This window comes from Papaver somniferum, chromosome 5, assembly GCF_003573695.1.
Source record: "Papaver somniferum cultivar HN1 chromosome 5, ASM357369v1, whole genome shotgun sequence".
Taxonomy (NCBI): Eukaryota; Viridiplantae; Streptophyta; class Magnoliopsida; order Ranunculales; family Papaveraceae; genus Papaver; species Papaver somniferum.
Window position 1 is genome coordinate 161,176,634 of NC_039362.1, and position 72,089 is coordinate 161,248,722.

At 38.9% G+C, this 72,089-nt stretch overlaps 3 protein-coding genes and 1 non-coding gene across 4 annotated transcripts; 2 read left to right on the forward strand and 2 right to left on the reverse strand.

Moving 5' to 3' along the window:
- Window positions 1–24,795: 24,795 nt before the first annotated feature.
- LOC113279959 lies at window positions 24,796–25,748 on the forward strand. Its single transcript, XM_026528592.1, has 2 exons — window positions 24,796–25,506; window positions 25,740–25,748. The coding sequence occupies exons 1-2, from the start codon at window positions 24,796–24,798 to the stop codon at window positions 25,746–25,748; spliced, it is 720 nt and encodes a 239-aa protein (XP_026384377.1).
- A 761-nt stretch (window positions 25,749–26,509) lies between these two features.
- Window positions 26,510–27,174, forward strand: LOC113278038 (calvin cycle protein CP12-3, chloroplastic-like). Its single transcript, XM_026526984.1, has one exon. The coding sequence runs from the start codon at window positions 26,734–26,736 to the stop codon at window positions 27,031–27,033; it is 300 nt and encodes a 99-aa protein (XP_026382769.1). The 5' UTR covers window positions 26,510–26,733; the 3' UTR covers window positions 27,034–27,174.
- An 835-nt stretch (window positions 27,175–28,009) lies between these two features.
- LOC113278039 (vacuolar iron transporter homolog 2-like) lies at window positions 28,010–29,229 on the reverse strand. Its single transcript, XM_026526985.1, has one exon. The coding sequence runs from the start codon at window positions 29,181–29,183 to the stop codon at window positions 28,320–28,322; it is 864 nt and encodes a 287-aa protein (XP_026382770.1). The 5' UTR covers window positions 29,184–29,229; the 3' UTR covers window positions 28,010–28,319.
- A 2,130-nt stretch (window positions 29,230–31,359) lies between these two features.
- On the reverse strand, window positions 31,360–31,451 carry LOC113284969. Its single transcript, XR_003328491.1, has one exon. It is a non-coding gene; the product is annotated as a small nucleolar RNA Z161/Z228 (small nucleolar RNA).
- Between the last annotated feature and the right edge of the window lie 40,638 nt (window positions 31,452–72,089).

Genomic DNA, 72,089 nt, shown 5'->3' on the forward strand with positions numbered 1-72,089 from the left:
CTGATATATTTGACACCTCAAACCTCACCTGGACGAGAACATCGGGTATATATATGGTAATATTACAACCCGAGTTCAGCAATAGGTTGCAGTTTCATCCAATCTGATATATTTGAAACCTCAAACCTCACTTGGATGAGAACATCGGGTCTGTATATGGTAATCTTGCAACCTGAGTTCAATAACATGATGCGGTTTCATCCAATCTGATATATTTTACGCCTCAAACCGCACCTGGACGAGAACATCGGGTCTGCATATGGTAATCTTGCAACCTAAGTTCAATAATAGTTTGTAGTTTCATTCAATCTGATATATTTGACACCTCAAATCCCACTTGGACGAGAACATCGGGTTTGTATATGGTAATCTTGCAACCTGAGTTCAATAATAGGTTGCAGTTTCATCCAATCTGATACATTTAACACCTCAAACCTCACCTAGACGAGAACATCGGGTCTGTATATGGTAATCTTGCAACCTGAGTTCAGTAATAGGTTGCAGTTTTATACAATCTGATATATTTGACACCTCAAACCTCACTTGGACGAGAACATCGGGTCTGTATATGGTAATTTTGCAACCTGAGTTCAATAATAGGTTGTAATTTCATTCAATCTGATATATTTTACACCTCAAACCGCACCTGGACGAGAACATCGGGTCTGCATATAGTAATCTTGTAACCTGAGTTCAATAATAAGTTGCAGTTTCATCCAATCTGATATATTTGACACCTCAAATCCCACCTGGACGAGAACATCGGGTTTGTATATGGTAATCTCGCAACCTGAGTTCAGTAATAGGTTGCAGTCTCATCCAATCTGATATATTTGACACCTCAAACCTCACCTAGACGAGAACATCGGTATGTATATGGTAATCTTACAACCTTAGTTCAGCAATAGGTTGCAGTTTCATCCAATCTGATATATTTGAAACCTTAAACCTCACTTGGATGAGAACATCGAGTCTGTATATGGTAATCTTGCAACCTGAGTTCAATAACAGGATGCAGTTTCATCCAATCTGATATATTTTACGCCTCAAACTGCACCTGAACGAGAACATCGGGTCAGCATATGGTAATCTTGCAACCTGAGTTGCAGTTTCATTCAATCTGATATATTTGACACCTCAAATCCCACTTGGACGAGAACATCGGGTTTGTATATGGTAATCTTGCAACCTGAGTTCAGTAATAGGTTGCAGTTTCATCCAACCTGATACATTTAACACCTCAAACCTCACCTGGACGAGAACATCGGGTTTGTATATGGTAATCTTGCAACCTGAGTTCAGTAATAGGTTGCAGTTTTATCCAATCTGATATATTTGACACCTCAAACCTCACCTGGACGAGAACATCGGGTCTGTATATGGTAATCTTGCAACCTGAGTTCAATAATAGGTTGTAATTTCATCCAATCTGATAAATTTAACACCTAAAACCGCACCTGGACGAGAACATCGGGTCTGCATATAGTAATCTTGTAACCTGAGTTCAATAATAAGTTGCAGTTTCATCCAATCTGATATATTTGACACCTCAAATCCCACCTGGACGAGAACATCGGGTTTGTATATGGTAATCTTGCAACCAGAGTTCAGTAATAGGTTGCAGTTCCATCCAATCTGATATATTTGACACCTCAAACCTCACCTGGACGAGAACATCGGGTATGTATATGGTAATCTTACAACCCGAGTTCCGCAATAGGTTGCAGTTTCATCCAGTCTGATATATTTGAAACCTCAAACCTCACCTGGACGAGATCATCGGGTCTGTATATGGTAATCTTGCAACCTGAGTTCAATAATAGGATGCATATTCATCCAATCTGATATATTTCACACCTCAAACCTCACCTGTACGAGAACATCGGGTCTGTATATGGTAATCTTGCAACCTGAGTTAAATAATAGTTTGCAGTTTCATCCAATCTGATATATTTGACACCTCAAATCCCACCTGGAAGAGAACATCGGGTTTGTATATGATAATATTGCAACCTGAGTTCAGTAATAGGTTGCAGTTTCATCCAATCTGATACATTTGACACCTCAAACCTCAGCTGGACGAGAACATCGTGTCTGTATATGGTAATCTTGCAACATGAGTTCAGTAATAGTTTGCAATTTTATCCAACCTGATATATTTGACACCTCAAACCTCACCTGGACGAGAACATCGGGTATGTATATGGTAATCTTGCAACCTGAGTTCAGTAATAGGTTTCAGTTTCATCCAATCTGATATATTTGACACCTCAAACCTCACCTGGACGAGAACATCGGGTATGTATATGGTAATCTTTCAACCTGAGTTCAGTCATAGGTTGCAGTTTCATCCAATATGATATATTTGACACCTCAAACCTCACTTGGACGAGAACATCAGGTCTGTATATGGTAATCTTGCAACCTGAGTTCAGTAATAGGTTGCAGTCTCATCCAATCTGATATATTTGACACCTCAAACCTCACCTGGACGAGAACATCAGATATGTATATGGTAATCTTACAACCTGAGTTCAGCAATAGGTTGCAGTTTCATCCAATCTGATATATTTGAAACCTCAAACCTCAGTTGGATGAGAACATCGGGTCTGTATATGGTAATCTTGCAACCTGAGTTCAATAAAAGGATGCAGTTTCATCCAATCTGATATATTTTATGCCTCAAACCGCACCTGGACGAGAACATCGGGTCAGCATATGGTAATCTTGCAACCTGAGTTCAATAATAGTTTGCAGTTTCATTCAATCTGATATATTTGACACCTCAAATCCCACTTGGACGAGAACATCGGGTATGTATATGGTAATCTTACAACCTGAGTTCAGCAATAAGTTGCAGTTTCATCCAATCTGACATATTTGAAACCTCAAACCTCACTTGGATGAGAACATCGGGTCTGTATATGGTAATCTTGCAACCTGAGTTCAAAAACATGATGCAGTTTCATCCAATTTGATATATTTTACGCCTCAAACCGCACCTGGACGAGAACATCGGGTCTTCATATGGTAATCTTGCAACCTGAGTTCAATAATAGTTTGCAGTTTCATTCAATCTGATATATTTGACACCTCAAATCCCACCTGAACGAGAATATCGGGTCTGTATATGGTAATCTTGCAACCTGAGTTCAGTAATAGGTTGCAGTTTTATCCAATCTGATATATTTGACACGTTAAACATCACCTGGACGAGAACATCGGGTCTGTATATGGTAAACTTGCAACCTGAGTTCAGTAATAGTTTGCAATTTTATCCAACCTGATATATTTGACACCTCAAACCTTACCTGGACGAGAACATCGGGTATGTATATGGTAATCTTGCAACCTGAGTTCAGTAATAGGTTTCAGTTTCATCCAATCTGATATATTTGACACCTCGAACCTCACCTGGACGAGAACATCGGGTATGTATATGGTAATCTTGCAACATGAGTTCAGTCATAGGTTGCAGTTTCATCCAATCTGATATATTTGACACCTCAAACCTCACCTGGACGAAAAAATCGGGTCTGTATATGGTAATATTGCAACCTGAGTTCAGTAATAGCTTGAAGTTTCATCCAATCTGATATATTAAACACCTCAAACCTCACCTGGACGAGAACATCGGGTCTGTATATGGTAATCTTGCAACCTGAGTTTAGTCATAGGTAGCAGTTTCATCCAATCTGAAATATTTGACACCTCAAACCTCACCTGGACGAGAAAATCGGTTCTGTATATGGTAATCTTGTAAATTGAGTTCAGTAATAGGTTGCAGTTTCATCCAATCTGATATATTTTACACCTCAAACCTCACCTGGACGAGAACATCGGGTCTGTATATGGTAATCTTACAACCTGAATTCAGTAATAGGTTGCAGTTTCTTCCAATCTGATATATTTGACACCTCAAACCTCAGATGTACGAGAACATCGGGTCTGTATTTGGTAATCTTGAAACCTGATTAAAGTAATAGGTTGCAGTTTTATACAATCTGAAATATTTGACACCTCAAACTTCACCTGGACGAGAACATCGATTCTGTATATGGTAATCTTGCAAGCCGAGTTCAGTAATAGGTTAAAGTTTCATCCAATCTGATATATTTAACACCTCAAACCTCACCTGGACAAGAAAATAGGGTTTGTATATGGTAATCTTGTAACCTGAGTTCAATAATAGGTTGCGGTTTCATCTAATCTGATATATTTGACACCTCAAACCTCTCATGGACGTGAACATCGGCTCCGTATATGGTAATCTTGCAACCTGAGTTCAGTATTAGGTTGCAGTTTCATCCAATCTGATATATTTGACACCTCAAACCTCACATGGACGAGAACATCGGGTTTGTATATGGTAATCTGGCAACCTGAGTTCAGTAATAGGTTGTAGTTTCATCCAATCTGATATATTTGACACCTCAAACCTCACCTGGACGACAACATCAGGTCTGTATATAGTAATGTTACAACCTGAATTCAGTAATAGGTTGCAGTTTCATCCAATCTGATATATTTGACACCTCAAACCTCACATGGACGAGAACATCGGGTTTGTATATGGTAATCTTGAAACCTGATTACAGTAATAGGTTGCAGTTTCATCCAATCTGAAATATTTGACACCACAAACTTCACCCGGACGAGAACATCGGTTCTGAATATGGTAATCTTGCAACCTAAGTTCAGTAATAAGTTGCAGTTTCATCCAATCTGATATATTTGACACCTCAAATCCCACCTGGACGATAACATCGGGTATGTATATGGTAATCTTGCAACCTGAGTTCAGTAATAGGTTGCAGTCTCATCCAATCTGATATATTTGACACCTCAAACCTCACCTGGACGAGATCATCGGTATGTATATGGTAATCTTACAACCTTAGTTCAGCAATAGGTTGCAGTTTCATCTAATCTGATATATTTGAAACCTTAAACCTCACTTGGATGAGAACATCGGGTCTGTATATGATAATCTTGCAACCTGAGTTCAATAACAGGATGCAGTTTCATCCAATCTGATATATTTTACGCCTCAAACCGCACCTGGACGAGAACATCGGGTCAGCATATGGTAATCTTGCAACCTGAGTTCAATAATAGTTTGCAGTTTCATTCAATCTGATATATTTGACACCTCAAATCCCACTTGGACGAGAACATCGGGTTTGTATATGGTAATCTTGCAACCTGAGTTCAGTAATAGGTTGCAGTTTCATCCAACCTGATACATTTAACACCTCAAACCTCACCTGAACGAGAACATCGGGTCTGTATATGGTAATCTTGCAACCTGAGTTCAGTAAAAGGTTGCAGTTTTATCCAATCTGATATATTTGACACCTCAAATTCTACCTGGACGATAACATCGGGTATGTTTATGGTAATCTTGCAACCTGAGTTCAGTAATAGGTTGCAGTCTCATCCAATCTGATATATTTGACACCTCAAACCTCACCTAGACGAGAACATCAGTATGTATATGGTAATCTTACAACCTTAGTTCAGCAATAGGTTGCAGTTTCATCCAATCTGATATATTTGAAACCTTAAACCTCACTTGGATGAGAACATCGAGTCTGTATATGGTAATCTTGCAACCTGAGTTCAATAACAGGATGCAGTTTCATCCAATCTGATATATTTTACGCCTCAAACCGCACCTGGACGAGAACATCGGGTCAGCATATGGTAATCTTGCAACCTGAGTTGCAGTTTCATTCAATCTGATATATTTGACACCTCAAATCCCACTTGGACGAGAACATCGGGTTTGTATATGGTAATCTTGCAACCTGAGTTCAGTAATAGGTTGCAGTTTCATCCAACCTGATACATTTAACACCTCAAACCTCACCTGGACGAGAACATCGGGTTTGTATATAGTAATCTTGCAACCTGAGTTCAGTAATAGGTTGCAGTTTTATCCAATCTGATATATTTGACACCTCAAACCTCACCTGGACGAGAACATCGGGTATGTATATGGTAATCTTGCAACCTGAGTTCAATAATAGGTTGTAATTTCATCCAATATGATAAATTTAACACCTAAAACCGCACCTGGACGAGAACATCGGGTCTGCATATAGTAATCTTGTAACCTGAGTTCAATAATAAGTTGCAGTTTCATCCAATCTGATATATTTGACACCTCAAATCCCACCTGGACGAGAACATCGGGTTTGTATATGGTAATCTTGCAACCAGAGTTCAGTAATAGGTTGCAGTTCCATCCAATCTGATATATTTGACACCTCAAACCTCACCTGGACGAGAACATCGGGTCTGTATATGGTAATCTTGCAACCAGAGTTCAGTAATAGGTTGCAGTTTCATCCAATATGATATATTTGACACCTCAAACCTCACCTGGACGAGAACATCGGGTATGTATATGGTAATCTTACAACTCGAGTTCCGCAATAGGTTGCAGTTTTATCCAGTCTGATATATATTTGAAACCTCAAACCTCACCTGGACGAGAACATCGGGTCTGTATATGGTAATCTTGCAACCTGAGTTCAATAATAGGATGGAGATTCATCCAATCTGATATATTTCACACCTCAAACCTCACCTGGACGAGAACATCGGGTCTGTATATGGTAATCTTGCAACCTGAGTTCAATAATAGGATGCATATTCATCCAATCTGATATATTTCACACCTCAAACCTCACCTGTACGAGAACATCGGGTCTGTATATGGTAATCTTGCAACCTGAGTTAATAATAGTTTGCAGTTTCATCCAATCTGATATATTTGACACCTCAAATCCCACCTGGACGAGAACATCGGGTTTGTATATGATAATATTGTAACCTGAGTTCAGTAATAGGTTGCAGTTTCATCCAATCTGATACATTTGACACCTGAAACCTCACCTGGACGAGAACATCGGGTCTGTATATGGTAATCATGCAACCTGAGTTCAGTAATAGTTTGCAATTTTATCCAATCTGATATATTTGACACCTCAAACCTCACCTGGACGAGAACATCGGGTCTGTATATAGTAATCTTGCAACCTGAGTTCAGTAATAGGTTGCAGTTTTATCCAATCTGATATATTTGACACCTCAAACTTCACCTGGACGAGAACATCGATTCTGTATATGGTATACTTGCAACCTGAGTTCAATAATAGGTCGCAATTTCATCCAACATGATATATTTTACGCCTCAAATCACACCTGGACGAGAACATCGGGTCTGCATATAGTAATCTTGTAACCCGAGTTTAATAATAGGTTGCAGTTTCATCCAATCTGATATATTTTCCACCTCAAATCCCACCTGGACGAGAACATCGGGTTTGTATATGGTAATCTTGCAACTTGAGTTCAGTAATAGGTTGCAGTTTCATCCAATCTGATACATTTGACACCTCAAACCTCACCTGGACGAGAACATCGGGTCTGTATATGGTAATCTTGCAACCTGAATTCAGTAATAGGTTGCAGTTTCATCCAATCTAATATATTTGACACCTCAAACCTCACCTGGACAAGAACATCGGGTATGTATATGGCAATCTTACAACCTGAGTTCAGCAATAACTTGCAGTTTCATCCAATCTGATATATTTGAAACCTCAAACCTCACCTGGACGAGAACATCGGGTCTGTATATGGTAATATTGCAACCTGAGTTCAATAATAGGATGCAGTTTCATCCAATCTGATATATTTGACACCTCAAACCTCACCTGGACGAGAACATCGGGTATGTATATGGTAATCTTACAACCCGAGTTCAGCAATAGGTTGCAGTTTCATCCAGTCTGATATATTTGAAACCTCAAACCTCACCTGGACGAGAACATCGGGTCTGTATATGGTAATCTTGCAACCTGAGTTCAATAATAGGATGCAGATTCATCCAATCTGATATATTTCACACCTCAAACCTCACCTGGACGAGAACATCGGGTCTGTATATGGTAATCTTGCAACCTGAGTTAAATAATAGTTTGCAGTTTCATCCAATCTGATATATTTGACACCTCAAATCCCACCTGGACGAGAACATCGGGTTTGTATATGGTAATATTGCAACCCGAGTTCAATAATAGGTTGCAGTTTCATCCAATCTGATACATTTGAGACCTCAAACCTCACCTGGACGAGAACATCGGGTCTGTATATGGTAATCTTGCAACCTGAGTTCAGTATTAGTTTGCAATTTTATCCAATCTGATATATTTGACACCTCAAACCTCACCTGGACGAGAACATCGGGTCTGTATATGGTAATCTTGCAACCTGAATTCAGTAATAGGTTGCAGTTTCATCCAATATAATATATTTGACACCTCAAACCTCACTTGGACGAGAACATCGGGTATGTATATGGTAATCTTACAACCTGAGTTCAGCAATGGGTTGCAGTTTCATCCAATCTGATATATTTGAAACCTCAAACCTCACCTGGACGAGAACATCGGGTTTGTATATGGTAATATTGTAACCTAAGTTCAATAATAGGATGCAGTTTCATCCAATCTGATATATTTCACACCTCAAACCTCACCTGGACGAGAACATCGGGTATGTATATGGTAATCTTGCAACTTGAGTTCAATAATAGTTTGCAGTTTCATCCAAACTGATATATTTCACACCTCAAGCCTCACATGGACGAGAACATCGGGTCTATATATGGTAATATTGCAACCTGGGTTGAATAATAAGTTGCAGTTTCATCCAATTTGATATATTTGACACTTCAAATCCCACCTGGACGAGAACATCGGGTCTGTATATGGTAATCTTGCAACCTGAGTTCAATAATAGGTTGCGGTTTCATCCAATCTGATATATTTCACGCCTCAAACCTCACCTGGACGAGAACATCGGGTCTGTAATCTTTATATGGTAATCTTGCAAACTTAGTATGCCTTGTTTTGTTTCCGATTATGTGTTTGACCACAATTTGACCAACTTGACCACGAATTTGATCAACTTGACCACAAATTTGACCAACTTGACCACAAATTTGACCAACTTGACCATAAAAACTTGTCTTCAAATTTGTATTCAAATCTTCTTAAATCTTCAATAAAAACCCGCACACAATCACTTGACTCTCTTGTGATCAATCACGCACATAACGGAGTCTGTTAACAATGGATTATCACAAGATCGTCTTTAGAACTAACAACAGTCTAAAGATCCCCGTCCAAACTCTGAACTAGTTTGAGTGAATCTTATATCAGAAGAGAAGATTCTCATGAATAAATAAACTAGGTGCAATCATATTTCAACCAACGTTAGTCTATCAAACAATCGAAAACAAAGATAAACCGCAATTATCTAGTTTCCCACCGACGGGTCGCGCTAGAGCTTCTTAATCCAAAGAAGACTTTAAAACGAGCGGTCGTAAGAGATTTCACCTAATTAGATTACTCTCCTCTCCGATAGGCGGCTACACCAGTAAAAAAAACAAAAGAGGAAGTTTGTTGTTACGAAGGATTAGTTTGCTAAAAAGGCAAACTTCGTGTATTTATAGACAAGGAAGTTTGGACACCAAGGAATTTCCAAAACCGAAAATATTCTCAAGATATTCACTAAAGAACAAATTCGGTTTCCATAATTCCTGGAAATGCTCTGTCCAAAAATAACAATCGAAATCTCTCGGAAAATCTAATTAGTAAATGCACATTACTAATTCTATAATTTCCCTACAAGGTGAAATTAATAACCTTAATTAAAAGATTCTTAACTTACTTATGTTTCGATCATGGGATTCTCTTCCTTTAGCCGTTAAGGAATATCTTTGAACAATTATAGAAATAAACATTCACAGCACGTGTTCAAAGTTTGTCGATATCTTTACTTTGTAAGTTCTATTTCACACTTACAACCTTGAAACCGATTTGCCACACTTCCAAACAAGTTTATAATTGGTTCATCTGACTTTAAAGAACTATATGATTGATCAAACCAATATTAAATCACAATCATGGGTTTACGGTTCTACCAAAACAAGTTTCGGTTCTACCTCCATGTGAGTACTACGCATAGTCACACTAGCTTCCCAAAGATTCGGTTGACGGTACTAGGATCGGTTCCCCTTTCGGCTATAAACCTTGCTGCACCCCATACAAGGAGGTTCCCCTTGATGTATTGCACCCCTTACAAGGATCGGTTCCCTTTCCCTTACAAGGATCGGTTCCCTTTCCCCAAGGCATACATAATCCGATCATACCACAGGTGATTACTTAAGATTAGTTTTACTAATAAAAGTTATACCAATACAAAAGTCAGGACTTTGTGAATAGTTCTACCAAGAACACAACAAGTTGTGAGCGGTTATACTCTGTCACACATATTGGTTGTTCATAAGATATACAATGAATAACAAAACCAATAACTCCTGGCAATTTCCTTTTCGGTCCACAAATAAGTTTATGAACTTACTTCCTTAGAACACATGTAAACATTGTTCCCTAAGATGAAATCCTCACCTCATACCCATACATAATCACAACAGCATTCAAATGATTATGGCGATGTCTTATCTACAAAGTTTAATGGTTAAGCGATAAACCTCGTATTGTATTCCTTAATACTATGTCTATCTAGAGTTAATATATGCTTCGCAGTTATGTTTTCAATATGCACGACTTGAAAGATACGTTAGGGAATGAAACAGTTCAAGTCAAATATCACTAACCTCAAGTGGAAGGATGATTGTTGTCATTGTAGCTCCTTGCTTCTTCACATCTTCAAGACTTCGCAATATTTGTAATGTCTCATATCCTAATGCTTTCAAGGTAACCTATATGAAGTTTAACTCTAACACATAATCAAGCGACTCTTAACATGAGTTTTGATTCACTAAAATATAACAACCAAACTTGACATACTAACACTTGGTGGGTTCAACCGAGCAATGCTCTAACAGATTGATTAAGAAACACTCAATCACAATTCATGGGTTTAACGGTTCTACCAAAACAAGTTTCAGTTCTACCTCCATGTGAGTATCTGTTACAAGAAAGGACAGGTGGCAATAAGTCAACCGTTACACACAAAGTCGCTGTTACAGTATCTGTTACACCGAACTGTTACGCACCAACCGTTACGATCTGCACAATAACGACTATCCGTTACAACAAAATGACATCAGATAAATCTTGTGCTGACTAGATAACCGTTGTTGTATTTATTCCAACGAATGAAACCGTTATTTAATAAAAATTTATTGTAACGAAATGAATCGTTGATAAAATATTGTGACACTAATAATAACGACACATTTCCAACGTTCTTTTGTCGTTACAATATATAGATACTAACGTGTAGTGATGATCAACGGAAAAAATCATAAAATCCATTTTATGGTTACAAATACAAACCCATATCGGATCCAATCCCAAAAGTCATTTAGCTACCACCCAAATCATTTCAGACACCTTTAAATATTTGATATGTTAAAGATTCCGATCACAAGGACACCATATCTAAAGCCACTAATGACTCAGTAGGCATATGATTTGAAGACACCTAAGATTATAAGATATAATTTAGGACTCCAAGATACTAAGATTCGTTTCTTCTACTATTGATTCAAAGGAACTTTTCCCCAGCTACAGAAAACCCTTATCAAAGTTTCAAAGCTTTGCAATTTGGTACCACTGTCCTAATCTCATAATATTTCTTCATGTTAAGCTGATTTATCTTTTTCTTCTCTAGATATCTTCTATTCTCCTTTAATTTTATTTTCTTTTGTTTAATTTCCGACTAAATAATAGCACTAAATAATAGTGCTTGGTTCTCAGATTAGTTTTAGAAATCCTTCGAATTTGATTCCTTTTCTGGTTTACTTCCTTAAGATATCTTAAATGTTCTTCCTCTATTTTATGTTGCCTATCTCAGATCTAGAATTTTTAGTTTTTATACCTAATTTCTTGATGTCTAATTTTATTAAAAGAAATCGACTAACGATTCTGCCATTACAGGAGTGTATAAATTTTGGTTACAATCTGCGAGCTCTGGAAGAACCAAAAGACAGATAAGTATGAAAACTACAATCTCTAACAACAAAATTTATTTGATCTACTATGAGGTAATCCAGAAACACAAACTTTTAGTTTTCAAATATCTCTCTGCTACTTTGTTAGATGATATGCTAAGAAATATTATTGATTTTATAACCGATGGTATGAAATGCTCTACTAGTATCTTTATCCATAATGCTTGTTGTAAGAATACTATGATAAAATCTTTTTATATGATTTTTAAAGATTCTAAACACACTGATAGGAACTTGACCAAGCATGATAATAACTGTTTAGATTATGCTAGATACAACACCCCCATTCATGAAAAAAATAACTTAGTAGAAACTTCATATCCACAGGTGTCTTACTTTTGGAAATTCTTCAAGACTATCTCTTGGAATTGTCAGGGACTAGGAAGCCCAAACAATCCAGAAACTTACCCGAGTTTAAATGATCTTCTTAATCATGAAAATCCTGATATAATCTTTATATCAGAAACTAAACAACAAACTAAAATTATGGAGATAATTTTTAGGAAACATAAACTTCATAACCATATTATAGTACCTCCTAGAGGTACTGCATGAGGGCTTATGCTAGCCTGGAAACAAAATGTGAATCTGACAATTCTGAACATGAACATAACCAAATAAATGCCAGAATTTTGACCACGCCATAAATTCTCACTGGATCATCTCTTGCTTTTATGGTAGTCCTTACATGCATCTCAAATGGAAAATGATCCGAGATATGGCTAATAGATAGAATCAATGGACCGTGGATCATAATTGGGAATTTTAATACAATTCTACATTATTCTGAGAAACAAAGTAGATTTCCTTTTAACCAAACTGAAGTTGATACCTTCCTGTACATGATAAATAATATAGGTCTTCATGATATAGGATTTACAGGATACCCTTACACCTGGAATAACCGAAGAAATGATAACGATTTCACTGAACAACAGCTAGATAGGGCCTTACTGAACAACGTCTAGATAGGTCCTTAGATAATATTAAATGGTTAAACACCTTTCCTTGTTTTAGTGTAACTCACTTACCCCCCCTAATCTCAGACCATGTACCTATCAGCTTAAACAACCATACTCAATGGAAGGATGGTGCCAAACCCTTCAAGTACTTTGGATCTTGGATGGACCATCCACAATACAAACCTTTAATCGAATCCTCTTGGAATATTAGCATTTCAGGATATCCTGCTTTTTCCCTAACAAAAAGATTATCCAATATTAAATACATAATAAATAAGTGGAACAGAGAAGTGTACGGTAACATAAAAACCAACATCAGTAGCACCAAACTGAAACTTGATGAAGCCAATAAAAATCTGCCATCACATGTAAAATATGGAGAAATAACCAAACTCACCAGGGAGTTAACCAAATGGTATAACATAAAAGAAGAATTCTGGAAGATCAAAAGTAAAGAACAACATATATCACTAGGAGATAGAAATACTCGTACTTCCATGAAAATGCCAAGCAGAGATATAGAAAAAACATAATAGGACATATTAAAGATACAAATGATAGATGGCTTAATACAAAAACTGAAATAGCCAATCGCCTAAATCAACACTTCAAACACATATTAGCTTTTGTTCAACTGTGATAGATGAGAACCTAATAGATCTAATACCAACCTGCATAACTGACATAGTAAACAAAATCCTAGAAACCATACCTTCCTATGCTGAAATAAGAAACACTTTGTTTTCCATGGAGCCTAATAAAAGTGCGGGACCCGATGGGTTTCCACTAAATTTTTTTTAAAGAAATTGGGAAACAATCAATACTGACTTTGTGAACACGACACAAACTTTCTTTAAGACAGGGTGTATGCTAAAGGAGATGAACTCAAGTTTCATTTTTTTGATACCCAAGACCCCAAACTCAATAGTTGTTGCTGAATTCAGGCTGATAGCCCTTTGCAACACCTCTTATAAAGTTATTCCATGATAATGGATAACCAAATGAAACCATTATTGAATAAAATTATTTCTCCATATCAATCTTCATTCATCCCTGGAAGGCAGATTTCAAATAACATCGTTGTTGCGCACGAGTTAATTCATAACATGAGAAAAAAATATGGTCTTATGGGAATCAAAGGTGGACATGTCTAAAGCTTTGATAGAGTAGAATGGACATTTTTGATCAAAATTATGAGAAAAATGGGCTTTTCTGAAAATCGGTGCAAAATCATTTATCAATGCATTTCTACCATGAATTTATCCATATTGTTGAATGGCTCCCCCTGTGGTTTCTTCAAACCTATGAGAGGTCTTAGACAAGGGGATCCTCTATCCCCTTATCTGTTCTTGATGTGTATGGAATCTCTATATCGTACCGTCGGTCATGCAGAAAACATCGTCATGATTAAAGGTCATAAAATCAACAAACATGTTCCTTTTATGGCTCATCTACTTTTGCAGATGATTTCCTTTTTTTTTTTTGCGGTGCCAATGCCCAAACCAGCCAGAATCTGATCCGTATGTTCAATGATTTTGGGAGGGCCTCGGGTCAGCTAATTAATTTTAGCAAATAAGGAGTCTTTTTTAGTACTAAAACTGACCATGATAGAAAGAAGTAAATCCAAGACATTCTCCATGTCAAACCCATCCCTCTTGACGACAGATATCTTGGCTCGCCCATTTTTACTAATAAATCTAAGGTAAAGAGCTTTGAACCTATAGTTAAAAACATGAAAAATAGATTCATAGGTTGGCAGAAGAAAAATGTAACTATCGCAGGAAAAGCCATGCTAATAAAATTCGTAAACATATATCAAATGAACTGTTTTAGAACACCAAAAAAAGTTCGCAAACAAATGAATAAGGTACAACATGATTTTTTTGTGGAGACAGGATACTGACAATCCTAAAGGCCTACATATCAATGCCCGGGACCCTATTTATACTTCCACTGACCAAGGTGGTCTAGGAATACAAAACATACAAAATTTTAACACTGCCATGATAAGTAGAATGGGATGAAGGCCGGAGGAGAATCCTAAAAGCGTATTTGCATTGACTCTAAAAGCCAAATACTACCCAAACAAAGACGTAATGCACTTAGACACTAAACCTAAACAAACAGACATTTGGATATGGAAGGGGATAAAAAAAGGGAATGGAAAAGGTTCAAACCAATATCTTCTGGATCATAGGAAAGGGAGACAACATAGATATATGGGCTGACTATTGGATCAAGGATAAAAAAAACCACCATCAGTGAAACCAAGTATAGGAGCAGAGGGGTTTCACAAAGTCAGTAATATGATAACACCGGAAAAAAAATGGAATATCTCAAAGATGATCAGGTGTTTCGACACAGAAACTGTAAACATCATCAAACAAATACACATTCCTCTTGATGACAGAGTGGATGAAGCCATTTGGAACCTTAAACAAGATGGCAAGTTTTTTGTTAGATCCTTGTACAACAAATTAAATAACAACACATGGAATACTACTATGTGGACACCCATCTGGAAACTAAGAGTTTCTCCTTTAATCAAGTTGTTTATGTGGAAAATGGCTCATGCCATTCTTCCGGATAGTGAAAGAGTAGCGACAATTATGCTAGATGTAAACACAACCTGCCAGTTATGTCATATGCATAATGCATCTTTAACTCATATTTTTTGGAATGTAATTTTGCAGCTCAGGTTTGGAATCATTTAAATTTTAATATGACATATGTAAAACAAAATGCCACTACCTTTCATGATTGGTTAAATAATCCATTTAATTTAAAGGTCAGGGATGGGAAATACATGGGCTGGGTAGAATTCTGTAGCACCATTTCCTGGCACATATGAAAAGCCAGATGCAACAAGGTTATTGGTAACAAGACCAAAATAGTTAGGTTACTGCTAATACCATAGTGAAATATATAAATGAATGTTTACATGTGAAAAATAAAGATTATGCTCTCTCCCAAACTCTGTACTACAGTCCTATGCAGGATGAAAGTGTAAAGATTACAAGGTTCAATTATAACAAGTATCCAGGTTTCATGAGACTAAGAAAGCGTTTTCCATGTTTCCAGATATCTGTGACTCGGATGATACAGGTACATGTAGAGAAGCAAGAGGAGAATCATCGGGGTGGAACTCAAGAGATCTCTTAGAGTAAAATGGAGTCGAAGCAGCTTTTCCAATGGGAAAATGAACTCAGTGGATCCATATTAAATTTCATAGTGACTCGCAACCCACTCGACAACTGCTAATTGGAATGTATGGTAAGGTTAAAGAGGACAGATTCAAGAACAACAATCATTTTGGCAACTACAAACGACAACTAGTTAATTTCAAGCAATGTCTTTCAATTTAGTTAATAGGCGAGACAATCTATTTGCTGCAAACATATATACTATTTGTAATAAGGTGTAATCAATGAGAGATGGGTCGGAAATCATCTAGTCAATTTAAGCAGGGATGCCAACACGAATCCTGAACTAAACTGGCCAATGTACTTGAATGTTTTTTTTTGATCAATTTGAATGTCACTACTTGTTAAGGGAAGGGTAGTGTGCAGAACTTTGTTTTTCTTATAAAAAAAAACATAAAAGTCGGTGTTATGCTTTAGCAAAAAATCCTCTCTCTCTCTTACTTCGCTCTGCCCTCTCTCCGGGGTGTAACAACTAGTTTTATTCATCTCCTTCCTCATTTTTTTCTACAATTCCTGATATTATAAATGCGCTGTGAGTAGTTTCCCTACTTGTGTTCCCCTACTTGTGTTCCCCTATGAGCTAACGGGAAACAAAAAATGGGAAGGGATGGATTTGTAATACCAATTTAGGAGATAAAATTCGACCTATTCTACAATGTGGGGGATTATTATAAATTTCGATGTTTAAGGATTTGTGGCTGAGTCATTCATTCATAGAATAGGTAGATCGTAATTAATCATACACTATCATAATCATATATCATCAGCATTTATCAGATTCATCTTGAATTTTTTTACTTCCGGTCCTTGTTCTTTATAACTCTGCACATCGTAAGCATAGTCATGACTTCCAATAGTAAACTTTAATTTCATTAGTACGAAATGGGATTATTTATATAGATGAACTAAAGACAGAACATTTAGAACTTAATTGAAAACTTACTTATATAGTAGATAAAATAGAACATCATTCTTATCTGTTTCTGTTGAGAAATGTAATATCTTTTCTTCCTCTGATAGTTCATTCTTAGCTTCTTCCTTCTCCTTCTCTTCGTAATGATTCTTTCCTCCTTTCTCCAGGTAGCGTTGCTTTTTCTTGTAAACATAATAGTAATCTATCCCTATAGACATCTCTTTCAAGTAAACCCTTGCATCTAAAGACTTCCTTTTTCTATCTTAACTTGAATTCTTCTCTTTGCATGATGGCAAAGCTTATACTTCTCTTCTTGATTCAGATTGCAATAGGCTAAATACTGTTCCTGGAAGGGGTAAATGAATACCTCCTGGGATCATTAGCTGCACTGATAATAATGAATATGGTGGAGATGGTTATCTCTACAACGCATCACTCTAGTGAAGGATATTAGAGCACCGATAGAAATCTTCTGATGTTTGCAAGTCATTGTGAATTAAGATTTTGGTTTTTTTTCTTGATTGATTCATGGGTTAATGGGAGTATTTAAGCCTCTAGAAAATCTTAATTTCTCTTTTATCTATTCAAGTCTGGATAAGAGTCGCTTATCATTCTGAGATAATGATAATTAGATTCGATGTATCTTCTGAGTAATAAGATATGAGTATCCTACTCAACTCTAGAATTTCTTTCTTGCTTATGCAGGTATATATTAAAGAGAAAATTATATCATACAACAAATTATTGAGCTAACCGGAATACATAAAATATTACTGGGGGACATAAAAGTTCATTCTTACAATGGAAACTTATAGTGCAACAGAAAATAATTGACGATAGATAAACTAAGAAACGGAATTAGGAAATACTACATGAGTATAATACCGAAACTTTAGATAATATTTGGTTTTTTTCGGAACATCTTCCTTCCTGATTCGTCGATCTCCCTATTGTCTTTCTGCTTGGCATCTTTCATGTTATTTCTCTTCTAGCTTCTGTTGCTTCAACGGCAACATAGTTACCCTTACCTTTGTTCCAATTGTACCTAGTTTCCATCTTCATAACATAACCATATTCAAAACAGGGCGGCATCTCGCTAAACAATATTGCAGCATCTATTGATTGTCTTAAGGCAATTTGTTGCGCAATGTTAGCTCTTACCTCTTCTTCTAACCCTTACTTAATGGTGGGGCTCAGATTACAATAGTCCAAATATTGTGCATGCTTAGCATGAATAAAAAAGTCAGTACCACACAAATAACAAAAATAATAGTGTATCCTATGAAGATGATCATCATGGCAGCGCATCACCCTTGTTAAAGAAATTGGAACACCTTCTGGAACTGTATCATGCTTATGAGCCATATGGAGAACCTCACAAAATTTCTAGTGTATCTAAGGGGTTTGAAATATTTTCTTAATGCATGCGAAATAAGATTTACCCCTCTTTATAATAGTACCAGGATAACATGGTGTGTTAACCCTTCTCTCTAGGTCTCTTAGTTTCCTTCTAACTCTCGATATCATCGACATTTAATAGCTCGTACACTTTTGTACACCTCGTCCATTTTGGCACTGCAATTTTATTTGACTCTACTTTCCTCCTTCATCCTTCATTTTTGCCTTAATTAACCTATATCAGGCACACTAGGGATAGATTATTAGACACCGAATAGCTTTATAATATTTATACCTATTTTTTAGGTGATATTTTTTTCAGATTCCATCGGATACAATATCTTTCGTAATCTTGTTTGACTTTCAAATCTGATTTCTAATGCTTTTAAGTTTCTCTTGTTCCATCAATCTTAATTAACCTACCTAATTCAGAATAGGGTTAGACTCTTGATAGCTATTCATCACCCTAGTATCACCCTTTAACTGTTCAACTTGATAACTAGGCCTGAGAGTAGACGTAATAGGTATTATTTGAATCTGCCTAAAATTTGAACGTTATTTTTTACTCTCTGATCGATGAGCTCTACCTTGCCTTTGGTTTCTAGTGAATTAGGAAGCCACGGAAACCTTAGTAGCTTAGCCTTTCTTAGCTACCTTTGGATAAATAAACTTTGTTGCCTTATGCTGGGTCTTTAATCTAACCTTCAAGTCTTCACACTTTCCTAGAGTTCCTTTCTAACCCCTGATTATATTTAAATGTTAACAAAAATATCAAAATGATAGTCAAAAAGTAATGTTTTCTTACCTCGTACCTTAACTTCATCAACAATATCTTTTCCATTGGCTGTCGATTTTCTATTGGCATTTGATACGGTGTCATTTCTTGATTATTGAAATGATCACGGGTGTATGTTTTCTTTAACAAAGGTCGTAGTTGAAATCTTATAGTATTCATATACTTATAAGTTCAGAAAAACCTCCAGTTCTAATTAAGCTTCTCTTCATACCTTCTCTTTCTCCTTTAAGATGAGTGGAATTTTTAATTTGTATAGACACCTTAGTGGTCTTTCACTGGCTCAGCGTATGGAAAACCATAGCAACATTGGTCTTCTACCAACTCCTCCTTTCTTTATTAGAGATTTTGGAATTAAGGATTATAGTATACTGGCAAGAGTTTTTTCAACGACTATTCTTCAGCAATGGGAAGTACGGGGATCACTTAATAATTTCTGGGTAGTGAAATAACATTTCAAATCAAAGAAGTAGACCCAAACTTATTCATTATCACATTCAGGAAAAAGGAGGATTTTCACTGGATATCTTCAAAATGGACCGTGGTATCCTTTTGGTAATGTAATGGCTGCGACAACTGCTTATCAGGTAATGAGAATATCAACTGAGCTATTTAAAGAGATTCCTATTTGGGCTTCTATCTTAAATACTAAATTTGAACACCGTGCAGAGGAAATGCTAGGTTTAATTGCTGGTAAAGTAGGTCAAGTTGCTAGAATTTGTACTGATAAGGATTCACCAGACTTTATACCAAAAGTACTCATGTGGATTAATATAGAAAAACCTCTCATTCATTATTTACTTGTTAAGGTAGGTAGATACCCGGTTACTTCCATTTACTTCAACTACATCAACCTGCCTTCAAAATTCTGTTCTCATTATTTGAGGTCGGGACACAAAGTGGGTGAATGTGATGTTCTGTTAGGGAAACAGTTAGAAGACATCTATGATATAACTGTTAACTCACCCTACCATAGTGATGATACGAACTGGCTCAATAATGTCTTGTTCCAAGTCTGGAATCCTAAGGATAATTTTGATCACACTGGAGTGCTGGTACCAGTACAAGTATATCTTAATTAGCCAGGAGTGAGAGAAACTTTCCATGACATTTTCTGAACATATGCGGATGAAGAACCGGCGCTGCGAGATGATGAACATTAGAATCTCCATAGAGTACAATCACACCATTCTCCATCATCTCATCCTTCTAATTCATATGAAGTTTTAGGTTCTTTTATCATCACTGAATCGCCTTCATTAGCTTATGATGAAGATATGCCTTTAGATTCTTATTCGGTGTTGGTAAAGAGAACCTTTCCATATAACTTGCCTGACAACTTTATCCCCATTCCATCTTCGGATGAATCGTTCCGATCCGCGAACTCGGAAACTTTCCGAGTTTTGGCGGAATCAGAACCCGGAACTATTGCTGCTCTCGAAGCTGGTTCTGACTTAGATATTCTTAATCCGGTGCAACTTATTGGTTCCCCTAATAGGGCTTCTGCAGACATTTCCATTGCAAGAAGGCTTTCTTTCTCTTCACCTATTTTGGGGGATTCTCTTGAATCCCTAATTTCACCATTTGTGCCATTGAGCTATGATAAGAACTCTCTGGCTTGAATTCATCAATCATCATGCATATCATCGTCATTCCATACTCCATTGACTCAGCCAAAGTCTGCATTTAAAATTTCGGTCTCAGACCACATTTCTTCTTCATCTTCTGAGCAGTTATGCTCAATTCCTTCACATAATGGAAAGGTCTTAGAAATCCATCAGTATGGTTCCAACTTGGCGAATCATAGGTCTAGTTCAAATACTTATCATCTAATTCCCTTATGAGAATTGATTCCCCAACAGCAACAGAAGGAGACACAAGTATTTTCTTTCTTATAACCTAATTCTTTTATAATTGCATTTTTTTTTCTTCAATTTGCTTTATTCTGAATCCCATATAGTATTGATAGCTATATTTGTTTCTTTATGAATTGAGTGTTTCAATTATTGATTTATTTATTAGATTAGGCTCTAGATTAAACTATGAAAATAATAGCTTGGAATGTGCAGGGCCGTGGAAACCCTTTCACAAAAAGCCATCTTAAACAAATCATTGATGTAGATAGACCTGAAATCCTATTTCTGTCAGAGACTAAATCACAAAAGCCATTAGTTAGAACTTTACTGAAAGATTATCCTAACATACACATAGTAGACCCTATAGGAAAGGCAGGAGGTCTAGCCCTAGCTTGGGTAGATGGATTTGCTTTTGAAATTTTGCAGTGGAACACAAATATGATTAACATCCTAGTACAAACTAACCATGAACCTAAAAAGTGGACCTTGACATGTTTTTATGGCATTCCGTACCCAAACAATAGACATATAGCAATGGGACTTTATTTCAGAGATATTTGAACAGGTAGATAGAAACTCTACGCCTTGGATTCTATTAGGGGATATGAATATGATTTTCAATCAAGATGAAAAAATTGGTGGTATTCCATTCAATAAAGCTGATTGTGAGTATATCAGAATATACTTAACAATGCCGGTTTAAATGACATAGGCTTTACTGGATACGAATTCACTTGGAATAATCTAGAGAAGTTATAGCTAATATACAAGAAAGACTAGATAGAGCGGTAGCAAACAATGATTGGAACCAGCAGTTTCAAAATGTTGAACTAACGTACCTAGTAGCCGTGGGTTCATACCATAGTCCAATTTCTCTTAAACTAGATCCTAAAGCCACCAAACATAAACATACTTTCAAATACTACGATACCTGGCAAAAAGAACAGTCTTGTATACAAACAATCAGAGATACTTGGAAATTTAGTCTGTCAAAGGAAAATCCCTCTTTCACTCTTTTAACCAATCTTCAAGAACTACAACCAAACCTTGAACACTGGAAGAGAAACATATTTGATAAACCTTCTAAAGAAATTAGGAAAGTTTTACATCAGATAAATATTCTTAATAGTTCAAGTCATGTTTATAGGAAAGAAGAGAAAATAAAAGACAAACTTTTTTTGCTAGAAAAACTATACGACACGCAAGAGGTAATTGCAAAACAGCAATCAAGAGACAATATGGTTAATTTAGGAGAAAGGAATACAAAATTCTTCCATACCAAAACTCTTAGGAGAAGGAAATGGAATAATATAGAGTGTATTAAATTAAGTAACGGAGAAACAACTTTCAAAAGAGAAGAAATCAAGAATACTCTAAAAGAATTTTACTTAAATCTTTTCTCCGAATATACTAATTATCCTTCACAAAATATAGATCTTTTTGCTAATATTAATTCTACTATAAATGAGGAGGATAATTCGCACCTAAATTCCATTCCTTCTACTGAGGAAATTTTGGCTGTGCTAAAAAAATTAAAACCTAATAAGTCACCTGGACCGGATGGATTTCCAGCAAGTTTCCTTAAAATAAACTGAGACATTGTTGGGGAGCAAGTTATAGATACAGTACAATTTTTTTTTAGAACTGGAGAGCTGAACCCTGAATTCAGCAAGACCTTTCTTTTCCTTATTCCTAAAATTAGACACTCTAAGGACCCCAGTCAATTTCGACCCATAGGATTATGCAACATTATATATAAAATTCTAGCGAAAATTCTAGCAAATAGAATTAAAACTCACTTAGATTCATTAATATCTCCTTTCCAAGCTGCTTTCTTAACAAACAGGCAGATCTCAGATAACATTATAATTTCCCAGGAAATTATTCATTCTTTTAAGAAAATGAAAATTAAGCATGCTGGGATGGGGATCAAGATTGACATGTCAAAGGCTTTTGACATAGTCAATTGGGATTTTCTCATAAAATCTCTAAAGGCCTTTGGTTTTGATCAAACTTTTTGTAATCTAATTAGGACTTGCATTTCCACAACCTCTATAGCAGTCTTGTTAAATGGTTGCCCAGGAGAATATTTCAAACCTACTAGAGGTCTTAGACAGGGTGATCCTTTATTACCCTATCTTTTTATAATTTGTATGGAAATATTTTCTAGGAGTCTAATTGTGGCAGAAGAAAATAGAGAAATTCATGGAATAAAGATAACACCTAAAAATAGTCCCATCTCCCATCTTTTCTTTGCTGATGATTTCCTATTATTTATTAGGGCTGACCTGAAAGAATGCCACAAAATTTTAAATATAATAGAGATCTTCAGCAGAGCCTCTGGTCAACTTATAATTTTTGACAAATCTTGTATCTTTTTTAGTAAGGAAGTTCAGCCAAAACACCAAAAGATGATTAGCAAAATCTTCAAAATCAAACAAATTGACCTAAAAGACTCTTATCTAGGAACACCTCTATTTGTGGATAAAACCAAAATAATTTTTTTTGAAAGTATAATAGAAAAAATGGAACAAAGAATACAAGGCTGTATAGGAATTTTTTTAGCTCAATCTACTAAGATGATACTAAATAAAGCCATCTTAGCTGACTTGGCTAGTTATAAAATGAGTTGTTTTATATTGCCCAAGAAGATAACTAATAAAATAGATGCCATTCAAAGGGACTTCTGGTGGGGGAAAGAAACAAATTATAAAGGTTATTACCCTAAATCTTACTCTTGCCTGTGCAAACCAATTAGTAAAGGAGGTCTGGGTTTTCCCATAAGTTCAATTTAGCTCTTATAGCTAAGCTTGCATGGAGAATTATGAAAGAACCAAAAGCTCTATGGGTATCCCAACTGAAACCAAGGTATTTCAAGAGAAACTCTGCTTTTAGAGCAAAAACCCCTACTTCTAGCTCTTGGATTTGGAAATGCATATACAAAGATAATTCTAGTAAAACAAAATTTGGGAAATAGGAGATGGAATGAAAGTCAACATTTGGGAGGATAACTGGATACCTGAAATGACTGAAAAACTTACAAATTACAAAACTGTTCATAACTCTTCTTTAGTTCTAGTCAGGGAACTAATAGACATCAATACAAAAAGGTGGAATGAATCTTTAATCTATTCTTTATTTCCTAGTGGTATAGCTCAGAAAATTTGCAAAATTAGGTTGGCAGGAGAAGAAAATACTCCGAGATGGCTTCTTCATAAATCAGGAAAGTTCACCGTAAAGTCTATGTACAACAAGCTAAATGAAAAAACCATAAATAAGTATAATTTAGGACAACCTGACTTTTGGAAGAAACTTTGGGCTACACAAACATCTCAAAGGATAAAAAAATTTGCTTGGAAATATCTTCAGAATGTTGTTTCAACTAACTTTAAACTGTCTAGGTTTAAAGGTGATATCTCTCTTGCTTGCTCTTTTGGTTGCAATGAACCTGAAACAATAGAACATCTTTTCTTATACTGCAAGTTTGCAAAATCTGTATGAGCTACTGACCCTTATCCTGTAGATATACAATTTGCTAGAACTACAACTTTTTTGGAAATCTTTAAGGAATGGATAGAAAAAGAAAATCCTTTGATCCCCATTGAGATAATAATGACCAAAATTTGGTTCATATGGAAGGAAAGATGCAATAGAGCTTTTGACAACCAACAACAAACTCATCAACAAGTAGCTTTAGAGATTCAGAGACACCTAGCCTTTTGGCACAAGGAGAAATTCTTAGTTAAAAGTAAAGATCAAGTAATAGGAAACAGAGAAAACAAAACCCGGAAACTTCCGGTAACACTCCATAATAAACTAAATTTGGATGCTGCTTGGATCTCGAGTAGTATCCCAGCAGGCTTTGCTATAATTTGTAGAAATGATGCAGGTGAATCCACACAAGGAAGAGACGGACCAATCTCAGCAAATGACCCAGAAGAAGCGGAAGCTCTAGGTTTTTTACAGGCTGCTAAGTGGGCAAGAGCTATAAATCTCTCTGATTTCAGCATGGAAGGAGACTGCAAGAACCTTTTTGATTATATAAATGGAGAGCCATCTCAAATTGCTTGGCAAAAAAAATCTATCATGGACGAAGTGAAATATGAATTCTCTTTTTGTATTAACTTTAAAGGCTTCCATTTTGTTCCTAGAACTGCAAACAATGCAGCTGACATACTAGCCAAGAAGGCTAGAATGTTCAAAACTACTATTAGCTGGAGTACACACCCTCCTTCTTGTATTCAATATGTTATAGAAGTAGATAAATCTAATACCAGGGTTCCCCCAATACGCCCGTTACTAGATGGCTCTACTCATTGCGATGTAAGGGTTACTAACTCCCTAAGTTAGTTTTTTTCTTTGATTTTTTAACTTACAAAAAAACAAAATGCTTTAACAAAAAAGGGGTAATTTGCGTTACCTCCCCTGTAAAGATTGATAATTTGCATTACCTCCCCTATAAAAATAAAATTAGCAAAACCTCTTCTCGTCAATAATTTCCGTCTATTCCAAGTTAGATGACTCAGCACTAACTTACACGTGTTTTTTTTTTATAGGGGAGGTAATGCAAATTACCAATTTTTACAGGGGAGGTAACACGAATTATCCATTTTTACAGTGGAGGTAACGCAAATTACTCCAAAAAAAAATAAAAACCACGTGTAAATTAATGCCGAGTTTAGCTAACTTGGAATAAACAGAATTATTGACGAGAGAAGGTTTTGCTAATTTTATTTATGTAGGGGAGGTAATGCAAATTACGAATCTTTAAGGGGAGATAATGCAAATTACCCTAACAAAAAAAACAAACAACCGTGCCTCCACAAAACAATATGGCAATGGCTGTGAATCCTTTCACCCATTTATTATTGTGCCACAAACACTCATCCCTACCTCCTCATCCAATTCCATCCCTCTTAGTTTTCACCTGCCCTTGGTTTTGCACGAGGTCGCGTGGGAGAATTTGAGAACGACATTCAAGCAAAATGAAGACTAGATCGTCAGTGTTGTCAATGAAGAGACTTAACATTTTTTGTTATCTTCTTCCGGTCATTATTGATTGGATCCCTCTTTAAAGATAAGATCAGAACACTACCAGGTCGTTGTTATAGATAAAGACACCCATCCCTCATTTTCCTTGAATACCAATTTTATCCTTATTTTCCTTCCAATCAGTGGCCGACAGGCCGCAACTGGAAGAGGGACTTGGTAATATTGTTGGGGGCATGTGCTCCACAGGTAGCAAATAAAATAGTTTACAGGGGCATTTAATCAACAATCGTCACAATCTAAAGTATCTCTCTACCAACCGTGATATAATAAAAACAAAGAGAAAGACGAGCTTTGTTAAAAAGAAAAAAGAGAAAGACGAGCAAAAATCGATCACAACGACGAGTTAGTTTCATCTAGTTCTGCAAATGGCTTCAATCACTGGTTTAAGCATTTCTTCAACAGCAAGCAAAAATCAAACCCTGTTTTCATCTTCAATTTCCCCGATACCTAATAATCTCTACAAACTCACTTCAGTTTCTTTCCGAAATCAAAACCGTAATGATAAAAATCAAAACCCTGAAATCATTCTCAGTAAGAGCTATGAAATTCAAAGGAACACAGATGAAAGACGAACAACTATCGGAACTGATTGAGAAGAAAGTTCAAGAAGCTACTCAAGTTTGCGGTGGTGAAAATTATAATCCAATTACAGATGAGTGTAAAGTTGCTTGGGATGAGGTTGAAGAAATTAGTCAAGCTAAAGCTGATTTTCGTATGAAAGTTGAGAAGGAAGATCCGCTGGAGTCTTTCTGTAATGAGAATCCTGAGACTGATGAATGCCGTGTTTATGAAGATTAATAATCTCAAATCGTTTGATGTCCTCTTTGGAAGTTTCTATTCTACTAGTAGTTTGTATGCCCTAATTTATTAGTCATAGTATTATAAATAATATATGTACTGAATCTTCTGTGTTGAATCAAATGTTCTTTTTACTTGAAATGCATGCATGATTGATTTCTTTAGATAATAGTTCTTTTGCCTTTTACATTGTAGGAGTTCTGAACCTGTGTTGTTAGTATCTGTGATTTGGGTATTATTTGCAATTGTCATATTTTGGTTTCAAATTAGAAAACTGAGCTCATTAGTCACTCCTGTAGGCATGTTATTCCTTTGAATCTAATTATTTTGTTGATACTCACTTCACTTCCCGGCATAGAACGATACAAATGACCGATCAGAGACCTTTAAAACTAGTACTGCTGCCATGGAAAAGGGTGCCGACTAAGTTTGGATCTAATTCCAAACGATTGTGCAGTTTTTTGTGAATAACAAATATATCAAAAGAGTAGCCAAACTGGCCAGAAAGGTTTGTTAGGAAAAGATTATGGGAGTAATCTTATATTGGATAGTTAGACACATTTAGCCTAATCTTGGATCTATCTACTAAAAGGTTTACTCTTATACAATAGGAAGAGTTAGAGCTCCAGGTTTCATTTCTAATATAAGTTTTTGTTTCTTTAGCCAAGGAGTCTGTTGTCTTGCTTCTCTCGGAGTAAACCTAATGGCCAAAAAACTGTATTTAGTTATGGCATTGTCTTAGCTTCATGAAGCACAGTTATACATTGCCATTGTATTCTGTTGTTGTTGCCATTGTCCACTGCCCACTTTGCTGCTTCCAATGTAGCTATTGCCTCTGCTTCTTCAGCTTAGTTTGTGAAACTTGATCTTGCTCTGGCTTTTTCGAGTGTGCTTCTTACTTTGGAGAAAGCATATGTAATTGGAAGAAACTATACATTTTTGTCTGATAATCGCTACAAGAGGCTCCTAAATTTGGCAGATCATAAAAAATAACTTCCCCTAATACTTGTACACACTAAGAACATTATCATGGCCAAGGTGTAAAATTGAGAACTAGTTCGAAAGTAGCAGAATAGGTTAAACACTAGGACGATACTTATAGTACATGATAAGATGACGGTTCCAACACTAAATGTATTCTCCCTCCGTTTCTGCAAGGACTATAAACTTTGTGAGGTAAGATCAAAGTTTTTCATTCCCTATAGTATGATCTAGAAAACAAGCATGATTGAACACATCAGTAACTTGTTTTTCTTCAATGAAATACACTCTTGCTCATAGCAGTGCTAAGTTGAATCTGTTTCTTGATCTTCAACATGGAAAGGTTTTAGTATTCCATAACTTATACCCATGGCTATCCACCCTCCAACAACAACTCTGAAAGCAGAAATGCTGACTGACGATCCACCAAGACGAGCCCCTATCCTCCCAAATAGTGCTAGAGCTATTGATGTAACAATAGGAATCAAAATGGTTCGCGCTTTGGCCTCCTTAATTAGCAAAGCTGTTGCCAGTGGAAAAAATGAACCAAATAAGAAAGCCAAAGCTGATGCTGAGGCAGCTAGTGCTGGATTTGGTAGTGCCACAATGATCTCATCATTTTTCTTCAATTTTACAATGCCATCCTCTGAAATTACCCTAGTCAACGAAGATTTCCCTGGTGAGAAAGATTGTAAGCTCCCCCCATATGTCAAAGTCAATGGTGAAACTGCAGCCATTTCACTGAGTCCAGCTATTACCCTCTTTCTTCCACCAAGAATGATATTAGGTGAAACATCCAAATTAGTACGACTAACATTCTCTTGTGATTCTTGATCCTGATTTGATAACTTAGTTTGAAAATTCAGAGTTCTACCCATTTCTTCAATATCTCTTTGAGTTGAAACAGATGCAAATTCCCCAACAGCCATACTGCAAGCTCCTGCAACAGCACCAGCAAGTCCAGAGAGAATTACGGACAATCGATCCTCCTTTACCGCACCAATTCCGAGCATGAGTGAAGTGGTGGACAGTAATCCATCATTTGCGCCAAGAATTGCAGCTCGAAGCCACTGTCCTCGTTGAACATGATTGGTTGATTTTTGTCCATTATCATCATCGACCACTAGAATCTTCTTTTCATTACTTGTACCTTGGGTATCCGAAGCCATTAGTTTGAAAGTTTGGGAAATTTTTTGTGGAAGATGGGAGCTTGATATAGAGTTTTTTGGCAACAGATTTTAAACCGTCAGCTGAGAATCTTAGGAATCTGAGAACCAAAGTTGTTATTTTGATAGAATACAAAGATTTGACGTAGAGCTCTATGTTTACGTGTCCCATGTGTCCCATTAGTAGCTTTAGAAACTACTTTGATTGGATTGATAGTAATATGTTGATCTTTTAGAACAAGTCTTACGGTGGAATCCATCATATTCCAAGTGTGGAGAAATTGTGGAATGTCAAATCTAATGTTTCCAAATTGATATTTTTCATGAAAAATCCAAGCAGTGTTCCATGATTTCGTGGAAGGTCCCATAGAATCCATTTGAGTGCTACTCAGTCAGAATAGCTAGCGCACTAGAAGACGAAAAACGCTAATCAGAATAGCGCACTAAAAAACGAAAAGCGCTTATCAGAATAGCACTCAATGCTATTCAGAATAACGTTTTTTTTTATCCGTAGATTTAAAATGATCCCTTGAAAATCTAATGGGTGAGAAAAAAAGTGTTAATCTTAATAGCGTTGAGCGCCATTCTGAATAGTGTTTTTCTAACGCTATTCTGCTATTCTGATTAGCGTAAAACGCTATTTTGATTAGCGTTTTTGTTATTCCACCACTACACTTGCACTTCCATCCACAATTCCAAATACCGAGGTGGTGTGGAAGATGAAACTCTTCCATCATAAGACTTGTTCTTACAGGTTCTCTTGCTGTTCTTTCATCTGTCCCTCAGATATTTGTCCTTCAAATAAAAGTATAAGGAAGTTATTTTTTTGAACATCCTGTAAACATTTTAATTCTCAGTCCATATCTGTGTGTTTGAATTCTCTGGTTGGGGGAGCTCCAAACAGAGCTCCAAACAAATTTATATACTCATTTTCCTGTCTTGTTTTAGTTTCCGGTTGGTGGAGCTCCAAACAGATTTATATACTCATTTTCCCTGGTTTTAGTTTCTTAGATTTTCCTCATTACATTTTCTCTAATAACAGAATCTTAAACACGGTAAGGAAGACAAATCTATATTAAATAATTATTCCTTACCCACACGCACTGGTGATTTTGCTGGTGATAGCTTTCAAATTTATATACTACAAACAAAGTTTCTAAAATTCAGATAAAAGTCTATATCTATGTGTTTGAACTGAAAATATCTGTCAATTCACTACGCCTTGTCGGAATCAAGACATAATAAAAAATGAAAAGATTTATAATTTGTGATCAAAATATTCCTAATTAGAAATAATTTTCTTATCCTCCGATGCCGGACTAAATTTTATATTATCTAAATAAAATAATTTTACTTAAGAAAAATAAAATTTAACACCGCATTCGTAGAATCAGAAAAGTTCTTCTAATTATTGTTGAAGCTCAACTATTTCACTAAACTACACCAATGCATTCAAAAAGGACTTTATGCTTGAAAGTAAGATTTATGTCAAAATCATTAACTTAACCCCTTAACCTCTGAGTTAAATTTCCTGGGACTTCATTGAACAAACTCAAAGCATTAGTTAAGTGGTAATCATTCGCTATGATGTAATCGACATAACAAAGATAGTAAATTCAGCCACAAAGGAGAAACAACAATACTTTGTTTTGGATTCTCAATTGTTACCTATATGTTTTTTTTAATGACATTATTTCTCAATGCAGATGCCACAATCAAAAATCAGATTATTTTGTCCAAACAATTAAATTTATGGATGAATATGAAAACAGTTACATACTAGAAACCAGAGGGGAAAAAAGGATTTACTTTCGAAATATTGACACTCAGAATGAAAAGGACTTATTGAAAGTAAAGTTTCAAAGATCTCTCGATCTGATTCAACATCAATAAATCTCCTCATCGTGTCGAAATCGTAATCATTGATCAAAAACCAAAAAATCAAGATAACCCTAACTCCTAAATTTTTCATAGAATTGCAACTCGAAAAACAATAAACAGAAACGAATCTTAATGATCGAGATATACAATGTTCAGAATGAGTATGAGGTTATTTGATCCATTCATATATTTAGTCGGATAGAATTTAACTTTTTTCATCACCACGCCTCAATCTCGATTCAATAATGAAATCAAATAATAAAACAAACTGAAAACTAAATCACCTAATAGAGAGAAAAACCATCAGAAAAAATAGATTTCGAATCAACAACGACACAAAGTCTCTGATGACCGTTGTGAGTTTTAAATCCAATTTTCATCACCTGGAATTTGGATAGGCAATAACAACTACAAGCAAAAATCGATAAGAAATACATACAAAGAAAAACGATGAAGCTAAGAGAGAACGATTAAGGATATTTCTGAAGAATGGTTTAGGATTTCTCTGTTATTTGGCTTTAATAGTGGAATGGACTGGCTCTCTAGGGTTCACTCCATTTGACGAGTTTAACCTTTATTTAGGGTTTTGACGAGCACTGCTGACCCACCAATTCATTTGTAATGCAAATGGCCACCAAGCTCCAGCAAGAATATTTTTAGGCCCAGACACACCTCCTTCCGGTGTTTCCTGGGATGCAGCCATATCCAAACCCAGCACAAAGAACAGTAACAACTTCAACCATATTTGTAGGATGGTTTAAGCCTTAATCCGATTGGATCAAAATCAACACAGACGGCGCAGCAAGAGGAAACCCCGGAATAGCGGAAGCAGGTATTATTTGTAGAAATAAGGAAACCTACATTATCCTAGCAATAGCACAACCTCTAGGCATCACCACAGCGCTTGCAGCGGAGACCTGGGCCATGCACATAGCTTCTAAAACGGCGACGGAACGAGGATGCTCAAAAGTCCAATTTGAAACGGATTCGGAAAATTTAATGAGATTTATAACCTCATATACAGATCCCCCCTCCTCCCTTGGTATATATCTGACCTGGTTGCAGAGATCAAACAAAGCAGATATACCGTTAGCCACGTCTACAGATAAGCAAATCAAGCAGCAGATGGTTTAGCAAACCGAGCAGCGAATGATTGCTCCATAGGAAGACTCACGTCAGCAGTATGGGAACATACAATTCCGCAATCTATCAGTTCTATTATAATAGCAGATTCTACGGGTATTGCGTACCCTAGTGTAATTTCGGTCTAATCTAATAAATTTCATGCTTCAAAAAAGAATTTTTTTTTTATGGAAAATCCCGTGAGGGGATCCGACGGACGAAGGGAAATGATGCTAGCATCTTGAAAGGTAAAGGAAAAAGTGGGCCTGCTTCTTTGTGAGTCACGGGATTTATCCTGGTATTTTTTCTGGTAAACCTAGAGTTGTTGGTCAACAACACTTTTTTTTCTTTAGTGTCAGTGTGTCACATTACAGGGCACCGATGAGTCGAATCCAATCGGATTTGATGCGTAAAGTCGATATAAATGCAAAAAAAAAAAATAACCTGCAATGACACCTAATGTAACTGAAGGCCGAGAGTCGAACAAATACGAGTTCAAAAAGAATAATCCATCAATACTACTTTTTCTATTTACCTTTCTCTTTCCTCTCCTTTCCTCTTCTCTCTAAAAAAAAAAACCTCTAGCCTCCATTAACATTTTGCTCAGATTAGGTCCCTTTTGGACCAGATCTGAGCAAAAGTTCTTCCATTTTTAAGTTTTAGTAGGTAGGTTTTGAATAAAACTAATGTTTCTGTTAGTTTTTATTTCTTTCGACATATTTCTTCACTATTTAGAGTGAATTTTCTTCGCCATTTGGGGGATTTTCTCTTCGCTTTAAGGGAGATTTATTCAAACCTTGATCGCCGGTTCGTGGATTGCTATTCTCGATTCAAAAACATTGATGTTTCAACATGGTATTGCTTTGAATCCATAATCAATCAAAGGGATTTCGGGCATCCTGGTGTTTGAGGGTGAAAACAATTTCTGCTGATTTTGGTAATTTCGGGTGTGTGGGTGAGAAACGAGTTTAAACCCTAAACAATGTACTACAAAGGAGTACTTTATATTCGAGAGATCAATCTATACAAATCCGGCCTAAATCAAGAAATGGCCGTTCCAGACTTGCTTCGGTCACAAAGTGAAGAAGAAGGGTTGGTTTTGGAGAGGGAAGCGAAGAGAGTGTTGAGACCAGAATAGTTGATTCTGGAAGAGTAGTTGTTTCACGACTTGTATCAGAAAGCGGGAAGCTAACAGATGGAAAGCTAGCAAATATTTTCTGAGTGTTGTATCCTCCTGACCTGAACTTGTTGTTTGGTGGAAATATGTAAGACCTATTTATACAAGTCGAAGTGAAACGTACTCTGGTCTCGTAAGAAATGGAAAACGGATGAGTAAATGGGAGGAGGTGGTAAACGGCAACGCCTGGAATTTATGTTCCATAAAAGAAAGCATTTCACCATTACTCCCTGTATTTACTAAACGCCTCATCCTTATGACACTGTCTTATAACGGGCGTAGTGTACGCCGTACGCTGTAAACCGCCGAACCAATGAGCATCCCCCAGTTTGTGACATGTGTTGATGTCTCGAGTGTTTTCGTGGAAAACATGTAGCATGTTGTTGTTCGGCAAGTTGAGCTTGGGAGACTTGCCGGCTCGGTTGTGACCTTCGACGGTCGATATTTTGCATATTGAGAGGAAGGGTAGCCGTTGATTATTGCAACCCTTCGTTTGGTAGCCAATGGCATGAAAACATGGCCGGTACGACTTTAATATGGCCTAGTTTAGGCGCGACCAAAAGTTAGGGTTTTGGCTTTGTTTGGGCGCGACCAAACTAGGGCTTGCCATCGGGCCAAAGGTTGCCATGCGTTAGCTAGTAACCTTAGACGGCTAAGATCTGCATCTTAGATGGAAAAGTGGCAGTTGATCTTCGCAAGCCTTTGTTTGGTAGCCGCATAGGGAAGGCTGGCATGGTATGTCGCGGTAAGGTGGTTGACATGCCATTGGCATATGTGGCATGGGCATGCCTTGGCGCGGTTTGGGCGTGGCCAAAACAAAGGTTTTGGCGTTGGGTCAAAGGTTACCATGCGTGGGTTGGCGACCTTGGACGGCTAAGATTTGCATCATATATGGAAGGATGGCCGTTGATTGTCGCCAACCTTTGCTTTGGTAACTGCATAGGGAAGGCTGGCATGGTATGGCGCGACAAGGTGGCTGGCATGCCATTGGCACATGCGGCATGGCCGACATGCCTTGGCGCGGTTTGGGCGTGACCAAAACTAGGGTTTTGGCGTTGGGCCAAAGGTTACCATGTGTTGGTTGGTGACCTTGGACGGTTGAGATTTACATCGAAGATGGAAGGGTGGTCGTTGATTGTCGCACGTCTTTGTTTTCGTAACTGCATATGGAAGGTCGGCATGGTATGACGCGGCAAGGTGGCTGGCATGCCATTGGCACATGTGGCATGGCCGGTATGCCTTGGCGCGGTTTGGGCGTGACCAAAACTAGGGTTTTGGCATTGGGCCAAAGGTTACCATGTGTTGGTTGCTGACCTTTGACGGCTGACATTTGCATACAAGATGGAAGGGTGGCCGTTGATTGTCGCACGCCTTCGTTTTGGCAGCCGTGAAGGGAAGGCCGGCATGGCATGGCATGGCTTAGGCGCGGCAAGGTGGATGACGCGGCAGGCCATTGGCACATGTGGCATGGTCGGCATGCCTTGGCGTGGTTTAGGCGCGGACAAACTAGGGTTTTGGCATTGGGACAAAGGTTACCATGCGTTGGTTGGTGACCTTGGACGGCTGAGATTTGCATCTAAGATGGAAGGGTGGTCGTTGATTGTTGCACGCCTTCGTTTTGGCAGCCGTGAAGGGAAGGCCGGCATGGCATGGCTTAGGCGCGACAAGGTGGATGGCGTGGCATGCCATTGGCACATGTGGCATGGTCGTCATGCCTTGGCGTGGTTTAAGCGCGGCCAAATTAGGGTTTTGGCGTTGGGCCAAAGGTTACCATGCGTTGTTTGGAGACCTTGGATGGCTAAGATTTTCATCTAAGATGGAAGGGTGGTCGTTGATAATCGCACGCCTTCGTTTTGGTAGCCGCATAGGGAAGGCCGGCATGGTATGGCGCGGCAAGGTGGTTGGCATGCCATTGGCACATGTGGCATGGCATGTGATCGTATTTTTAGATAGTGGTAAATAGAGTTGTCGTTCACTCGGACTTGATGAGATTGATTTTAAAAATTAATAAACTATAATAAAATAAAAATATATACAAAATATTTTCACAAGATGAAGAGAGTTACTGGGACTAGAATTTCGTCGAATTCATAACATATGGTTCGATTTATTTGTTCTCAACAATTAAAGCTCAATAAATAAAATTAATATGGACTCTGATTTTGCCAAGGTAGATTCTCAAAAGATTAGTTGTAAATCCTAAGTATGATGTATCAAAACATTTAAGCTAAGCATATTTCATCAAATTAAATGACAACCAATTAATTCATATCATATTTCAATTAAAATTAATGCAAAAGTCTTAAAAAGAATTAAATAATTTTACCCATGTATGACACTCGTCTTCCTTCGTCGTCCCAGTGTTGGGGATTATCTCATCACGTCGAAAACACACTTAAAATATTTATTCATGCTCAAAAAGTGGTTTACAAATGATGAAAATGTGAGAAAATTATTAAAGCAGTGATTTTATTTTCTCTCCCAAACTCCCCCCAAATGTGCTATCTAGCTCTCTATTTATACACACAAATACACATCACTCAAATATATTCTTCCATAACTCCAAAATCTTCTTCTTTTTAATTAAAAATATCTTCAGGATTTTTTATTTCTCTTTATTCTATATATGTCTTTACTAAATCCATATATTCTTTAATTCGCAGAATAAAATCCAAGATAAAATCTTCTAAGGATATCTTTCTTGTTTAATACAAGATAACTTCCTTTTTCTTCAAAACTTCATGTTTGTAAGGCAAGAAGATATTCTTATCTTAAAGATAATAAATCTTTTACCGTTGGCACCAAATTTCCTGCCAATTTTTCTTTTCAAATCAAGGAAGAAGATGAAGCCCCCTTAACCAGTAATGGGGTGCGATTAGCAGTTGGCTCTCTGGGTGCCCCTTATCCAAAACTGAGAGTCCGAATAACATGTGTCCTCCGGGTGCCTATACCAACTTTCCGAGCCGAATTTTCCAAAAATGTTTATTTCCCAAAAATACCTACAAATACATAAAACACCATAATAAGTAGAAAATCGAGTACCAACAATACTGAAAATTGAGGACAATTATGTCACAAAAATGTGTCTATCAGCATGCCTTGGCGCGGTTTGGCGTCGCTAGACCGTGAAGTGGTGAGATGTAGATTGTCGGCTTGGAATGGGAGCCGCAGGCGTTGGTCGGCTTGGAATGGAGGAAAATGGCTTCGGTCAGCGGAATGGTGGAAACTGTCTTCAGTCCGCAGAATGGTGTGAACTGGTTTCAGAACTTCGGCTACTAAACGATGGTGATGACGCCGGAACTTCGTTTATCAAATGGTAGTGGTGGCCCCTGGCAACTTTGTCGAAATCAGGGTTTGGGATGCTGAAACCCTAATTAGCGCTCCTTACTAAAATCGTTGTAGAATTCTCGTACGAACTCGGATTTTGACGGTCCTCCCCTCCATCTGACCGGAAAAGAAATTCCTATCTCCTTACGAAAAAATATTTAGGTTTTGAGATCGTTTATGAGGTGAAAACGGCCCGACAGTGAAACTCAGGAAGAATTCAGGAGGGATGTTGCGGGCATAGGGTAGCATAGTCGAACCGAGTCATCTGTTCCCGTTCATGGAGAAAGAAGTGAACTTTATTCTGTGCAAAACTCTAGAAACTTCGTCCGTATGAAAAGAGGTATTGACCTTCTTCTGTTTTCTTTTGTTCGTTTGTATCCGCGCTTTCGTCTGCAGTGTCTCTCCAGTGGATTCCAAAATTTACCAAACTCCATTGCATTCTTGGGACGGATGGATGGAATATATGCTCGGCAACGATCATGTCAGGGTTAATCTTGGAGATTGTGGTTGCGCTGTCAGTCCATCCTCGGCTTTAGGTTGTTCAGTGCCTGGACCTTATGATCGTGATGATGATGTGCTGTGAATGCTTGTATGGTCGAAAACTTCTGGCGCCCCCCGATGAAATAGGGAGACATTCCGTTGCCGATGTGCTACTATCAAGTCTTCCAGGACTTTTTTCCAAGCGACATCCTTCAAACCATCTTCTGAATCTTGGACTATCGTATGGAATGAGATATGGTAATAAGTCCCCAGTTATACTTCGGTTTGATCCGATGGCATGGATGAGTATGTGAATGTATCTTTGTGGCGTGCTCTTGAAGTCTTCGGTGTACATGTACGGCTTCGTGTTGAGAAATTCCTGCGGCTCGTAAAACTTCGACAGTGATGATGTTGAAATAATAAATAACCTGGTTGAGGGGAGTGAAAGCGTCTCATGCTGGTAGTCCCCATGTGTATCCTATTTTCATTGCATTGCCTTGAAGCCACGTCCACGTGATTTGATATAAGCTTATCGTACTCTTCTTGATGTGACGCTGGGATGCTCAGGATATCGCATGGACAAAATATTCTGGATAGCGAAGACGTAAGAATTAGAGAGTTATGTTGTTTATCATGGCTACCTCTGTTTCTTCAAGAAAATGTTTCAGCCGCCTCTCTGGAGTTATCTCATGAGTCTTTGATGGTCATCGATGAACTGCGAAGAGAAGTCCCTGGTCGCATTTTTCTTCAGTTTATGAAGTTGTTTTCCTCGGAGCAGGCTTGGGATCCTCCGCGGCCTCGTAAAGTGTTGAAGGCGTCTTCTAGACAGAGAGATGATGATATTCTTGCGCTGCACCCTTGAAGAGTAGATGACCTTGTTGCGGCTATAGCCTTTTGGTTGACTGTGTCTTCTGATCTTTGACAGTGAAGGGATTCCATGTATATCCTCAGTCCTAAAGTATGGTTTACATGTTTCCATCTTTGTAGTGATTGTTGTTGTGGTGAAGCTCTGGCTGGTATCAACAAATGAGCGGCAATAATTCTTGGTAGCAGATGTAATCAGAAGAGACTACATTGTCGTGGTAACAAAGTAGGTTGGATGGAATTGTATGGGCATCCGTGGAAGTAAAAGGATTGGCTGGAGTTGTACGGGCATCCGTGGAAGTAAAAGGATTTTCTGGATGCGTAAGCGAGCAAACTTTCCATGACTACGAAGATTGGTTGGCTGTGATCATGATCCTTGACATGGGGAGCATGGTGGTACGACCCTTTGCAGGAAGAAGCGTCGTTGAAGCATCTTCGGTTCTTGGAAAAGATGTTGAAACTTAAGAAGCCGAACGTTGAAGCCTCGTCTTCGGAACCTGGAGAAGCTTATGGAAAGAACGCTGAAACGGAGCGGCTACTGGAGCGAACATTGAAGCGGAGCGGCTGTCGGAGTGATCGTTGAAGCGGAGTCGCTGCTGGAGGTTGAAACGGAGCGGCTGCGTTAATCAGTGTGCTGTCAAGCTGGACACCCTTCAAGAGAACAATGGTTAGGAGTCCCCAGTTATATCTATCAATCGTGCTTTCCAGGAGAGGTTGGGGTTTGGGAACGACTTCTCTGGTTGGAAACAGCTGCTTCCCTGATGCAGTGCGGTTGAGGGCTGCAAATATGCCTTGACGTTGCGCCTTGGGGAAATATAGAATCTCACATAAATGTTTCATCATAGACTGCACGATTTTGCGGGAGAAGTCTCCAGAAATCATGCATCTCCTGACAGGGAAAAGAGTCTTTGTGAACTCAGGGGGGTTGCTGACTTTTCTTTGCCTTGATTTTAGAGAAGTCGTTCCTGATCTTTTCGTGTAATGAAATTAGATTGCTGATTCCCTTCTACTGGGCGTTCAAGAGCAACACTGGAAGGATGCAAGCTGCTGTAAAGATGCAAGCTGTTAGCGCTGGAAAGGATGCAAGTTGCTGGTGCTGGAAAGATGCAAGATGATGTAAAGATTCAAGCAGTTAGAGCTGGAAGGATGCAAGCTGCTGGCGCTGGAAAGATGCAAGTTGTTAGCGCTGGATAGGCTTGGAATGGGAGTTGGCTTGGCGCGGACGCTGGCTTGGATTTGGTATGGCGCGGACTGTCGGTTGGGCATGGCGCGGACTGTTGGCTTGGCACGACGCTGGCTTGGCGTGGCGCAGACTTGTTCTTGCGGGCCCAGTTGCCTCTTTCCATACGTATCTCAAATGGGAAATCATTTCCTTATTCAAATTCCAAAAGTGTTATGCGTATGAAAGGGGTTGTCTCTCCTTTTTATCTCGTATCTTTGTTCTCACGTCCTGGTGTTAGCGGTAGCGCAATAGCAATAAAGTGGGAAAGCATATTCCAGCTATGTACTCCAGCGTTTCTCTTTCAATTTGTTTTCCTTTTTTATTGTGTTGGTTCAAACCCTAGACATAGGTATGCCTTCCATAAATATGTAGAAATATTGTTCTTCTGAACTGGTCTAAACCCTAGCCGTGGGTATGCCTTTCATAAACTTGTAGAAACACTTCGTCATAAACAATTCCTCTTCGAATATCACTGTAGTAACGTCGGCTACCTCATGAATAGTGACGCGTAATCATTATTATGCAAATTAGGCACATACGGGTAGGTGACTGTTTTTTTTTTGAAAGGAAAACAAAGCGCTTGGTTTATGGTTTTGATTTTCTGGATTTTTGGGTTGATAGACAAGTATTACCCCTGAGGGTTTTGGATTATTATTTGGAATGAACTGTTTTAGAATATTGATGTTTTTGGTTATGAATATAAGTGGCATGAGTACCCCAGGGAAGTCATGGAATTGTGAATGTTGTGCTATAGTAGAAAGCATGAAACACGGGAAAAATATGGCTATCGGTTTTTTATATCCCCTGTGAAGATTTGAAGTAGTAGACCATGTATTTTTTCTAGCAAGACTTACTCGATTTTTCGGATCTCCTGATGAAAAGGAATCTCCCGGGTGTAAGACCGAGTTTTATGGGAAGCACCGCCGTGACTGTGGAAAGTCCCCAGTCATCCCTTGTCGTGTCATGACTGGTAACCGGGCCGTCGATCCCTGTGCGGGTCGTTTGGATTCTACCGTCCCGACGTCTGGGTCAAAATATGAGATCGAGGATTGAAAGTTGACATTGTAACTGAAAGATCAATCTATCATTGTGGTCGCCAATTGTTTGAGGGTGAAACCGATTTCTGCTGATTTTGGTAATTTTGGGTGTGTGGGTGAGAAACGAGTTTAAACCCTAAACAATGTACTGCAAGGGAGTACCTTAGATTCGAGAGATCAATCTATACAAATCCGGACTAAACCAAGAAATGGTCGTTCCAGACTTGCTTCGGTCACAAAGTGAAGGAGAAGGGTTGGTTTTGGGGAGGGAAGCGAAGAGAGTGTTGAGACCAGAATAATTGATTTTGGAAGAGTAGTTGTTTCACGACTTGTATCAGAAAGCGGGAAGCTAACAGATGGAAAGCTAGCAAATATTTTCTGAGTGTTGTATCCTCCTGACCTGAACTTGTTGTTTGGTGGAAATAGGTAAGACCTATTTATACAAGTCGAAGTGAAACGTACCCTGGTCTCGTAAGAAATGGAAAACAGATGAGTAAATGGGAGGAGGTGGTAAACGGTAACGCCTGAAATTGATGTTCCATAAAAGAAATTGTTTCACCATTACTCCCTGTATTTGCTAACCGCCTCATCCTTATAACACTGTCTTATAATGGGCGTAGTGTACGCCGCACGCTGTAAACCGCCAAACCAATACCCAATGAGCATCCCCCAGTTTGTAACATGGGTTGATATCTCGAGTGTTTTCGTGGAAAACATGTAGCATGTTGTTGTTCGGCAAGTTGAGCTTGGGAGACTTGACGGCTCGGTGGTGACCTTCGACGGTCGAGATTTTGCATCTTGAGAGGAAGGGTAGCCGTTTATTATTGCAACCCTTCGTTTGGTATCCAGTGGCATGAAAGCATGGCCGATATGGATTTAATATGGCCTAGTTTAGGCGCGGCCAAAAGTTAGGGTTTGGGCTTTGTTTGGGCGCGACCAAACTAGGGCTTGGCGTCGGGCCAAAGGTTGACATGCGTTAGCTGGTAACCTTGGACGTCTAAGATCTACATCTTAGATGGAAAAATGGTTGTTGATCTTCGCAAGCCTTTGTTTTGGTAGACGCATAGGGAAGGCCGGCATGGTATGACGAGGCAAGGCGGCTGGCATGTGGTGTGAAAACGAAAGCGCACACAAAACCTACAAGTATATAGGGCCAAGTTATAGTAAAGGGATGAGTAAGGGGAAGTCCACAGGGATGTGGTGTGTAGTGATGGTAGCTAAGCTACGAACCAAGGCAAGTAGCCAAGAGCAAGGGAGATAAATTGTAACTAAATGCAACCTATCATGAAACTAAGAGTTCAAACTAAAACAGGAAGTAAGCAAATTGCAGGGTGATTTCAAGCACAACAGTGCAAGGCAGAGGAGGACAGTGCACTATAACTAGTGCACAGCAAGGTTTAAGTTGCACAATTTAAGCAAAACAGTGAAGAAACAAGTAGCTGGGCAAAAAGCAAAAACAGAGAATTTCAAGTGACAGTGAAGTGAGTTTGTGGACTAAACTAAGGTTCTGAATCCACCTAGTGACCTAGCCAGATAGTGTAGTTCTAGGTTAAATCCCTATCCCTAATGGAGCTAGGTGAAGGTTCAAGCCTGCCTATGTTCCAGGGCATACATAGATGGAATGGAATAATAATAAGCTAGTTCAACTGTTTTACTCCTAGCATTGACTGTCTTTTAACAGCACAATCAATCACAAGCAAAGTTGGACACTAATTTCCTCCATTCCTCAATCAGTTCAACTTACATGAGTTATAACCTAACATTCCACCACCTAACTGTGTACTAAGGTTTCATCTAAACCTTAGCTAATGTAACTTAGCTCATAACTAACATGTTACTAATATCATACATCTTAACAGATAATTGACACATAACTTCAAATTTTTACTGAACTCAAATAACTGAATTTGAAATTGGAAATAAAACTACTACAATGTTCACTGGCTAGTCCAGATATGATTCTGACATTCACCCTTCATCTCTATTTATACCCAAAACATTCAATTAGGGTTTACAAGCATTTTCCCCAAATTTGATAAAATTAGGGTTTTTGGGAAATTGGGGAAAACTCACCGTACCCTCTGAATTCGTTGTCTCCTCTGCAATTGAGCGCTGACCCATGCTTCCACTTGCTCCTGTCAACTCGAACAACGCTCCAAGTTGGTCTTCTCTCCACTGTAACTGAACTCTAGCTCTGCCGTTCTTGTTTGTAGCATCTAGGGTTGATGTGTTTCTGTGATAGTCGGGGAAGAAGGTGGTGATGGAGCTCGAGGTCTGTTAATGTCGGGGCATGATGGTGAAGGAGTTGCAGGTGATGGAAGAGAGGAAGTTTGGGGAAGAGAAGAAGAGGTCGACAGTTTGGGGAGAAGGGAGTGTTTGGATTGAGGTCGATGGGTTTGGAAGTTAGGGTGTTGAGCGGGTGTGGCAAGGGGTGATGATTTGCGAGGAAACGCGTCGGATGTGAAGATGGTAGGTGGATCCAACAGTGAGATGGGAAGATATTGGAGAGACCGTAGGATAAGGAAATGCAGCAAAAAGGACGGCTCAAGATTGAGATGGGCGCTGCGATGTGAAGCGAGGACTTCGGAGTTTGATGTGCGATAATGGAGCGACCGTAGGATGCTGAAATGCTTCGATCTGACGGCTGAGAACCGAGGCGGGCTTGGGTTGAGATATTTGCGTAATTCCTCCCAGCCTTTCACTACTTTTCTGCTCTTTTCCGCTCCGCAATTCATCCAACTTTATTTATTACCTAAAAATGCAAAATTAATTAATAAAAATATTTAATCTTGAAAACAAGGAAAATACAGAATATGGGGTAAAATGTAGAATTTAATGCACAAAGGATGAGTTAAATGCCAATAAAAATATATAGAAATATGCACTTTTTAGCACTCATCAAATACCCCCAAACCTGAATTTTACTTGTCCTCAAGTAAAACAAAACTAAGGAAATCCTACCTATACCACTGTCGCTGGTCTCTCGATTGCATTTAGCGAATGCAATAAGCCTTTTAAACCACTAAGTGTCCCTAGTGGACGAGTGAAGTCTCGTGAAGGTTTGCTTAGAACGTACCTACAAAGTTCTAGGTCAAAATACAAGCTCAGATTCCATCAAATGTGACATGTGCAAAACAGTTTAAGCTCACAGCAAAATGGAGATGTCAATCTAGCTATCGAAGGCACAATCCTAGCACTGATAACAAATAAAGACATGTGATAAGAGTGTAAAGTGTATCTACACATGTGTAAAGAAAGATCGGATGTTATGACTACTAATCACCAAGAGATAGTTTCTCAGGCTAAGAACAAGGTCGAAATCTAGCTAGCTGTCCGGACTTTACGAGAATTGTGAATGAGTTGGAGGTATTTCACAATTACTCGCGTTGTACATCAATGGCATACACCCTTCCTTGCTTATTACAATAAAACACAAAATATGACTCTTTACATGACTCTTATTTACATTGACTACTCTCTTTTATTTTTGGAACAAGAGAGGATGGAATTGATAAATACTTGATTGATTTTTTCATTTTTTTCATTCTTTTTTTTTTTTCATTTTTTTTTTTTTTTTTTTTTTTTTTTTTTTTTTTTTTGATAAGGAAACACTTTTGATACATATACAAAAGGAAACAAAAGATTACATGACACTTTGCAAGAGGTAGCCCTTTTTGATGCACCCAGTTAAATTCGATGGTTGTCTTTCTTAATGTAACCTCCACCTTCTATCCCAACCAACCAAAGAACAAGCTAGTCAAGTTTCGTTCAGTATTCTAAAGTGATTGACAATCGTGACTTCCTATCAAACACCTTGAAGATCGAGGCTATACATGTATTGGTAGATCGTGCGCGTGCAAGTTTCTTATCACTATGTGAATTGTGCTAGAATCAGGGTGCCTAAATATCTAGACTAAGACTCCTAATAATTACATATTTGCACAAGAGTCAATATTTCAAGGTAAATGAGCTCCATTTTTATGTTTTTTTCAATTTTTAATAATTTTTTTTTTTTTATATATAACTCTTTGGTTTTAATGGGTTTGGTTTTGGATAAATTTGGTTTAGACGGGATTATGTCAAAAAGAAAGAGGTTTGTTTTCATATTATAGCATGTTATCAGGGTTCCTAAATCTACCCCCAAACCTAAAATAAACAGTGTCCTCAATGTTTTAGAAAGGAAAGAAAAATTGTACATGAAGAAACAAAAATCACAAGAAAAGAAAGAGCATGGAATGTTTAACCTGATTTATGTACAAGGGTGGATCATCTTAGTCCACATAGACGGGGTCCTCCAGGTTGGTTGTTTCAATGTCGGGTGGGATTGGTTCAAGGAATGGCTTTAATCTCTGCCCGTTGACTTTGAAAATGTTTCTGTTGGCGACATCTTCCAGTTCCACAGCCCCATGAGGGAAAACTGTGCGTACTAAGAATGGGCCCGTCCATCTGGAACGCAGTTTGCCCGGAAAAAGATGCAACCGGGAGTTATACAACAAAACTTTCTGACCAGGCATGAATGACTTGCGGAGAATCCGCTTGTCATGAAACATCTTCATCTTCTGCTTGTACATCATGACACTGTCATAAGCCTCATTTCTCAATTCTTCCAACTCGTTGAGTTGGAGTTTCCTTTGAATACCAGCCTCGTCCAAAGAGAAGTTAAGCTTCTTGATTGCCCAATAAGCACGATGTTCTAATTTCACAGGAAGATGGCACGTCTTTCCATACACTAGACGATAGGGGGACATGCCAATCGGTGTCTTATAAGCTGTTCTATAGGCCCACAAAGCATCATTCAGTCGTAATGACCAATCTTTCCGGGACGGGTTAACCGTCTTCTCTAAAATGTGCTTGATTTCCCTATTAGACACTTCTACTTGTCCACTCGTCTGAGGGTGGTACGGAGTTGCAACCTTGTGAGTTATGCCATACTTGCGTACTAAAGACTCAAAGTACTTGTTACAGAAATGTGAACCGTCGTCACTGATGATAGCTCTAGGGGTACCAAAACGTGCAAATATGTTTTCCTTTATAAATGAAAGTACCACCTTGTGGTCGTTTGTTCTGGTTGCGATGTCTTCTACCCACTTAGAAACGTAATCAACTGCGACTAGGATATACAACCTCCCGTCAGAAATAGGGAATGGACCCATGAAGTCGATCCCCCAAACATCAAAAAGTTCCACTATCAAAATAGGGTTCAATGGCATCATGTTTCTCCTCGAAATACTTCCTAGCTTTTGACAGCGTTCACAAGCCACACAATGATCATGGCAGTCTTTGAACAATGATGGCCAATAGAACCCACACTGCAGAATCTTTGCAGCGGTTTTCTTGGCACTGAAATGGCCTCCACATGCTTGGTTATGACAGAAAGATATCACTTCTCTCTGTTCATTGTTGGGGACACATCTCCGAATGATTTGGTCCTGGCAGTACTTAAACAAATATGGGTCGTCCCAAAGGAAGTGTTTAACTTCAGCCAAGAACTTAGAACGGTCTTGTCTAGACCAATGTGAAGGCATTCTACCTGCAGCAAGGTAGTTAACAATGTCGGCAAACCAAGGAAGGTCTGACACAGACATCAATTGCTCATCAGGAAATGATTCTCTGATTAGTATAGACTCATCAATAGACTCAATGGTTAATCTAGACAAATGATCAGCAACTACGTTCTCACAACCTTTCTTATCACGGATTTCGAGATCGAATTCCTGTAATAAGAATATCCATCGAATAAGGCGAGCTTTAACATCCTTCTTGGAAAGAAGGTACTTCAAAGCCGCATGGTCAGTGTATATGATGATCTTAGATCCTATGAGATAAGATCTAAACTTGTCTAATGCGAAAACGACAGCAAGCAATTCCTTCTCGGTAGTTGAATAATTGAGTTGTGCATCATTAAGGGTTTTGCTAGCATAGTATATCACACATGGTAATCTATCAACATGTTGTCCTAAAACAACACCAACGGCATAATCAGAGGCATCACACATGAGCTCGAACGGTAGCTCCCAGTTGGGTGGTTGGATAATAGGAGCTGAGGTAAGGAGAGTCTTAAGTTCTTCCCACGCCTTCACACACGCAGCATCAAAGTTAAAGACAACATCTTTGGCAAGTAGGTTACACAAAGGGCGAGAGATTTGGCTAAAGTTTTTGATGAATCGCCGGTAGAATCCGGCGTGACCTAAAAATGATCGAATCCCCTTCACATAGTGGGGTTGGGGTAAATGTTGAATGAGGTCGACTTTAGCTTTATCTACTTCAATTCCTTTTTCCGATACGATGTGTCCTAGAACTATGCCGGAGTTCACCATGAAGTGGCATTTTTCCCAGTTTAAAATCAGATTCTTTTTCTTACATCTTGATAGCACAAGGACTAGATGGTCCAAACATTCGTCAAAAGAAGAACCAAACACAGAGAAATCATCCATAAAGATCTCGAGAAAACTATCTATCATGTCTGAAAAAATGCTCATCATGCAACGCTGAAAAGTAGCAGGTGCATTACACAGCCCGAAGGGCATACGTCTAAAAGCAAATGTCCCAAATGGACACGTGAATGTAGTTTTTTCCTGATCTTCCGGTGCAATGTGGATTTGGTTATAACCGGAAAAGCCATCTAGAAAACAGTAGTGACTGTGTCCAGACACACGTTCTAGCATTTGGTCTATGAAGGGAAGGGGGAAGTGATCTTTTCTTATTACTGTGTTCAACTTCCTATAGTCGATACATACTCGCCATCCTGTGGTTGTACGTGAAGGGACTAACTCATTCTTTTCGTTCCGAACTACAGTAATGCCTGACTTTTTAGGCACAACTTGAATGGGACTAACCCATCTACTATCTGAAATCGGATATATGATACCCGCATCAAGCAGCTTCAAGATCTCACTCTTAACAACTTCTCTCATGTTAGGATTAAGTCTCCTTTGCATTTCCCTCGATGGTTTGGCATTCTCTTCAAGGTTAATGTGGTGCATGCAAATGGTGGGACTAATTCCTTTGAGATCTGAGATGGTCCATCCTAAGGCCTCTTTCTGCTCCTCAAGTACTTCTAAAAGCTTGTTTTCCTGTTCTATGTTTAGTTGGGAAGAAATGATAACAGGTAAAGTATCATAAGGGCCTAGAAAGGCATACTTCAAAGTATCGGGTAAAGGTTTCAAGTCCTGCTTGGCCTTAGGAGACTCATCCGAAAATATGACAGACTTCTCATAAAGTGGGAGTTGTTCCACTTTAGTCTGCCATTCAGTGATGTCCATATGAGGTACAGATTCGAGCAAAGATTGGACTTCACCAAGGTATTCATCATCATACAACTCCAAGTCAACTTCTTCCAGACATGCTTGCAAGGGTTCGACTGACATCATGCTAGTCAATGAGTCTTGTATCAAACTCTCAATCATATTGACCTCATGTACATCCTCATCATCAAGATTCACATGTTGTTGACTAACATTAAACACATTCAGCTCTACAGTCATGTTTCCAAAAGACAGCTTCAACACTCCATTACGGCAATTGATGATCGCATTAGACGTCGCCAGGAAAGGACGCCCTAAAATGACAGGAATGTGGCTATCCGGGTTTTGTACAGGTTGAGTATCTAAGACAATAAAGTCTACAGGAAAGTAGAACTTATCAACCTTAATCAAAACATCCTCAATCACACCTCGAGGGATTTTGACGGATCGGTCCGCCAATTGGAGAGTTATGGGTGTTGGCTTCAACTCTCCAAGACCTAACTGCGCATAAACAGAATATGGCAGGAGGTTCACACTTGCACCTAGATCTAATAAAGCTTTATCAACCATGTGGTTTCCTATAGTGCAAGAAATTGTTGGACAACCTGGGTCCCTAAACTTAGGTGGGGTTTTGTTCAGAATGATGGAACTCACTTGTTCAGCTAAGAAAGCACGTTTGTGTACATTAATCTTACGTTTTTGAGTACACAAGTCTTTGAGGAATTTGGCATATGCAGGGATTTGCTTAATTGCCTCAAGAAAAGGAATGTTGATGTTGACTCTTTTGAACAGTTCTAACATCTCATTGTAGTGGGTGCTTATCTGTTGGCGAACTAACCTCTGAGGATATGGAGCAACAGGAGCATTAGGAGGTAGAGGGACATTCCTAGCAGTGGGATTGTCAGCTTCACTAATGTGCTCGGACTCTTTATCTAAACTGGAGGTTTCCTTAGGTGGTGTAGGCAGTGCTAAGTTTGGCTCGGATTCACTTGTTTGTGGCATGCCTACGTTGTTCTCAACAATCTTACCACTTCGGAGAGTGGTGATGGAATGGACTTGATCGGGTGAGGTTTCTTCGCAAGATGATGTGCCTGCTTGAAATATCCTCTTTGGATTTTGTTGGGGTTGGCTAGGAAGTTTACCCTTTTCTCTCTCACTTATTGAATCACAAATTTGACCCATCTTTTGATCTAGATTTTTCTGACTTTGCACCAGACTCTGGACAATCTCCTCTATGTTGGATAATCTCTTGTCGGTATTGTGTTGAGGATATGATTGTTGTTGAGGGTTCCTAGGGTATTGATATCCCTGATTGTTTTGATAGCTTTGGGTGGGTTGATATGGTCCTCCTTGAGTGGGGCCTTTGGACCATGAAAAGTTGGGGTGGTTCCTCCATCCTGGATTGTAGGTCTGTGAATAAGGGTTATGCTCTGGTTTTTGAAACATCGCATGTGCTTGCTCAAGTCTAGCTTCCTGGACTGCAAGTAAATCTGGGCAACTATTGAGTTGATGTTTGGGATCATGGCAAGCAGCACATACAGACATTTCGACATGTTCTTGGAGAGTAGTGGTGGAAGGTTTTGCATTTTTATGTAGTTCTAACTCTTCTATTCTCCTAACTAACGATGCCATCGTTGCATTTCCCTCAAAATCTGACTCAATCCTAAGAACCTTAGCTACAGGTGTAGTCTTTCTGGGTTCACGAATGGATTCCCACTGTTGCGTCTTCTCAGCTACCTCAATTAAGAAGTCCCAAGACGCATCAGCAGTTTTGTTTACGAAAAGACCATTGCACATCGACTCAACCGTTGTTCGGGTGGACACATCTAGACCCTCATACAAAATTTGCGCAAGTCTCCATTTTCAAAACCATGATGGGGACATTGGAGCAATAATTCATTGAATCTCTCCAGGTATCTAGCTAAGGTCTCACCCTCTAATTGCACAAAGCTATTCAGACTTTGACGAATTGTCGCAGTCTTGTGGTTTGGGAAGAATTTTTTGAAAAACTCCTTTGTGAGGTCATCCCATGTCATGATGGATTGTGGCTGTAAAGCATACAACCAGGCTTTTGCCTTATCTTTCAGGGAGAAAGGAAAGAGCCTTAACTTTAGGGTTTCGTCGGTCATTTGAGTGAAACGCAGAGTTCCACAAATTTCCTCGAATTCTCTCACATGGTGGTAAGGGTTTTCATTTTCAACACCTCTAAAAACAGGGAGCATTTGTATTGTGCTCGATTTCATCTCATAATGGCCATTAGCCTCGGGTAGGACAATGCAAGAGGGTTGACTTGCTCTAGTTGGGTACATATAATCCTTGAGGGTACGGTGTTCTCCCATTGTTTCAGATTGGTTCGGTGTGTTTTCCTCAGAAGTTGTGGGTATGTCAATTGGGTCTATTTGATTTACTCTAACTAGTCTATTTGATTGGTCTCTAAAGGTTACAATCATATCCCACTCATGAAATAACAAGCCCACGGATAATGGAGAAAACATGGCCCATAAGGATTATGAAGATTTGGTTTTGAAAGGGTTAAGTGGAATTTGGTTTTAAGGAGTGGAATTTTTGGTTTTCAAAAATGGGTATTTTGGTTTTAAGATGGGTTTTGGTTAAAATTGGGTTTGGGAACTTTGGTTGAGTTGGGTTTGAACTAAGCCTAATTTGGGTTAATTTTGGCACACGAATTTGAAGCTTAATATAAATTGTCACACATCCACAGAAGAAAGAAAAATAACAACAATAAAAAAATATTACAAGCCCATAAAAGAAAAAGAAAAGAAAAAAAACAAATAAAAATTATTACAAGCCCAAATTAATTGAATAAATTATTACAAGCCCAAATGAATTTTAATGAGTCCCAGTTGAGTTAACTCATGGGTTAGGCTTACTTGGTTTTGGAGGGAAGCCCAGTTGGGCTTTTATTCCCTTTGTTGCACTAGCCCAGTTGGGCTTGGATCATCCTTAGCCTTTCTTTGCATCAACCCAGTTGGGCTTGTCTCTAACTCAGCTTCACTGCATCCCACAGCACCTTGGTTCAGCTCACCCAGCTGGAATAGCAGCACTGGCTCAGGAGAAGAAGGTAGAGGTTGGTAGCACAAGCAGCAGCAAAGCTTTGCAGCAAAGCAGAACAGCAGCAGCTAGAAGCAGACAGCAGCAGCACCAGCACCAGCTACACAGCACAGCAGCAGTAGCACACAGAAGCAAGGGTGATGCAGCAGCAAAGCACAGAATAGGTATCTGCTTAAGTTACAGCATGTTAAAAAGGGAGTTGGCAGACAAGGTAGGTAAGCAAGGCTGGAGCCAGAGAAGGAGGTAGTCAGCAGCAGGGACAAGCACTACTCAGCGCACATCCCCGGCAGCGGCGCCAAAAACTTGGTGTGAAAACGAAAGCGCACACAAAACCTACAAGTATATAGGGCCAAGTTATAGTAAAAGGATGAGTAAGGGGAAGTCCACAGGGATGTGGTGTGTAGTGATGGTAGCTAAGCTACGAACCAAGGCAAGTAGCCAAGAGCAAGGGAGATAAATTGTAACTAAATGCAACCTATCATGAAACTAAGAGTTCAAACTAAAACAGGAAGTAAGCAAATTGCAGGGTGATTTCAAGCACAACAGTGCAAGGCAGAGGAGGACAGTGCACTATAACTAGTGCACAGCAAGGTTTAAGTTGCACAATTTAAGCAAAACAGTGAAGAAACAAGTAGCTGGGCAAAAAGCAAAAACAGAGAATTTCAAGTGACAGTGAAGTGAGTTTGTGGACTAAACTAAGGTTCTGAATCCACCTAGTGACCTAGCCAGATAGTGTAGTTCTAGGTTAAATCCCTATCCCTAATGGAGCTAGGTGAAGGTTCAAGCCTGCCTATGTTCCAGGGCATACATAGATGGAATGGAAGAATAATAAGCTAGTTCAACTGTTTTACTCCTAGCATTGACTGTCTTTTAACAGAACAATCAATCACAAGCAAAGTTGGACACTAATTTCCTCCATTCCTCAATCAGTTCAACTTACATGAGTTATAACCTAACATTCCACCACCTAACTGTGTACTAAGGTTTCATCTAAACCTTAGCTAATGTAACTTAGCTCATAACTAACATGTTACTAATATCATACATCTTAACAGATAATTGACACATAACTTCAAATTTTTACTGAACTCAAATAACTGAATTTGAAATTGGAAATAAAACTACTACAATGTTCACTGGCTAGTCCAGAGATGATTCTGACATTCACCCTTCATTTCTATTTATACCCAAAACATTCAATTAGGATTTACAAGCATTTTCCCCAAATTTGATAAAATTAGGATTTTTGGGAAATTGGGGAAAACTCACCTTACCCTCTGAATTCGTTGTATCCTCTGCAATTGAGCGCTGACCCATGCTTCCACTTGCTCCTGTCAACTCGAACAACGCTCCAAGTTGGTCTTCTCTCCACTGTAACTGAACTCTAGCTCTGCCGTTCTTGTTTGTAGCATCTAGGGTTGATGTGTTTCTGTGATGGTCGGGGAAGAAGGTGGTGATGGAGCTCGAGGTCTGGTAATGTCGGGGCATGATGGTGAAGGAGTTGCAGGTGATGGAAGAGAGGAAGTTTGGGGAAGAGAAGAAGAGGTCGACAGTTTGGGGAGAAGGGAGTGTTTGGCTTGAGGTCGATGGGTTTGGAAGTTAGGGTGTTGAGCGGGTGTGGCAAGGGGTGATGATTTGCGAGGAAACGCGTCGGATGTGAAGATGGTAGGTGGATCCAACAGTGAGATGGGAAGATATTGGAGAGACCGTAGGATAAGGAAATGCAGCAAAAAGGACGGCTCAAGATTGAGATGGGCGCTGCGATGTGAAGCGAGGACTTCGGAGTTTGATGTGCGATAATGGAGCGACCGTAGGATGCTGAAATGCTTCGATCTGACGGCTGAGAACCGAGGCGGGCTTGGGTTGAGATATTTGCGTAATTCCTCCCGGCCTTTCACTACTTTTCTGCTCTTTTCCGCTCCGCAATTCATCCAACTTTATTTATTACCTAAAAATGCAAAATTAATTAATAAAAATATTTAATCTTGAAAACAAGGAAAATACAGAATATGGGGTAAAATGTAGAATTTAATGCACAAAGGATGAGTTAAATGCCAATAAAAATATATAGAAATATGCACTTTTTAGCACTCATCAGCATGCCATTGGCACATGTGGCATGGCTGGCATGCCTTGGCGTGGTTTGGGCGTGGCCAAAACAAAGGTTTTGGCGTTGGGCCAAAGGTTACCATGCATTGGTTGGCGACTTTGGACGGCTAAGATTTGCATCTTAGATGGAAGGATGGACGTTAATCATCGCCAGCCTTTATTTTGGTAACCGCATAGGGAAGGCCGGCATGGAATGGCGCGACAAGCTGGCTGGCATGCCATTGGCACATGTAGCATGGCCGGCATGCCTTGGCGCGGTTTGGGCGTGACCAAAACTAGGGTTTTGACGTTGGGCCAAAGGTTACCATGTGTTGGTTGGTGACCTTGGATGGCTGAGATTTGCATCTAAGATAGAAGGGTGGCCATTGATTGTCGCACCCCTTTGTTTTGTAACCGCATAGGGAAGGCCGGCATGGTATGGCGCGGCAAGGTGGCTGGCATGCCATTGGCACATTTGGTATGGCCGGTATACCTTGGCGCGGTTTGGGCGTGACCAAAACTAGGGTTTTGGCATTGGGCCAAAGGTTACCATGTGTTGGTTGGTGACCTTGGACGGCTGAGATTTGCATCTAAGATGGAAGGGTGGCCGTTGATTGTCGCACGCCTTCGTTTTGGCAGTCGTGAAGGGAAGACCGGCATGGTATGGCTTAGGCGCGGCAAGGTGGATGGCGCGGCATGCCATTGGCACATGTGGCATGGTCGGTATGCCTTGGCGTGGTTTTGGCGTTGAGCCAAAGGTTACCATGCGTTAGTTAGTGACCTTGGACGGCTGAGATTTGCATCTAAGATGGAAGGGTGGTTGTTGATTGTCGCACGCCTTCGTTTTGGCAGCCGTGAAGGGAAGGTCGGCATGGCATGGCTTAGGCGCGGCAAGGTGGATGGCGTGGCATGCCATTGTCACATGTGGCATGGTCAGCATTCCTTGGCGTGGTTTAGGCGCGGCCAAACTATGGTTTTGGCGTTGGGCCAAAGGTTACCATGCGTTGTTTGGCGACCTTGGACGACTAAGATTTGCATCTAAGATGGAAGGGTGGCCGTTGATCCTCGCACTCCTTCGTTTTGGTAGCATTATAGGGAAGGCCAACATGGTATGGCGCGGAAAGGTGGTTGACATGGTATGGCGCGGAAAGGTGGTTGGCATGCCATTGGCACATGTGGCATGACATGCCTTGGCGCGGTACGGCGTGGCCAAAACTAGGGTTTGGGCCAAAGGTTACCATGCGTTGTTTGGCGACCTTGGACGGCTAAGATTTGCATCTAGTATGGAAGGGTGGTCGTTGATCATCTCACGCCTTCGTTTTGGTAGCCGCATAGGGAAGGACGGCATGGTATGGCACAGCAAGGTGGTTGGCATGCCATTGGCACATGTGGCATGGCATGCCTTGGCGCGGTTTGGCGTGGCCAAAACTAGGGTTTGGGCCAAAGGTTACCATGCGTTGTTTGGCGACCTTGTACGACTAATATTTGCATCTAAGATGGAAGGATGACCGTTGATCATCGCACGCCTTCGTTTTGGTAGCCGCATAGGGAAGGACGGCATGGTATGGCGCAGCAAGGTGGCTGGCATGCCATTGGCACATGTGGTACGGCTGGCATGCCTTGGCGCGGAGGTGCGGCTGGCATGGCATGCCATTGGCGCAGTGGTGCGGATGGCATGGTTGGCATACCTTGGCGCGAAGATGTGGCTGGCATGGTATGCCATTGGCACAATGGTGTGGTTGGCATGGTTGGCATGCCTTGGTGCGGTGACGTGGCTGGCATGGTCTGTCATTGGCACAGTGGTGCGGCTGGCATGGTTGGCATGCCTTGGCGCGATAGCATGGGAATTAGGGTTTGGCATAGATGATGTCAGTCAGTGTTAAGGGTTCTGCCGTGGAACATGACCCATGTAAAAAAAAGGGTACCCCGGTAATTCTTACGTAGGCATGCTGATTGATTCAATAAATGTGCTAATTGTCATAGTGACGTCATGTCAGATGTACAGTTTTACGATTTTTACCCTAAGCTAAAAACCACCATCCTACCAGGTATGTTTGGATCTACAAGATTATGAGCAAATTACTCCTTTCTTTTAGGAGCATTTCTTATTGAAGAAGAAGAAAATCAGATTAAACGATCGGAATCGATTACGGATTATACCATCATTCTTCCCTATTACATATACAGAAATTGGATATCGTTGCTGTTTATGGCTCTTTCTCTTCGCGATTTACTTGTAATTGATATCTTTATTTGTATTAGGTTTTAAATTATCTTGTATTTTGATGTTTTTGTTATTCTTGTAAGTAATCATGTAATCACGATTTTGATATGAATAAATTAAAATTGTTGTTTGACCAAAAAAAATTACAACAAAGTAATTGAAATTGTCGATTATTCCGACGAATAACTTTGTAGTTGAAAGGGAAGAATATTCGTGGGATATGTGGGACGCATCCGACATCATAAAATAAGATAAGATGTACACAAGAAAGCATGGAATCATATTACCTATGTGTATGCTTCAATTGATAAATCCGCCAAAGGAAAGAAAAGTGACTCGTGTAAGAGCAAGATGAAGATAGACGAAGCACATTGAAAAGGACTGTTGGAGAATATTTAATGTTGAAGCCCTATGATCAGCTATGAGATAACTATATAGCTAGGTAACATGTCAAGCATAAATAGGTCACATCGGGTTAGCTGAGTTATATATTCGGGCTCAAAACGAGGAGGACATGGAAAGTGTTACTCGATAAATGTGGAACTCTAGATCATCCTTTGGGCTATTAATAAAGACCATTTGTGCTTTAAGGCAGGATAAAGTAGTAAGCAATTATCTGTGCAAGAGGGATAGAGAGTAATATTAAGCAATAAAAGAGAGATATCATACTCAATAACAAAAAATATCATTTGTAACCTCATAAAATTTATTATTATAAGTTCGTGGATTTAGGTTTCATTAACAACCGAACCACGTAAAACCCTCATGTGTTATCTACTTGCTGCGCTTGTTAGAGCAAGCTCGGTTAAACTCACCAAAAATTGATATGTCAAGTTTGGTTGTTATATTTTAGTATCAAAACTCATCTAGAGTCGCTTGATTAAATGTTAGACTAGAAAGTCTAGGAATGTTGAGACATACAATTATTACTCCGAATACCTGAAAAATAAGAAGAAGTAATGACAACATCGTCCTTTCACTTGAGGTTAGTAATATTAACTTGATCTTGTTTCCATTCCTAACGTATCTTTCAAGTCCTGCATATTGAAAACATAACATGCGAAGATGTATATATTGTATATAATACTCTAGTGATATGACTTGGTCATAATAGTAAGTGTCAAGGAAAACATATTACGAAGTATAAACGCTTATCTTTTGGAACTTCGTAACTATGACATCGACATAATCTATTGTATATAGTTATTTGATTATGCATTCATTATATAGGAATGATTTCATCTTAGGAAACAATGTTTTATAACATTTGTTTAAAGGAAGTACATGTATGAACTTGTTTCATAATCGAAAGGAAATCATGATTGGTCTTGTTATTATTTGAATATCTTTTGGATGGACAATGGAAGATGACTTTGGTAGAACTTATCTTAACTTGTTGAGATTTATGGTATAACCGGTCATAGCCTATATAATATAGTTTGTAGCAAAAGGTCATGAGCTTCATTGTAAATCTAGTGGAAAAAGCGGGGGTCTAACAACACCACCCAATATTTCGCTTAGCAATCTGTATGGACTAACTCCAATATACTTTGCTAGAGAATCAACTAGACAGTCAGACTCAATCTAGATTAAAGTATATCGAGGAGTTAATATCTCTCTCTTTATTTAATCTTTACTCAAGCTAATAACAATCAGCGAGTCTTTATCAAATACAAGGAATAACTTTGATGGTACTAAAGACCAATATGCAAGGATCAATCAATATCAATCAACAACCAAAGGTCGGATTTCCAATTGATTGATTCAATCGCACAACCTGTATTTTCAATTATATAAACAAATATAATGCGGAAATAGAAATAACACAGACACCAGAAATTTTGTTAACGGGGAAACTGCAAATGCAGAAAAATCCCGGGACTTAGTCCAGATTAAACACACATTGTATTAAGACGCTACAGACACTAGCCTACTCCAAGCTAACTTCGAACTGGACTGTAGTTTAACCCCAATCAATATCCCACTGATCCAAGGTACAGTTATGCTCCTACGCCTCTGATCCCAGTACGATACTGCGCACTTGATTTCCTTAGCCGATCTCACCCACAACTAAGAGTTGCTACGACCCAAAATCGCAGGCTTTGACAATAAACAAATCTGTCTCACACAGACAAGTCTATCAAAGGATCAATATATCTCCCGCAGATAAACCCTAAAGGTTTTGTTCCGTCTTTTAATAATAATCAAGGTGATCAGGAATAAATTTATAATCCGGTCTTATATTCCCGAAGAACAGCCTAGATTAATCAATCACCCCACACCAATCTTAATCGTATGGTAGCGAAACAAGTTGTTTTGGAATCACAAACGATGAGATGAAGACGTTTGTGACTACTTTTATATCTTGCCTATCGGAGATATCAATCTCAAGCCAATCAATCTGATTGTACTCGTACGATAGAAGATGCAAGATCAGATCATACAACTACGATAAAGGTAGTATCGGTCTGGCTTCACAATCCCAATGAAGTCTTTAAGTCGTTAACCCGGTTTGAGAAAATAAAACCAGAGGGTTAAAGGAGAATCGACTCTAGTATGCAAACTAGTATCACATATAAGGTGTGGGGATTAGTTTTGCACAATACTAGATGTCTCCTTTATATAGTCAACCAAAAGGTTAGCCATATGAGCATCTCATATCAACCATGTTCTTCTTCACCATAACTAGTTCAAATGACTCAAATGAACTAGTTAGAGAGTTGTTCAATTGCAAGGAAATCTTATGTACTACACAAGACACAATTGAAGTAAAGATGATTTGATTCACTCCAATCGGTTCATGAACTTTATAGCCACGGTTTTCAAACCGCATTCCTTAGTCTTTATAAGTTTAAGTTCAGAAATCATCTTCAGATATATAACCTTCTTAAGTTCGCAGACTAGGTTCGCGGACTTAAGCAACCGATAGAGTTTACAAACTCCAGCAGAAAATCTCGGCAAAGACCTTCCGCCGGTTCGCGGACTAGTCTAGTTTGTCAACTCCAACAGAATTTCTCGGGATGAGAAGTTCGGCAGTTCGCGGACTTGGCAAAGCCATTCTTCCGGTTTCTATTGATCAACAAAGTTCGCAAACTTTGGTTCAAGGAATAGGACTTATACATAAATGTGTTTCCACCAACCATGTTTATGTTCACCATTGGTTGTGTAATCTAAACTCTCATTTGAATCATTGAAACATTCTTAGAGGAAGTTATATAGTTGTTGTTCACAAACCATTTCTCGTCAAAGCAATTTTCAAAGTGATTGAAACATATCATGACTTTCGTCACTAGGTAAAGATAAACTTGATCGAAGCGAAACGCTTACCAACAAATATTTCGAGATATAGATAGGCGAGGTATACTCGGCTCGAGATACCAAATGTGTATAATCCAAGTCTATATATATAGCATACGACTTCTTGTCTCAAAGAGTAGGAGATAGAGTAGATAGACTTTTGAGTGACAAATAAGTTCAAGTCTTCACATACCTTTTTGTCGAGAAGTTCCACCAGTTCCTTGAGTAGTTCTTCTTCTTGTATGATGAATCACCATGAAGTCCTTGAGATCAACTACACTTTTTATCCTAGTCCGAGACTTAGCTATAATAGACTAGAAATCAAGACTTATAGTTTTGATCACTAACATTGACAAACATGCTTGAGATAGCAACGCATGCGAGGTTGACCGAGCAATGCTCTAACAATATTCCCCTTTGTCAATTTTAGTGACAAAACTACCAATACATATGGAATACAAAAAATATAAAGAAACTTTAGTAGTTTATTCCACATGTCTAATCTTCAACATTCCTCGAAATCTTCGTCACTTCCAAGTACTGCAATGATCCCAAAGGTTGTAAGTTTAGTATCACCGTTGTTGAAGATCCGTAGCTATAACAATGAGAAAGCATCAGTCTCGATCATTGTTATACAGTATCATAGTATTATTACACAGTGTCAAAGTTTAATTGTATCACAACTTCAACAATAATACTATGGTGATATGTATCACTCCCCCTTAGTCAATACTCCATCTCACATGGAAACTACTCCCCCTTACACAATGATCTGAAAACCATATGTATTTGTAGTATGAACTACATATTAATTCTCCCCCTTTTTGTCAATAAAATTGGAAAAGGTACAAGAACGGGATCATAATGAAATTTCCGTAAGAGACATTTCATGACTAAAAGAAAATACATACCATCTAATTTAGATGCAATAATATAGCCGAAGCTAATAGCATTCATCAAGGAGTTTAAAGATACAAGATAACCCCTCTAATATTTGATATCCGCACTCCCCTCAAGATATTAGGATTAAGCACAAGTTCAAAAGAACTCTCCCCCATTTGATGTCATTCCCGAAAGAACAACAACAACGACCTTAATTTCAAAAGAAAAGAAGGATTCTAATGGATACCAAAAACCATGAGAATGATTTTATATATCCAAAAACTCAATCAAATTAATCATAAGTAAACCCATGATTAATTTAATCGGAATACACAATCAAATTAAACACAAAAAGTGATCAGCTTAATTGATTATGCTCGACATAAGAGAACTTATGGAGCATACGACTAACATAACCATTAGAAAATGGATAGGATAGTCGTCCATATACTCAACATAAGAGGAATCTTACGGAGTATGAAGATACTCAACTAGATTAATTACAAGTGAACCCATAATAATCTAATTGGAATACACAACCAAACTAATTACAAAAGTAATCAATTCAATTGTCAATTTTTTTGCTCAACATAAAAAGACTTATGGAGCAATAACTAAATAACCAAACAAGATGATTAATTTAGTTCACAGTGCTCAACATAAAGTACCTTCCTGAAAAACCAACAAAGCTAATCATAAAATAATAAACTTAGTTGTATCGTGCTCAACATAAGACACATTACGGAGCCTCACAGTAATATGGATCAGGGATGATCAATACTGCGGAATACACATGGATTCATTCTATCTTCGATCACTATTTGCATAACGATATTAATAGACATAATCCTTAAAAAAAAAAGATTTTAACCTATCTTCCATCAAATGTTTGACAATATAGGCATAACTTTTGTATTTGTCAAAAGTCTATTCATTCTTTTACCAGTACGTGAATACCAACTCATGAACGACTTTACTTTTGACAATATATGGGACCTTCAAGTTCACGGACGTAAACATACATATCCCATAAAAAATTACAATATAACAAATCATGAAGATTAATACTGCAAAAACATCATCCTACAAATATTTTTAGAATTTATACAAAATAAACCTAAAAAAGAAACAAGAAGATGAAAAAAAATATCTATGTGTAGTCACAATCATTGCTATTCAAGCACTAGTTATTCTTCCAACTAAATCAAAAAGAAGACATACTAGGCAACAATAAAGAAACTAGAACCAAGATCTGACGAATCCTAAGTCCTTTCAGCAATTATGGATTGAACAAGAACGATCTCCTCAGTTGCCTTCTTTAGTTCGCCATTCAGAAAATCAAGGTTCCTTGTTGCAATACCGAGTTGCTCTCGTACAACCTTAAAATCTCCAAGAGGATTTTCTACCAACTGTGAAGAAATCTGAACTGGTAGTTTGTCTTCGTTTTCATGATCAAGAGCATGAAAGCATGAGATAACAATAAGACATAACTCAACATCATCGATCTTGTTGCATCCTTCCATTGTGCACCAAAAATACTTTTAGAGTCTTTTGTTCTTCTGGAACACATTATATATATAAGGTATTCCAACAAACCCTAGAGAACATGGCGTTCGTTAGGGTTGGTGCGGGTATTAGAGAACAAGGCCCATGCTAGGCTAAAAAAGCCCAAAAGATCAAAACGAATTAGATGTTGATGAGCAAACGGAGTAAAAAAACTCTGAAAAATTAACACAGAACACTATACAATCCTGACAGCTTTCCCAAGATGAAAATCCTGAGAATCATGAGCATCCCTTTTTATTAAAAAGAGATGCAATCATGAACTTGTCAGGGTGTAATAAGATGAACATCTTGCTTATCAATATTCACTTCTCCTTTTCTCTTTTCAACGGTATTTAACAAACTACCTGTTTTAGTTGAAGAAGTATTATCAAGAAGAGATATAGGAGTACCTGGGTTGACAGCATTCCATGTTTTCTTGATATTCCGTTTGAGTCTGTTTATGTTGTTCTTCAGATCAGAGACTCGATTGTTGGCATATAAGAAGTCTGAATTTGAAGTCTTGGATTTACAGCCTTCTTTGAGGAGAGCAGAAGAACTCAATTCTTATTTTTTTCTTCTATGCCTTTTCCTTTTTCCTGAGAGATTCACAGGATCAGTTACACTATTGTTACTCATCCTTCTGCCATTGTATCCATTCTTCGTTTTGAACATACAGTTAAGAAATGACTTATCATTGTATATACCTTGAGAGTAGGAGTTGCCTTTTATTCCAACAATGTGTGATACCGATTTAAAAACTTCTTTAGATATCCATGTAATAATGTTATGAAGTGTTTCATTCCGTAACCGAAGACGACATCTTTGCTCAGAATGTCCCTTGTTCCCGCAGTAATAGCAGTTAAAGGACTTATTTTTTTCTGTTCTCTTATGAGCAGATTTAGAAGAAGCAGTATTCTTGTTACCAGAAACATTGTAAGCTGCCAAGGGTCTTTCACATGGAAAATTATCAACAACTTTAACAAAATTAATCTTACTAGTTTTTGGAGGGTCTATTCCTTTATAGCCTAGACCACGTGTGTCACGATGTTCTTTACATGCTGAAAGCATAGAAGATAACTTTGTAGAGATAGAACTAAATCTATTTAGATTCTCTTCCAGTGATTTCACTTTATTAAGAGCAGTTGTGAGCTTAGTTTCCCAGGAGTTTTCTTTTGCAAGAAGACTGTGTTCTTTGTCTTAAAACATTTCTGTTGAGATTCACATCTTGCTTCAGTTTCGGCAAGTCTTTCTTTCAACAAGAAGAGATTACGAAGAAGATTATCACATTTAGTTTTTTTTGAGCGAATCTCTTCTTTGTGATCTTTAATGGTAGATTGTAAGAGCTTGTATCCACCATCATAACCTTTAAAGAGTTTTCTCAACTTTTTGTTTTCTTGACAGAGAGGACCCATGTATTTCCTCAAACAAGTTTTTGACTTTTTTTCTTTCAAAGCACGGTCAAACAACTTGATATATTGAGAGATTCCCTCATCAATACTCTGTCCTTCTTCTGAATCACTATCGTCTGAAAGATCATTCAACTGTTCCTCAAGAGATTTTTTCCAGTCGAAAGAAGATTCAGTCAATGGACAAGTTTTTGAGTTTTTCTCAGAAGTTTCAACCCTTTGAGACTCATGTGAGTGGCTATGAACTGGTGTTGCGTTATCAGAGATAATACTCTTGTCCATAGAGTCAGATCGCTAGAAACACAGACTTTTAAGGTCTTGAACGTGTTTGCCTGCTCTGATACCAATTGAAAAAGCGGGGGTCTAACAACACCACCCAATATTTCGCTTAGAAATCTGTATGGACTAACTCCAATATACTTTGCTAGAGAATCAACTAGACAGTCAGACTCAATCTAGATTAAAGTATACCGAGGAGTTAATATCTCTCTCTTGATTTGATCTTTACTCAAGCTAATAACAATCAGCGAGTCTTTATCAAATACAAGGAATAACTTGGATGGTACCAAAGACCAATATCCAAGGATCAATCAATATCAATCAACAACCAAACGTTGAATTTCCAATTGATTGATTCAATCGCACAACTTGTATTATATCAATTATATAAACAAATATAATGTGGAAATAGAAATAACACAGACACCAGAAATTTTGTTAACGAGGAAACTGCAAATGCAGAAAAACCCCAGGACCTAGTCCAGATTGAACACACACTGTATTAAGCCGTTACAGACACTAGCCTACTCCAAGCTAACTTCGGACTGGACTGTAGTTGAACCCCAATCAATCTCCCACTAATCCAAGGTATAGTTATGCTCCTACGCCTCCGATCCCAGAAGGATACAGCGGTACTTGATTCCCTTAGCTGATCTCACCCACAACTAAGAGTTGCTACGACCCAAAATTGCAGGCTTTGACAATAAACAAATCTGTCTCAAACAGACAAGTATATCAAAGGATCAATCTGTCTCCCACAGATAAACCCTAAAGGTTTTGTTCCGTCTTTTGATAATAATCAAGGTGAACAGGAACCAATTTATAATCCGGTCTTATATTCCCGAAAAACAGCCTAGATTAATCAATCACCTCACAACAATCTTAATCGTATGGTAGCGAAAGAAGATATTGTGGAATCACAAACGATGAGACAAAGACGTTTGTGACTACTTTTATATCCGGAGATATCAATCTCAAGCCAATCAATCTGATTGTACTCATACGATAGAAGATGCAAGATCAGATCACACAACTACGATAAAAGTAGTATCGGTCTGGATTCACAATCCCAATGAAGTCTTTAAGTCGTTAACCCGGTTTGAGAAAAGAAAACCATAGGGTTAAAGGAGAATCGACTCTAGTATGCAAACTAGTATCACACGTAAGGTGTGGGGATGATGCGTGTCGTAACCACAACAAATTAATTAATATTTTTCCACCTAATTAACAAGTAATATAGTGTAGTCAACTTCGTTCTCACGAGGAGAAAGAGTTTTTAGTTGTTTAATTGTCACAAAAAGGGGAGGGTTTTGGTTTTAGATTTCAAAAGCAAAAGAAAGTAAATAAAGTGATTAAAAGTATAAGTCGAAATCAATAAGAGAAATTAGATCAAGGAATTATTATTCGTTGCAAAACAATGAATCAAGTTATGGTCTTTTCCACTTTTTATTAGTCACAGATTACCAACAACCTTAGGTAAAGCAGCTAGATCAGTGCTGAACCCCTAAATCCCTTGTATCATCGGATAAAGAAGTTCTCGACTACCGGATTTTATTCACCAAACCACCTAGTAGTAGATCACTCAAGATGTAATTTAGTTAAACGTATTAAGATTTATGAATTTATTAGGTTGATATTAGTAGTTAGACTCTTAGATCAAGGTCTACTTGCTAACGTTGTTTTCACACACAATTTCTCCACGGAATCCCTCCGCAAGGTCTCGTGTTTGCTACTTGTAAGATTCACTCCCCATATACTAACAATCAGAAAATTTGGGGATCCACCCATAGTACCTGTTTTGCAAACAATAACTCCATACAAATGTTAGCACAAGAAAATAATAATAATGTTATCACTCGATATAAATTTCCCCCGCACTTATCTTGTCCACACTCGGAAGTGTATATAGAACATAGAATTTGGGAACTTAAATGTATTCCTCTTAGAAAACCTGCATAGTGTTAGCATCAAGTGTTTCTAATGGTGGATATCGAGAAACAAAGTCATTCAAAAATACTTCTGAAGCACATACATTCAAACCAATAAGAGGTAAAGGAGAAGAATCAATATGCAAAGGGTTAGACAAACCTTGCACAATGTCTTGTATTACTGAATCCTCTTCATCCTTAAAGAATTCGAATGAATTACTTACCTCTTGTACATCGTGTTCCTCTATCAAACCTTGCAACCATTCTTCGTCGTTTTCTACCATAACCAAAGTCTTGGCATCATTAAAATCTTTGGCAAGTTCAATTGGGTCTTCCACGAATTCAATCAATTTGGTTTCATCATCGAGCGTCATCTCTTCAACATCTTCATCATCGGAATCAGGCCATTCACTAAAATGATTCTCGTCGGTATAAATTGTAAGTTCTTCTTGTGAGGGTGTTACACCGTTTATAACTATAGGTAAGTCACACTCCTTTTGAATAGGCGAAAGATCGTTATTATGATCCAGAGTTGGAATAACTTCCTCATTGTTGCAACGCTCATACACTATCGCGGACTCAATTCTTTACCTAAGGAATTTTTTAAAAGCACTAATTGCATCTTCCTCAAGCTCTACCTTTTGAATAGGTGATTGATCATTATTAAGATCAAGGCTCGAGTAAGCTACACTAGCATCATCAAAAGTATCCAAAGGTTGGTCCTTTTCAACACAATCATCTTCACTTTCAGATTCACCATAATAAGAATCTTCATCGGTTTCATAAACTTTATCCAGACGTCGTTTAAGTTCCATATGAATGGTCCTACTAATTTCTGCGACAAGCTCTTCCGAGGTTCCATCATCTTCCAACTTGTATAATTTCTGTGCAAGTTTCTTGACGTTCACACGCTTACCACCGTTGTCTACAATAGATTCTCTTTCCCAGGACTCTTCCCTTTGAATGGGTGAATGATCATAACTACGATCCGGAGTCGGGTAACAAAAAGTGTTGTAGAAATTGGTTTGTGCGACGTTCTTTCTATCACGGTCAAGCTGGTCTAGTATTTGTCGCATATCTTGCAATTCATTCATAATATGCATACAACTCGAATGAATCCAATTAGAAGTAGACTTATCCCACCTTGGTGCTTTACTTACATACCTACTACAAGGTTGTTGATATGTATGATAATATCCATAAGGTTCTGTAGAAAATTGATCATAGCCAAAAGATTGGTTTTGATTGTATCCTAAAGATGGTTGGAAGTTGCCATAATGTTGAAGTTGAAAACCGTATTGATTGTTGTAATATGCTTGCTCTTGTCCACCATACACGGTAAACTAGTACCTGAAATAAGATTCTCAAAAACTAAGTTATATACGATATAGAATCTAACAAAGCAAGAATAAAGAAAAAATAAAAATAAAAACAATTAAAATTGTCCGCTGCTCCCCGGCAGCGGCGCCAAAATTTGATGCGTGTCGTAACCACAACAAATTAATTAATATTTTTCTCACTAATTAACAAGTAATATAGCGATAGTAAGGATCGTTCCCACGAGGAGCAAGAGGTTTTAGTTGTATTATAATGTCACAAAAAGGGGGTTTTGGTTTTATAGATTTTATAAAGCAAAATAAATAAACAAAGCAATTAAACAATAAAGGAAAATCAATAAGAGAGACAAGACCAAGGAATCCTTCTTCGTTGCAAAACAATGATTCAAGTTATATTCTTTTCCACTTTTTATTGGTCACCGATTATCATTAACCGTAGGTAAAGCATCTAGGTCAGTGTTAAACCCCTAAATCCCTTGTATCACCGATACAGAAGTTCTCGACTACCGGATTCTATTCATCAAACCACCTAGTAGTAGATTACTCAATATGTACTTTAGTTAAAAGCATTAAGATTCATGAATTTATTAGGTTGATATTAGTAGTTAGACTCTTAGATCAAGGTCTACTTGCTAACGTTGTTTTCACACACAATTGCTCCACAGAATCCCTCCACAAGATCTCGTGTTTTCTACTTATGTAAAGAGTCAAGAAACGATTACTTATCCCCTAACTTTCACTAGCTTTAGATCAATTAACAAATCAATTTAGTATGCATCCTAAACGACCTATCAATCAACCATGAATGTATAAACATTCCTATTAGTAAAAACAAACAATAATCATGTGAAAACTTCGAAGTAGAATTAAAACAAAACTCAAAATATGTCATGAACTAGGAATTCATCCTCAATCAATAAACTTAGCTACTCGTGCTAAGGAGTTCACACAAAGAATAAAGAAAATAGAAGTGTTGTGTGTGTAGAGGTGTAAAAAGGTGTGTAGAGAACTTCTCTATTTATAGGCTTCAATTTGCTTCAACTCTTTTTAGGAATAGAATCCCTTTCCTTTTGTAGCTCAACTTCCAAATCCAAGTCTTTCTCAAATCTTCCATCTTCTCTTTCCAAATCCAACCCCAATTCTTCAAATCCATGAGTCTAGATGAGTCTAGAAAATTCTTCATTAATTGAGTCGCCGGAACTTCACTGGTACCACCGGAATACGGCACCGGAAAGCTCCCTTCCGGTCGCTGGAATCTTCATCTCCGCTGACAGAAGTCAGCTGATCTTAGTTAGGGTCTGAGTTAGCTTAGTCGGCTGACTTTCCGAGTTAGGTTTACCGAGTCACTGAGTCGACTCAGCGGAACTGAATTTCTGTCGAGTGCTGTTTGTTTTCTGGTGATTCCCCGGCCAATTTCAGGCCTTTATTTTTGGTCTCTCCTGTGACAATCCTAACATTCATCTAATCTCTTACAGACAATGCTGCTTCGATCTTCTATACTCAGCCCAAAACTTCACAGGTTCAACAGTACCAGCACTTCTCTTCAATTATTCTCTGATTATAGAGACATCGTGGCAGCAACAGACTTGTTTCTTCCTTGTAATCTCGGTGGAGAATTCAACCTTACTAAAAACCAACATGAACTCATCTTCAATTTCTTCATTTATTCTGCTGCAGAGACTCACCCATCTGTTCTCGATTTATAACAGCAGCAACGTTAATTCTTAACAAACCCATATCAACTCTACCACTGATTTCCTCTACTTGTTATTCAATTCTCTGCTACTGCAACCATCAGCTCAACAACGTCAATTCAATCGAGCATAACCCATCTTCTCCACATCACAGCGTCGTTCTTCACCTTATTCATCCATCGAAACCCATTAACTCATCCACCAGATCCCCTTTTCAGTTCAATCGAATCACAGCATATACCCATCTCTATCTCAGATTCAATCTGATTTCTTCTCTGCCAAATTCTCGATCTGTTCTCCATTCTATAATTCAAGCAGCGAACACCACTAACTGCAAAATCATTATCTCCTCCATTAACAGCAGTAACTAATTTCTTCTTCAGATCCTGATTCCTCCCGTCTGCTTCTCTTTCGAATTCAACAGTAGCAGCAATAACTCAAAGCATCTTTGTGTTCTCGATTTGGACAGCAGGCGGTTTTAAATCCCCTTTCCATCTCTCAATTTCTCTGAATTTCTCTTTAAATCTCTCGGACATACAATAGCAACAGCGGCTGCTTCATTTCTTCTCTAACTTTCATGTGAGAATGATTGAGATGAATGATGTTTCTCAACTTTAGGGCTAGGTTGAATTTGGGTGCTAATAGCACACCCACCTTCTGGATAAGGGCCACACATCTAGCAACCCCCTTACGTAAGCTGTCATGTCTTTAATACCTCTCCAAATCGAGTTTCCCCTTAACCTAGACTTGGCTCCAGAGAGTGTTTTCTTGTTTTATGACCATTGTGCCCTTTTGGCTTAAATTATGATGCTTTCTTCTTCTTTTCTTCCGTGCAACTCCAAAGTATCTACAAAACTCAAAACATGCGTAAAATACATAATTTACAAGAAAAAATAGCAAAGAAAGCATAAACTCTAGATAGTAAATACGGTGTATTTTACACCTATAAGGGGATTAGTTTTGCACAATGCTAGATGTCTCCTTTAGATAGTCTTTCAAATCAGGGTTTTTCCTTGGTCACAAAGCAAACAATATCCACCGTTAGATGAAAACCTGATTTAGATTCAAGATAATATTTCTCAACCGTTAGATCGAAAACTTAGCTTGTTACACACACACACACTTGACAATGCACGTTTTTAGGTTTGTTAACCGTACCCAAACGTATGCACTTGTTGGTTCAATAATAGTCAACCAAAAGGTTAGCCATATGAGCATCATGTTCTTCTTCACCGTAACTAGTTCAAATGACTCATATGAACTGGTTAGAGAGTTGTTCAATTGCAAGGAAATCTTATGTACTATACAAGACACAATTGAAGCAAAGATGATTTGATTCACTCGAATCGGTTCATGAACTTTATAGCCACGGTTTGCAAACTGCATTCCTTAGTCTTTATAAGTTTAAGTTCAGAAATCATATCCAGATATATAACATTCTTAAGTTCGCAGATTAGGTTCGCGGAATTAAGCAACCGGTAGAGTTTACAAACTCCAGCAGAAAATCTCGGCAAAGACCTTCCGCCGGTTCGCGGACTAGTCTAGTTTGTCAACTCTAGCAGAATTTCTCGGGATGAGAAGTTCGGCAGTTCGCGGACTGAGTTCGCGGACTTGGAAAAGCTATTCTTCCGGTTTCTCTTGATCAACAAAGTTTGCAAACTTTGGTTCAAGGAATAGGACTTATACATAAATGTGTTTCCACAATAATGTTATGTCCACCTGTTTGAGGATGAAAACGATTTCTGCTGATTTTGGTAATTTCGGGTGTGTGGGTGAGAAACGAGTTTAAACCCTGAACAATGTACTGCAAGGGAGTACTTTAGATTCGAGAGATCAATCTGTACAAATCCGGACTAAACCAAGAAATGGCCGTTCCAGACTTGCTTCGGTCACAAAGTGAAGGAGAATGGTTGGTTTTGGGGAGGGAAGCGAAGAGAGTGTTGAGACCAGAATAGTTGATTCTGGAAGAGTAGTTGTTTCACGACTTGTATCATAACGTGAGAAGCTAACAGATGGAAAACTAGTAAATATTTTCTGAGTGTTGTATCCTCCTGACATGAACTTATCGTTCGGTGGAAATAGGTAAGACCTATTTATACAAGTCGAAATGAAACGTACTCTGGTCTCGTAAGAAATGAAAAACGGATGAGTAAATGGGAGGAGGTGGTAACCGATAATGCCTGGAATTGATGTTCAATAAAAGAAAGTGTTTCAATATTACTCCTTGTATTTGCTAACCGCCTCATCCTTATGACACTGTCTTATAACGGGCGTAGTGTACGCCCCACGCTGTAAACCTCCAAACCAATACCCAATGAGCATCCCCCAGTTTGTGACATGTGTTGATGTCTCGAGTGTTTTCTTCGAAAACATGTAGCATGTTGTTGTTCGGCAAGTTGAGCTTGGGAGACTTGCCGGCTCGGTGGTGACCTTCGACGGTCGAGATTTTGCACCTTGAGAGGAAGGGTAGCCGTTGATTATTGCAACCCTTCGTTTGGTAGCCAGTGGCATGAAAGCATGGCCGGTACGGTTTTAATATGGCCTAGTTTAGGCGCGGCCAAAAGTTAGGGTTTTGGCTTTGTTGGGGCACGACCAAACTAGGGCTTGGCGTCGAGCCAAAGGTTTCCATGCGTTAGATGGTAACCTTGGACGGCTAAGATCTGCATCTTAGATGAAAAAGTGGCCGTTGATCTTCGCAAGCCTTTGTTTTGGTAGCCGCATTGGGAAGGCCGGCATGGTATGACGCGGCAAGGTGGTTGGCATGCCATTGGCACATGTGGCATGGCTGGCATGCCTTAGCGCGGTTTGGGAGTAACCAAAACAAAGGTTTTGGCGTTGGGACAAAGGTTACCATGCGTTGGTTGGCGACCTTGGACGGCTAAGATTTGCATCTTAGATGGAAGGATGTCCGTTGATTTTCGCCAGCCTTTGTTTTGGTAACCGCATAGGGAAGGCCGGCATGGTATGGCGCGGCAAGGTGGATGGCATGCCATTGACACATGTGGCATGGCCGGCATGCCTTGGCGCGGTTTGGGCGTGACCAAAACTTGGGTTTTGGCATTGGGCCAAAGGTCACTATGTGTTGGTTGGTGACATTGGATGGCTGAGATTTGCATCTAAGATGGAAGGGTGGTCGTTGATTGTCGCACGCCTTTGTTTTGGTAACCGCATAGGGAAGGCTGTCATGGTATGGCGCGGCAAGGTGGATGGCATTCCATTGGCACATGTGGCATGGCCAGTATGCCTTGGCGCGGTTTGGGAGTGAACAAAACTAGGGTTTTGGTGTTGGGCCAAAGGTTACCATGTGTTGGTTGGTGACCTTGGACGACTGAGATTTGCATCTAAGATGGAAAGGTGGCCGTTGATTGTCGCACGCCTTCGTTTTTGCAGCCGTGAAGGGAAGGCCGGAATGGCATGGCTTAGGCGCGGCAAGGTGGATGGCGCGGCATGCCATTGGAGCATGTGGCATGGTCGGCATGCCTTTGCGTGGTTTAGGCGTGGCCAATCTAGGGTTTTGGTTTTGGGACAAAGGTTACTATGTATTGTTTGGGGACCTTGGACGGCTAAGATTTTCATCTAAGATGGAAGGGTGGCCGTTGATCATCGCACTTTCGTTTTGGTAGCCGCATAGGGAAGCCGGCATGGTATGGCGCGACAAAGATGTTGGCAGCCATTGGCACATGTGGCATGGCATGCCTTGGCGCGGTTTGGCGTGGCCAAAATTAGGGTTTGGGCCAAAGGTTACCATGTGTTGTTTGGCGACCTTGGATGGCTAAGATTTGCATCTAAGATGGAAGGGTGGCCGTTGATCATCGCACGCCTTCGTTTTGGTAGCCGCATTAGGGAATGCCGACATGGTATGGCGCAGCAAGGTGGTTGGCATGCCATTGGCACATGTGGTGCGTCTAGCATGGCATGCCATTGGCGCAGTGGTGCGGCTGGCATGGTTGGAATGCCTTGGCGCGGAGGTGCGGCTTGCATGGCATGCCATTGGCGCAGTGGTGCGGCTGGCATGGTTGGCATGCCTTGGCACGGAGATGTGGATGTCCTGATATGCCATTGGCACAGTGGTGTGGCTGGCATGCCTTGGCGCGGTGACGTGGCTGGCATGTTATGCCATTGGCACAGTGGTGCGGATGGCATGGTTGGCATGCCTTGGCGCGGTAGCATGAGAATTTGGGTTTGGCATAGATGATGTCCGTCATTGTTAAGGGTTCTGCCGTGGAACATGACCCATGTAAAAAAAAGGGTACCCCGGTAATTCTTACGTAGGCATGCTGATTGATTCAATAAATGTGCTAATGGTCATAGTGACGTCATGTCAGATGTACAGTTTTACGATTTTGACCCTAAGCTAAAAACCATCATCAACATTAAGTCCCCTGCTTAGCTCGGAACAGGAGCATTGTTGCGAGGTAAGCATAAGATGGTGACAGGTGAGGATAAAATCGAAATGACAACTCGTGAAAAGATGGTCAAGAAGACCCGACTAACCTTTTTCGAGAGGTAAGGAGAGTTCGTGATTCTCGTTTTGGCGGCCTTGCATAGATTCTACTTGTGGCGTTGCTGGCTAGACCGTGAAGTGATGAGATGTAGATTGTCGGCTTGGAATGGGAGTCGCAGGCGTTGGTCAGCTTGGAATGGGAGCCACAGGCGTTGGTCGGCTTGGAATGGGAGCCGCAGGCGTTGGTCGGCTTGGAATGGAGGAAACTAGCTTCGGTCAGCGGAATGGTGGAAACTGTCTTCAGTCTGCAGAATGGTGTAAACTGGTTTCAAAACTTCGGCTACCAAACGATGGTGATGACG

Bases quoted from the DNA above. Each gene is read 5' to 3' on its own strand.
- LOC113279959 (XM_026528592.1), top strand. From the start codon at position 24,796: ATGACCAAAATTTGGTTCATATGGAAGGAAAGATGCAATAGAGCTTTT.
- LOC113278038 (XM_026526984.1), top strand. From the start codon at position 26,734: ATGATAAAAATCAAAACCCTGAAATCATTCTCAGTAAGAGCTATGAAA.
- LOC113278039 (XM_026526985.1), bottom strand. From the start codon at position 29,183: ATGGCTTCGGATACCCAAGGTACAAGTAATGAAAAGAAGATTCTAGTG.